General features: G+C 31.9%; 1 protein-coding gene across 1 annotated transcript; it reads right to left on the bottom strand.

Annotated features, from left to right (window-relative positions):
* Nucleotides 1–21,236: 21,236 nt before the first annotated feature.
* Nucleotides 21,237–53,120, bottom strand: LOC119665863 (ELAV-like protein 3). Its single transcript, XM_038075116.1, has 3 exons — nt 53,054–53,120; nt 50,510–50,753; nt 21,237–21,634 (listed from the first exon to the last, which is right to left on the bottom strand). Exons 1-3 carry the CDS (start codon nt 53,118–53,120, stop codon nt 21,310–21,312), a joined length of 636 nt encoding a protein of 211 aa, XP_037931044.1. The 3' UTR covers nt 21,237–21,309.
* Between the last annotated feature and the right edge of the window lie 5,521 nt (nt 53,121–58,641).

Genomic DNA, 58,641 nt, shown 5'->3' with positions numbered 1-58,641 from the left:
TTAGGCCGAACAACGATAATAATATTTTAGTAGGATGTAATTTAGATATTTCGTTGTTTGATTAGGGCCCTTTAGACAGCAACTCGAGTTGACAACGCACGAAGTCTTCTCTCGCCATTACACATTAAAATTACCAACAATTTTTTAAACACGCCTCCAGCAAACAATGCAAAATTTGTTCACTCATCAGTATTAAAGCAATCGCTGAAGTGTCAACAGCGACTGCTATGCGTAATTTCCTTACGAAAAATTATGTTTTACATTTAATTTATAATTTTAATTTATATATTTATTTTTATATATATTATATTTTATTTAATTTAATTTTTTTTTTTTTTTTGGTATATATTAATAACAAATTTTCCGTCGGTGCACAATGCAATTAATATTTAAAATAAAATATTCATTGTAATTTAATGTTGGGTTATTTATATATTTTTGGTAGTCCAAGATTATTAATATTTTAATTCTTCTTAATAACATGTTTTGGAAATTAAAAAATTTTACCTAGGTAGAAAATACAAATATTTAAAATAAAAGCTACAATTCATTCATATTTGCAAAGCATCGCATGGTAACAACAAATCATGCGTGCGTTTAAACGATGTTGACGCTTCCATTTCTCCAAATAAATGAAGTTTTGCATGCCGTCAAAATCCGAATGTATATGCAAAAACACGAACGTGTTTGAAGAAATATCTAAATATTTGGGTTTTCGTCAACGCATTTCTTAAAATTTCAAATGTTACTATTACACAAACAAATTCCGCATTTCAAAAAGTAGGAGAAAAAACTCTCATGTGAGAGCGATTTTTTAGTATATTTGTTGTTTTATCTGGGGCGTGTTTAAAAAATTCTTGTAAAATTGTTTGTGTAATGGCATGCGCGAGTTATGTACCATCACCTTAATAACACACATAACGACTCATTAGAAGAGATCGTCTTATCTTAAATAAATAAGTGTCTAAACTCTAAAAATAAGTGTATTTAATTTTGTAAAAGTATTTAGTTTAGTTATCTCAAACACAAATATAATGATAACTAAACTAAAATAGTCCTAAGTAAATAAGTCTCTAAAATGTAAGTGTGAAAAAAAAGATAATAAATATATTTAATTTGTAAAAGTATTCAGTTTAGTTATCTCAACACAAATATAATGATAACTAAACTAAAATAGTCCTAGGTAAATAATTGTAATTTATTATCGTGATTTGCTGTGCCAAATCGATATTATAAAAGGACGAACAAAGTAGATTTAAGTTAGTCTTAAGATTCATTCAATAAAGTACGCATTAAACTTAAGTTTCGTTTGTTTTTAATCAAATATAATTGGCGCAGTCGAACGGAACAAATTCAAAAGAATTTGTAAGAACTTATATAAGTATCGGTTGACGAATTGTTACCTTTTTTGATCCTGAAGGATCGAGTGAAAATTAAAATTAAAATAAATTAAAGTGCTCTTAAATCTGTAATAAATTAAAATATAAAGTAATTAAATAAAAACATAATTGGCTCAGTCAGCGGGAGTTAACATTCTAAACAAGTTAACTGTTAACGAACTAAGCGCATAAATAAAAAACCGTACTGATTCGACACAAACCAATGAAAATCAAAACGAAAGGTACACAGAAAATAATTACAGACAGATTTATCATAAAACTGACCATAACCGTAGGAATAATGGTTCGAGACAAACCAGAAATACTCACATGAGCATTGATACACATAACTCAAGACCAGCCCCTGAACCCATGGAAATTGGTACTCTTCAAGAATCGCAGCAAAATAGAGAAACTGAATTAAATTTTATAATACCGCCTCACGGCATACCCTACCCATAATTAGTATTACAATAGGAAAACAGAAAATAAAATGTCTTATGATACAGGTTCTTCCACTAGCATTTTAGAAAATAATTTACTAGTAGAACAATATCCAAAAGTTGCTCTTAAAAATCCACTGCGTTACAAAACACTTAATGGAGTAAATGAAATTAAACATGTAGTAACCACACCATTTCCGAAAGAATTCGGTTGCCTGGGTACACTACAGTGGAAACTTATTAATTTTTCAAACGAAAATTTTTCTGGTATAATAGGACACAATTTTCTGCAACCGCTTCACGCAAAAATCGACTATCAGGGAAAATACGTCGAAATTTTGAATAAAAAATTTTTTTTTGTCGAACAATATTATCCTCAATATATACAAAATGTGTGTAATATCGAACACATAGAAAAAATTGATGTAAATTATGTTTTCAATATATCTCATATGAATAATGAAGAACGTCAAGCTACCCTACGGCTGCTTAGCGAATTCAAAGATTTATTTTATAAAGAAGGAGATGAGGTACACCATGAAATAATAACAACTCATGATAGGCCCTTATATTCCAATATTTATAGATATCCTCAAGTACATGAAGAAGAAATAGAACGTCAAATAAAAGAAATGCTGAAACAGAAAATAATAAAAGAGAGCAATTCTCAGTACAATAGCCCACTTTGGATAGCAGAGAAAAAGTTAGATAATTCTGGGAAAAAGAAGTACAGAATTGTTATTGACTATAGGAAATTAAATGAGTTCACAATTGATGACAAATTTCCAATTCCAAATTTAAACTCAATCCTAGATAAACTAGGTAGGGCGCAGTATTTTACAACTTTGGACCTAGCTAAAGGCTTTCACCAGATTCTAGTTAGACAAGAAGACAGAAAGAAAACTGCGTTCTCAACACCATTTGGGCATTATGAGTTCATTCGTATGCCATTTGGTCTAAAAACGCCCCATCAACATTTCAAAGGTTGATGAATAGAGTCCTGATCAAGTATATTAATAAAATATGCGTCGTATACATTGTGACCGAAAAGCTTTCGGAAATTCTCATTTAAAATTCGCGCGCTGTATATTCTTCGATATTTTAAGTTTATGTAGTTTGGCAGCAATTAAGGACAATTACTATGCCAAAAATGAGCGCGATCTGTCAGACAGTTCGTTTACGGCAGCTGTTTAAACCAGTTCACCTCAGTAGTGCGTTGCGAAAAAAACAATGGAAAAAAATATTGAACAAAGAGTTTGCATCAAATTTTGTGTTTCGAACGAAATTTCGTGTGCAGAATCTTTGCGAATGCTACAAAAGGCTTATGGGGAATCAGTTTTATCGAAAACTCAAGTTTATGAGTGGTACAAAGCCTTTCAGGACGGTCGTACGACCGTCGAAGACATGCCGCGTTCTGGACGACCTTCGACCTCTACCCCCGACGAAAACATTGAAAAGGCAAAGGAAATCGTGTTCCAAAATCCTCATGTGAGTGTTAGAGAGATAGCACGAGAGCTAGGCATCGGTCGTGAGATGGCTCGTTTGATTTTGGTGGAAAATTTGTGTATGCGACGTGTCAACGCTCGGCTTGTTCCGATTCACCTCAATTTGTTCCAACATTATCAACGATTTTAAGGCCAAACATTCAATAAATACCATCGAACAGCCACCGTATTCACATGATCTTGCACCGTGCGACTTTTTCCTGTTTCCCAAACTCAAATTACCACTCAGAGGAACGCGTAAAACAGAATTCGCAGAGGGAACTCAAAGCCATACCGGAAAGCGCCTATAAAAAATGTTTTGATGATTGGAAGAAACGTTGGCATTTGTGTATCGCTTCTAATGGAGCATATTTTGAAGGAGGTAAAATAAATATTGATGAAGATTAAGAATTTTGCGTTTTATTTAAAATTTTCCGGAAACTTTTCGGTCACAATGTATATGGACGATATATTAATATTTGGTACTTCCTTAGAAGAACATTTAATCAATTTAAAATTGATATTCCAAGCACTAAAAGTAGCAAAACTTAAAGTACAAGTGGACAAATGTGACTTTCTGAAGAAAGAAACACAATTTTTGGGCCACATGTTGACAACAGAAGGAATTACACCAAACCCTACGAAAGTTGAAATCATCCAGAATTTAAAAATCCCAAATACCACAAAAAAAATAAAATCCTTTCTGGGAATGACAGGTTTCTACAGAAAATTTTCAAGGATTATGCTAAAATTACGTACCCCATGACTAGGTGTCTAAAGAAAGGCCAATCAATTAACATATATGACCCAGAGTTTATAGCTTCATTCGAAAAATTAAAAGACATAGTAACAAACTCACCTGTATTACGTTACCCTATTTTTACAAAAAAATTTAAAATTACAATTGACGCTAGCAATTTCGCAATAGGAGCAGTTCTGTCCCAAGATGAACATCCCATTGCTTTCGCATCCCGAACTCTAAATTCTCATGAAATAAATTATGTCACCGTGGAAAAAGATTGCTTGCGATAGTTTGGGCAATAAAATACTTTCGACCGTATGTCTATGGTAGGGAATTTAATTTAAAAAGCGATCATCAACCACTCAAATGGTTGATGTCAAAGTATTCAGGTAAAGATATAAGCCCTAGGCTTCAAAGATGGCTGGTAAGTCTCGGCGAATACAATTTTTCAATTTTCATCTTAGCGATCACGAATGTTACAAAGTTCAGAAAATTCTTGAACAAGAATTTCATTCAAACTCTAAAGTGAAATTCGTCAAATGCTCTCATTTAGCAAGAGATACGGAGAACGATGAAAAATTAAGAAAACAAATTGCGCTGTTCCATAAAAACGAGAGTGGTCACTGTGGAATTACAGCAACCTTCGAGAAGCTAAAAACCAAACTCTACAATCCCCATCTTAAAGAAGAAATACATAAAGTAATAAATAATTGTGACATATGTTCAGGCGGAAAATATGATCGAAACCCAATAAAAAACAAATTTCTAATTACTGAAACCCCTAAAACTATTAATGAAATAATTCATGTTGATACTTATGTGAATAGCAAGCATTCGTTTCTCATTTTTATCGACAAATTTTCAAAACATGACACATGTTTACCACTTACAGACAGAAATAGCAGAACACTTGTAGGTCAACTGCAGCAATTCTTATCTATCAAAGGAAAAGTAAATAAAATGGTATTCGACAACGAATTTAATAACGAGAACGTTAAAGAATTTTTGCGAAATGAAGGAATACACTACCATATCACTAAACCAAATAGTCACACTGGTAACAGCGACGTAGAAAGGTTAAATAACACAATTACGGAAAAAATTCGAACCCTAAACCTTGAAAACTATTTACCAATTTCACAACAAATTTTTAAAGTTATTATGCTTTACAACGACACATATCATAATACAATTAAATGCACTCCACTAGAAGTACAAAATAATACAATAAACCACACAATAATTTATGAAAGGCTTTGTAAAATCAAAGAAACAAGAATAAAACAAGCAAATAGAAATAGGGAAAATTACGTGGAAACTAGACAAGAAGGATTTATAAGACATTATAAAAATTTAAGACATAAAGAAGAACCCAAATTTAGAAAAAAACCCTTACAAGGAATTCATACTATCAATATTAAGAGACCCACTAAATTTAGTAACCATTTAAGCAGTATTAATATTAACAGTAATCCTTAATTCTTAACTCAAAATCAGATAGATATATAGGAAGGTTTCATAAAACTATGAGAGACATATTATTACAAAATATATATCTAGAAAAAATACTGACGTTGACTACAATTAAAAATCATATCGAACACATAACAGTAGCACAAAATGGCATGAGCGATGCTAGTATTCTTACAAAACAGGAAATAGATGAACATGAAATTAATATAAAGAAAATTAGGTACCTAAAAACAGCAATATTTGAAAAAAAATAATGACTTAATATTTGTAATTAAGGTACCTAAAACATTTCATAGTATACAGGTAAAGACTATAATACCTATCCCCTATCTAAACAAAGAAATAAATGCAGAAATTGAAGAAATGTTCAAGTACAGTAATAAAATATATACAAACAAAGAAAATAATTATACAAATGAATGTGTCATAACAAAACATTGTACAATAGATAAAACTTTACATGTTTTAATTTAATTACAAATGAAAATACAGAAATTGTAAACATTAATGATCATACAATAATTATGAAAAATGCAAAGAACAATTCAATTTCAAATAATTGTAGCATAGAACATGAAAATTTTCAAATTAATTAAAAATGTATATTGACAAAATTATTCTACCACAATTTATTAATATTACATTTAATTCAACTCTGTCTTTAGAAGAAGTTAAATTAACAACAATACAAAATTTAAAAGAAAAAGAAGAAAAATCAAATATAAAAACATAGTTATAACGTACAGCATACCAACAAACATAGTAATAACCCAGTAGAAAACGGATCGATCCGTCATCGAAGACGTCTTCAAGACATGGATACATACATGAAGACCGATCGATCCAAATGTATGACGGTCTTCGAAGACACTTTCATACAAATTAGCCAAATGTCTTCAATGAATTTTTGTGTACATGTCTCGAAGACCGTCTCGAAGACCATGTCTTGTATAACGGACGCATTCGACAGAAAGTTGTGCGCTCTTAGTGCAGTGCTCATATAATTTTTTCACCCTTTTTTTTATTTCTACTCTTTTATTGCACTCTTTAAATTTTAAATGAATTTCAATTTTCTCTTTAAATAAGTAGAAAGAAATTGTTGTATTTTGTACTTTTATTTATTTTATATAATAATTTCTTACATTACATTCGAAATTAAAAGTTTTAAAAGTAAATTATAAATTTTATTATAAATTATTATAAATTTTATTAAGATATTAAAAATAAACTAGTAAAAACTAGTAAACATAATGAAAATTAATTTAAATAATTAACTTAATATAACTTAGCATATCTAAAATTAACTAAAACTAATAAAAAATAATTTATAGCATTTCGCTATCATCAATTGTTGAAGTTTTATATGTTTTCAAAAGCGTTGAAGAGGATTTTGGTACAATTAAACCTTCTGATCTTAAGAGTTCTAAAATATCATTACCACAACTCCTGTTAATCCTGTGGTTTTTAAATATAACAGCTAATTTTTCACAAGTGTTTTTAGTTTTTTTATTTTCAACATCCTTTGTTTCGTTTCTTAAACAACTTTCACTGGAATTATTGTCTTCAATATTATTATCAATATATTTTCAAGGAACTAAGTCACTATTTAATTTGTTTTGATTTAATTTCTTTTTTTTTAATATTTCATAGTTTAATGATTTTGTTTCTTTATTTATTTTGATTTTTTTAATATTTATTTCACAAATGTTTATTCACTACACTTCAAAATTATTGCGTCACTTCATTTATAAAACATAGCGTCATCTGATGCAAAATTAAAATACGTTGCTATGAACACTAAAAATGAGAGAGAAAGCAAAGAAAGAGTATTTACATTCATGTTTTGAGCAATTGTTTTGCAAATTTGCTTGAAAATGCGGACGCGGTATCAAAGACCGTCTTGAAGACAATGTCTTCGAAGACCACTTTTTCTACTGGGAATATCAATAACAATTTCAGTAATATTACTGCACAGTAAATGTAAAAGAACACAGGGGGAGTTACGTATGTAATTCCACAACCACCTCAACCTCAAGTATCGAACCTCGAACAAATCGAGGTAATAATGAAAAAATATCTTAAATAATAAACAAAAATTGTTTCTAGTTATATATATAAATACATCCTAAAATTACTACTATATTTTAATTACCGAATTACATAAATTTCATATTATTTTAATTATTAAATATAAATCGATGACTCAGGAGTGTCATCAATCTAAGGGTGAAGGAGTTATGTACCATCACCTTAATAACACACACAACGACTCATTAGAAGAGATCGTCTTATTTTAAATAAATAAGTGTCTAAACTCTAAAAATAAGTATATATAATTTGTAAAAGTATTCAGTTTAGTTATCTCAACACAAATATAATGATAACTAAACTAAAATAGTCCTAGGTAAATAATTGTAATTTATTATCGCGATTTGCTGTGCCAAATCGATATTATAAAAGGACGAACAAAAGTAGATTTAAGTTAGTCTTAAGATTCATTCAATAAAGTACGCATTAAACTTAAGTTTCGTGTGTTTTTAATCAAATATAATTCGCGCGTTGACAACTGGCGATGCTGTCTAAGGGGCCCTTTACACAAACAATTTTTCAACAATTTTTTAAACACAAATATATAAATGGAAATTATAAAAATAAATATAAATATATAAATTAAAATTGTAAATTGAATGTAAAACATCATTTTTCTTAAGGAAATTACGCATAGCAGTCGCTGTTGACACTTCAGCGATTGCTTTAATACTGATGAGTGAACAAATTTTGCATTGTTTGCTGGAGGCGTGTTTAAAAAATTGTAAAATTTGATGTGTAATGGCGAAAGAAGAGTTCATGCGTGGTCAACTCGAGTTGCTGTCTAAGGGCCAAGCGAAATGGCAAGCGAAAACTTCGCGCGTTGACAACGGGCGATGTTGTCTAAGGGGCCCTTTAGATTGTGGGCGCACCATGTTTTTACACGGACACCAATAACTGCCGAAGCATGTTTCCGCTTAGACAAACTATCTATTTGTGTTAAGTAAAGATGGACTGACAAAAAATATCGTATACTCTATTGCTCTACGAAATTCATATTAATTTACTTTATTATTCATTTTTATAATTTAAGATGAAATATATTACTTTTTGAATTTAAATTTAACTTTTAAGAGATCAAACAATGAATATATCTGTTACTTTAATGAAATACATTGAATTACGAAAACGAATGGTTGGAGTTTTTTTATTTTTATCGGCGGTTATCATGTACAGCGCTTTATTGCTCTTTCTATTATAAATCCAATTCTTACACACTTACAATACATTCGTTATATTTTCTTAAAAAAAAATAATCATTAGAAATAATTTATACGGCAGAACATTTGCCGGATTATCTAGTAATATATATATAAATAAATACTTATATATTTAATGGTAAAACAATATTTTGTGAATTTATTATAACATAAAACGTTTTAAATATAAAAATGAATTTGAATGTAATAAGCATATTGAGTTTTAATTGTATTGTAAGATAGAAATTAGTTATGTCAATCATATGATAAATATCATTATTTATGCTAAAACAAAACTTGTATGAAAATTTAATTATTGCCATATATATTTTAATAAAGTTATTGATCTGAAGTAATTAAGTTAAAGTTGGCCATGCCTGTTCATTATGATATATAATTTGCTTCTGGAAGTGATTGCCTTTCTTTAAAGGCGGAGGTGTTATGTGAATTTATTCCACACATTTGTCAACTTGTAACGACACTTTTCCTAGATTTATAATTTATTATAATTAAAATTTTAATTTAAAAAAAAAACAAACAATAATGAAATGTTTAAATATATTATTACTAGGATGAATACCAATCGATCCGGAGCAGAGTAATGTCTTGAATGTCCTGGTGTAGATCTTGTGCTGATTGTGTTTTCTTCAAAGCTGTTGTAACAACCGCTCTTATTGAGACAGGTTTGGTTTGAACACTTCTTTATCTAGAAGTATTATTTTTGTTTACTATGCCTTCAGTTAAATATATCCTTACATGGAAATATTCCACAGCCGTACTACAGCCGCTCGCAGTGCAATAATTTTAAATGCGAGATATTCCTTCGTGTGAATTATTTCTTTATTTCAAAATTTTTCTATGTGCAACTAGTACTAATTTGAACTTGTCATCCGCAGGTGTATTTGTCTTAGTAAATATTTTACTGTGATTTAAAATGCATTCGGTGCTAGTTTTGTAATTTTGCAATTTTTAATTTAATTTAATAAATATTAATTTAATATATATTAAAATGTGTTCCAAAACAAAATATAAAATATGATTCATAAATAAATAAGGTAAGTGTATTATTCATTTAATTAATTATATTTTTAACTTTTAAATTTAATTTCAATGTAATTGCAGATCACTTGGTTATGTTGGTGGTTCATGCTGTAATTAGTTTATGCGGGGGTGGGATTTGGTAAGTAGTTATAATAAATAAAGTAAATATTTATTAATTAAATTTTATTTCAGGTATCTCAAACATTTGTTACCAGTAAGTGTTTGGGATGATGGCAACTGTGTTGTGTGTAAAATAGATAAAACTGTGTTGTGATGTTATTTTTTTAGTTCATTGTAATTTTTGTATCAAAATGATGTGGCCAATGAATATTTAGGTAGGCGGAAATTTAATGTAAATTTGCGTCCTTACAAACTTAAGTTTCGTCATATTTTGTATTAAATCAAATACAAGACAAAGCGCAATATTATAGTTTTTGTTTAGGAATTTATCCTACACACAAAGTACACTGAAGCTAACTTACTGTTTATGTTGATTCAGCTATCAAGCTGCACATAGATTCAGCTATCAAGCTGCACATATAGTCAAGCTGCACACAGCATTGTGTACTTGATTAATAATATTGCGCTTATTGTTCCTCTTATAGAAATCAACTTACCTAGATATGACAAACACAACAACACTTATCTAAATACATCAGTCAATAAGACGTGAAACTGGCACACAGATACGCTGCATTATCAAATCCATATGACGTTTATGAAGTACCAACCTTCGAAAGACTATGTGTAAAATTTCATGACATTTCGATTTTTCAGAAAAAAGGGACAATCATTTAAGTGAAGCTACTTTTGTTACTTTCAAAACAATGGATTCAAAACAATTTCGTGTGTTAATTTATCATTGCTTCTTGATGAAAAAAAAAATACTGTACAAGCTCAGCGATAGCTTCAAAAGTGTTATCCGGACTCTGCTCCATCGAAAAGAACAATTATTGGTTTGCTGAATTTAAACGTCATCGTACAGACACCGATGATGGTGAACGTTCTTGTCGTCCAATAACTCTCCAGAATTACTCCAGAAAACATCAAAAATGTAATCATCAACCATCTAACAAAGTATAATCTTCATTGACTATCTCGAAAAGGGAAAAACCCGGTATTACTAGATCGTTTGAAAGCAGGAATTGTGAAAACACCACAGCATATGGCGAAGAAAAAAATTTCGTTTTATCAAGACAATGCACCATGTCACAAGTCAATAAAAACGATGGCAAAATTGCCAGAATTAAACTTCGAACTACTTCCTGATGCACCGTATAGTCCAGATCTAGCCCCAAGCGACTACTGGCTATTCGCTGATCTCAAAAAAATGCTCGCCGGTAAGAAATTGCTGCAACTGAAGCCTATTTTCAGGTAAAAGACATATCCTTCTTCCAGCACGGCATCGAGAAATTAGAGAAGCGTTGGAATGATTTTATTGCCCTTGAAGGAGATTATATTGATGAGTACAATCGATTTTTGGCAGAAAAAATGCAAATCTCAGTATAATTGCCTTGGTTTGGTTAGCTTTTGCTGGACACTTTAAATTTATTTCTAGTCAACTCTTAAAAGAAGCTGGTCTTGGTTTTAATTAGAGCATCTGCAAAAAAGTTAATGGAAACAAAAAATTAGATGCTAGACGGAACTTCCTAGTCACTAATCAAATACAATTTTTCAACTACATTCCCAAGTTGAAAACTTTCAATTGTATGTTTCAATTGTAGTGATAACTAAATAAAAATATATTTGTTTTTGTTATAGTTACATTATCTATTTTAATAAAATAAAATGTCACTGCATACAAATGTTACTTTTTTAATTTTTCCTATACTTTTATAAGCAAAATTATGAAAACTAATAAGAATCCAAGCTAAAAACAATTTAAATATATGAATACATCGTATATTTATGCATTAACTCATTACAGTACCTAATATTTACGAACAAATGCATAGAACGTCAGACTCATGAGTCCCGTATGTGACTATCAAAACAGGTGCTGAATCTCTGAATCTCTGAATCAATACCAGAATAATCGAAAAAAATATATACTTCAACTTATCAAAAATACACATTTCTTTTTTGTTTCATTTATTAAAGAGCAAAAGAGATTGTAGAACAAACTAATATATAAAATACAAATACATATTCATTATATGTTTATATAATCATGTAGCAAAATTTTTAATAATTTATATAATATATTTCCTTTAATTTTAATAATTTGTGAGTGCTGTGAATTAGCTGTTGTCCTGTTAATATTTATTTAATTATTTAGTGATACAGTATTTTTATATTAAAATTTTTTTTCCACAATCGGAATATTTAAATACATGATTTGGTTTGATTTAGATATTTTGATATATTTATATATGAATTAATGTAAATGTAATGTATTGCACTAGAGTAAAATGTTGTTAAATATAATTATAAATATAATTACTTAAATAGCAGTAATGTTTACATAGATAATATATCAAATTACATAAATACAGGTAGATACATTACAGAAGACAATAAAATTCTAGTGATAACTTAATTATACATAATATAATTATATAATTTAATTTAATAATTGTAATTTTGTTAAAATTTTATTAATTTAAGATAATAAAAATATTTTTTTAAATTGATGCAATATAAATATTAATTTTTAGAATGCTTTCTATTTATTCTATTAGTTTTAAAATAATAATTTTGCACAATACATCAATTAGTTGCATATACATATTACTGATTTGAGACATTAGATAATATTAAAAAACATTAAGGTGTTGATATACCAATGCATACTTATAATGTACTTAAATAACATAACTTTAATTGGAATTAAAATCATGCACTGTGCCTTGATAAATGTGAGTGATTTGGGTGTTAAGTCATATACATACTTATGTATATTGAAAAGTAGTATTGTATTTTCACTATCACGTTTACGAAAGAATTTCATTAAACAATGAACCTTCGAACTGTCAAACATTTCGAATTAAATATTTCAATCTGTCGAATTCTGGCTATTTTGACATTTTTTATTTCCCATTTCACTATTTCTCCTATTTAGGTATTCAAAAGTAGAACAACGACAGCCGAAAAAATTTCAGTGTTAAACTTGTAGACATATTTAAACAAATACAGTCATGTAAATAAGTAGTGGAAACACAGTACTAATCACACTGAAGAAATCAATGCTAAGACGCAGTTTTGAATGCTTTTACTCTGATAACGTAATTAAAGAATTATTTAAATAAATAATTACAATATTTGACAGCTGTAAAAAAAATATTGGATAGAGTTAAACATTTTGAAATACATACACATAGTCATTTAAGGCTGTGTTCACTTTACGAATTTTGACATGTGATATAGAAACACAACATATATATGTATGTATATATTTCAAATTAAAATTTTTGCATTCGTTTATTCTTTAATTTTTAAAGTTCAAAAAACAAAAACAAAACTGTAAACTCTCGAAAGTTTTAAAATAACGAGATAAAAATGTAATAAGCAGAGTTCGTATTTGCGTACCCATGAGCGGCTCATTTCGGCTCATTCTGCTCACGGCTCATGAGCCGGCAAAAAACTCTTTTTATACGATGGCTCACGCTCACGAGCGAGCCCAATTACAGAGCTCACGCTCACGAGCAAGAGCCGCCATTAAGTTATAAATGGGCTCACGCTCGTGAGCAAGAGTATGAGCTGCGGCTCATGAGATCTTATGCGCCCAATTAAGATTTTAAGATTTTGTTATTATTTTTTTTTGTGAAAACATGTCATTAAAAAGATTAAAAATATTAATAACCTTGAACTAACTAAAATATGGACATAATCAAGTTCCTAAAATAAATAATAAATATATTTTTATTGTTTATTTGTGAAAAATAATAATATTTTATAAATTTGTTTTTCAAATTCAAATTATTGTTTCGTTCTATTGTTTTAATATGAAATTATATATTTTTACATATAACGTTTATAAAAATAAATAAAGCAAATAAACTAGTAAATCGCTTTTTATTAAACAGTTGAGCTCGTGAGCTCTTTGCTTGTGAGACCTCATGAGCAGCTCTTCAATATGAGCAACTTGAAGGCTCACGCTGGTGAGCAGCTCTTTAATATGAGCCCATTTTGGGCTCACGTAAGAATTGGCTCTTGCTCATGAGCCTGAGCTGCTCATGAGTGAGCAAATACGAACCCTGGTAATAAGTAAGTATAGGCCCAAAAAAGTCTGCGTTCAGTTTGTTTGTTTAGATAATATCGTTAATTTGTAAGCAGGTTGTTCTTATTTTTTCTCATTTTGTATTTTTTAGCATTTGAATTGAACGTTTAGCTAGCTCAGTGATTAATTAATTGTTAAGTAGTAACTATTTCAAAGTATGGAATCCAGGGGAAAATAAATCGGTGTATAGAAAAGTAAAATAATTGTTAAACTATGGAATGATGGAAAAAGTTTCCGAAAAATTGATTAAAATATTGGAAGGAAGTATTGATCAGTCTAGTGTGTAGTGAACAACTTCAATGAAATCGAAATTTTAACATCTTAGTCGCGTCCTGGGCGTGCCAAAATTTTACTAGTCCGGGAAGAGCGAAAAATAGTCCATATGACAAAGACCAACTTTCATATTATTTGTTCAAAAATTGTGGAACATGTAAATCAATCATCTAACAAAGTATTTGTGAACAGACTGCTAGAAAAGTATTACATAAAGGTGAATATCAAGGTAGAGTCGTTAGAAAGAGACCATAAATTTCAATTATGAACAGACAAAAACTGGTCGAATATGTAAAGAAATATATAAACTTAAACCAGGTACTGTATTGTTGGTATAAAAGGCCGTGAAATTGTGTGGCGGAAATCAGAAACGGTGGTAGAGAAACATAATCTTGGTACAGCCAAACACGGCGATGGTAGTGTAGGTCAGTTGGAGTTTATAATATCGATAATAAATAAATGATGCTATATAAACATTTTAAAAAGTAATTCGAATAAAGCGCAAATAATTTGGTTTTATCCACGACGTTTTGGTTTCAACTGGAGAATGGCCCAAAACACGCATCGGAGATCGTTAGAGTTTGGCTTTTGTGCAGAGCTCCAAGATAGCTTAATACGCCTCCACAATCACCTGATCTCAATCTCATTGACCATCTTTGGGATTTATTAAAACAATTCGTTGGCATGTTGTAACAAGTAAATAAGCTTTGCGGATTACAAATCAAGCAAAATGGGCAAAAATTACTGCTAAAGAAGCTCAGAAGATTGAGTAAAGTTCTAAAACAGCGTGGTAATCAAAAAAGTTTTAAATTTATTTTATTAAGTATACTGATTTTATAACCCTTTTTATAACTGAACATAAACTTTTTTGGGCTTACATTTACTTATTGCGTGAGTTTCATGTCGTTAATTCAAGATTTTAGAAAATAATTAAAAGTTTTGTTTTTGTTTTTTGAATTTTAGAAAGTAAAAAATAATGTATGCAACAACTTATATTTGAAATATTTATGTTGTTTTTCTATATCACATGTCTAAATTCGTAAAGTGAACGCAGACTTCAATGGCTGTGTATGTTAAATATATTTGAAACACAAAAATATACCTTCAATTTGAAATTGTTATCAAAAATTGTCATTGTTAAAATAAAAACAACCAAAGTGCTTCAAAATTTTTTTTTTTACAAACGTAATTGTATTATTAATTCATAAGCACTTGTATAAAGCATTTTTTAGTGTTTATACTTATATAACCTAAGACAGTAACTTTACATCTAATTTAAAAATATATATGAAAGTATTATCGTGAATTTTACATCAATATCTTTAAATAAAACTAATTTGTTGTTTGATCATATATTCAACTCACAGTTAGTGTATTTCCGCATTAAAATTTTCTATTAATATTAAATCAATAAAAATTTTTATAAATTTTTGCTAGTATTAATCATTTAAAACTCTAATATTTTAAGAGTTTTGGAAGCTGAATCATTTTTAGTGCTTTTATTTCTATATTTGTGAAATTGTAGCTCTCACTTTCAATTATTTTTATGTAATCAAAATTAAATGTAAATATTTTTATTTTAAATTGCAAAATTTATGTAGCAAATATATTCAATTTTCTTTATTTCATAGCATTATTTGCAGTATTAAAGGTAATTGCATATGCTTCTTGTCCATTGCTAAATACATAAAAAATTAAATATAATTTTATATTCAATGTCTTCTGGACTCATGTTTATACTAAATATATTTTGGTATATTTTAAATATATCTGGAAATACAGATATAATTTTCAATCTTGAACTGCTTATTTTTCTTATAGTGCTCCTTTCTAAGTTTATGCGAAATTTAAAGGAACTCTGACATGAATTATATGATAAGTCAAATAATTATCAACCTCTAGTATGAATAACGTAGTTTCCAAATTATATTTCTTACGAAAACAATAACGTCCGTTAAGAAACACCACTCTTATTTTTTAGTTTCTTATTATTTGTATATACAGTAAATTTATATCATTACTTTAGTCGTTTTATCCATTAATTTACATAAAATGTAAATTAAAACATACTCTATGTGTTCTTATTAATATCTGTACTACCATATAGTATTTTTAATGTTCATATATATTCGGTAACTTATGTTATATATTATAGCACATTCTTTCATATAAATTTTACAACGTCCGATGAGTTTTTTTAATTATTGCAACATTAATTTACTTATTAGAATCGAATAAGTTTACTTGTATAATTATAAAAATCAGGTCACATAATACCTAATGTTTTGTATACAAGTACTTCAAGTTCAGAAGATGATTCCTATGTTCGAGAAATGAAAAAAATTGTGATGATGGAAGAAGGCTATTTAATTTTTAATATTTACCTACACGACATACGAAATAAAACTTAGCTTTCTAATTTCAGAAATATGCATATTACTGTTTTAGTTAGTGAGCAAGAAAACAAAATTTAACCTGAAAACGAATTCATCATATGTGTTATTTATGTTTCTGTGGGTGATGAAAGGGCTAAGAGTGTTGTTAGCTAAAATTGTGATAAAAATTTCACAAACTGATAAAGACATTTCCAAGAAATAAATTATGAACAGTTATAACGTTTTGAATAACTTAAAATAAATTGATCAATTGAATATTAAATGAAAATATATATCATAAATTGATCAGTTGAATCAATTATTTATTAACATGCAATTATCTTAAACAAAGGAAATCATTCTAAGCATGACTAAAGATAACTTTGGGTCTCGCAATTGTCGTAAAACAGAAAGTTTGTTAGTCTTGCGAAGCATCTTCGTGCAGTTTTAATACCACGTGATATATAGTGTTATAAAACGATTTAACACTAAACTCTGTAATAAAAATAATTTCAATGATATATGTAGAACTTTTAACTATAATATTTGAGTAAGTTAAAACGGCGGTTTCCTGACGAAGAAGCCGGAGCAGGCAATTATGGACAAATTGATCGTAACCATCAGATTCATAAAATATTCATTCTTTGTAATAGCTAGGCAGCAATAAAGACTCTTAATCTTAACAGGTGACGTCAAGACTAGTAATGAAGTGTTTTAAAGTGATAAATATTTAATTGTATTTTAATTGTATTTAAGGTTTTGTGTAATGTTTGAATTTTCGGCAACAAAATTGTTGAAAACTTGCTAAATAAGGGTCAGTCTCGTTTTTTATAAACTTCAATATATTATCATTTCTTTCATCTAACCGGAAAGAAGCGAAGAAACAAACAAAGCTATACTGAGATAGTCTAGCAGGGTTATCGCAATCGGAATCACTAATAGGGAATTGAACAGAAAACTAAATTTAAATTTGTATATTAAATAAATTTATTTATTTATTTACTTATAAGTTTAGAATTGTATTTAAATTATTAGTGACTTTTTGAAGGCATGTCTTTTATGGGTACAATTTCTTTTGATAGTGTGTACTAGGTATGTATAGCAATTAAGCCGCCGCTCTTCTTCACTAGAATTTCAAGAAACGAACGTCTCCTGAATCCTGGATTCGCTTTCACAAGTTAAATATTTTAACAGAAACACTTCGTATAATAAATTTAGTGATATCTAAAACTGTGTTATTTCTAATATAAATATTTATATTGAATATTTGTTTCACTAAATTTTTTAATTATAAAATGTCTCAACCTCCAAAAATTTGCCATCGAAAATGTTTGCATTTTTATATACAGCCATAGTCAAAAGTATTTACACAACGAAAGTTTTTGTACATATTGCATAAAAACATGTTTTTATTGTTGTTATTGGACGTCAGTTGCAAACAATTTTTTTGCTGTCACTTAGTTTTATCAATGCAGAACCAAATAAAAATGAATTGGAAAGATAACTGTTCATTTGACAAAAATATAAGCAACTGCGTTGATGCTTATTAGTTGTCAAAAGTATTTTCTTCGCGTCAAAAATATTCACGGAAAATATTAATAAGCATTTATTCCAGGATTTCCTTTAAGTAAGTGCAGTTGTTAGCTTTTGTCACAAACTACAAAAATTTAGAAATTTCAAAATTTCAAAAATTATTCGGGAAAATGATAAAAACCAAGGAATTATCAGTTTAAATTCGATCTGAGGTTGGTACCTAATATAAAAGTGGAATTTCGGCGATGAACTTAGTTATACAAAGTATTACATAAAACGGTGTAAAATCTGGGCGGAAACCTCGCATGAATCAAAGGGAATGCAGAAGATTATTACGAGTAGTAGTAGAAAATCCTACAATAAGTCCTGTCAAAATAGCAGCATGATCGGAAAAGTTGATTGGCAAGATTATTAGTGATGCTACACTACATCGCAGGTTGAAAAATGTTAATATCAATACCTATGTGGTGCACAAAAGAGTCAATATTTCTCTAACAAAACTTTCAAATATTTTCTCATTGGCTTGAAGTATTTTAAGAAACCTATACAGTTTTGTTACAATGTGTTATGAACAGATGAGTCTGAATTTCAATTCTAGGGTTCATTTGATAACCACTCCATGCATTTAGGACAACGCCAAAAGAATAAAGCAGTGCAGCCACTCAATAGATTTGAAGGTGGCACGGTTTTATTTTGGGGATATCTATCATGCTATGCATTTGGAGATTTGGTACCGAAATATGGCACCTTAAATCAGACCAGTTATATTAATATTTTAAATAACCATGCTTATAAATATATAAATATATAAATATAATATTTAAATAAAAATATGCTTAAGACTTCATAAAACAGCAAAATACTGTTGATAGAAATCCAAAATGTAGTGATAGCATAATTGAAATAGCGAAATAATAAAAAAATTTTAAAAAAATTCATCATTTAAGAAAAAGAAAATGAATTTAACGTTTTGTGTAAATACCTTTGACGCGAAAAACATTTATGTAAATACTTTTGATTTTTTTGTCAAATGAACAGTTATCTTTCCAATTCCTTTTCTATTTGGTTATGCATAAATAAAGCTAAGCGACAACAAAAAGTTTTTTGCAACTGACATCTGACAACAACAATAAAAACATGTTTTTATGCAATATATACAAAAACTTTCGTTGTGTAAATACTTTTGACTATGGCTGTATTTTGCGTTATTGCACTTATTTGTTATTGCATTTTTTAGTACATTAATGTTCCGAAGAACATTTTTTTATTAGTATCATTTCTGACATTTCTTTAGCATTAAACTATTAAATTAACACTGAGTATGTTCTTGCCATCTGAACTTTTGTTTTAAATTCCTACAATAATTTTGAGGAACCTGTTTTACGTAAGCCATTCCACCTATCTGTTTAAACATATTTTTGTATACAGAGGAAACTGCTACCTTAAGTTTTCTTGTTTTTACTACTGAATTTATGATTTAAATTTTTTATTGTACATATATTTATATGTATAAACATTTTTTGGATTTTTAATGAAGAACTCAATATTAAACTACAAAAATGCGCTATCAAACTGGATATTTGAAATTCAAAGATTTCCAATAATTAATTCTTTGCCAAAATAAAATAAAACTTAATTTGTTATATAGGACTTTCTGCAGTAAGTGCAGGTACATCTAATCTGTTTTAAAAAAATTTTCTATATGTATATTTTAAATTAGATATTTTGAATTCTACTCTTCACAATTTTATACAAATATTATTATAAATAACAACTAAAAGCTTTAATATATTCTAAAGTTTTCAAACAATATATTTTTAAAAAGCATAATAAAACTATGAAGTATTTTTTAAATGCAAAATTCAACCACTGAAAATTGTACGTAAAATGTAATATTTAACATACACATATAACTTCGAGTTAAACTTACATTGAAAAGGTTCACTATATATAAAATTTTTATAAGCATCCTTACATATCAATATAAATTCAGTAAAGTAATCATAAATAAATCTACGAAAGGTGTTACGAAGTTTTATTATTCACTTCTTAACATTATAAGCTGAAATAGTGTATAATAATTAAATTATTAACATAATCGTTTGTAAAATATGTGATCAATAATTTAAACAGTATTTTTGTTTTTATTTTCCCGTAATTTGAAATCATTATTATGTTCTCTACTTAGTATCATAACAGTAATTATAATTATATTAATGATAAGGATAATAATAATCCTTTACATCTTAATCAGAATAATTAATAATAGTTTACTTTATGATAAAGATGTATTAATTGTACATATGTTATATGTTCCATTTACTTGTATTTTAGAATTATTAACAAATGTGTTTCAAAATTAGGGCTGTGTGTGAATTGTGACTAAATTTAATAATTCTAAAGTATAATCTAGTTCTGTTGCTAAATATAAATACAATTTAAATTCTCTTAATCGGTAGTAACAAATAAACTGCCTTGCCATGTTATCAGACTTTTAAGAAATTGTGTCTCATATCGTTTCTTCTTTTCTTTTCATCTGCATTTTAGCACGAATTCTAGCTATCTTTAAAAAACTTTTGAAATATTTTAGTAAAAAACAAATATTGCTACAATTCGCACACTGCCTACATTAATTAATATAATTTAAACACAGTATTTATGTTTTCCCACCTCTAGATATTTGCTCATATGTTTATAAGTTTGATTTTTATATAAATATTTTTTTAATATATTAAATATATAATTTTACGCTACATTGATGTGCTGCTGTAAGTATTCAATAATCAAAAAAATTTTATTTTACTTTTAAAGACGTGAGATGTCTGTCTGTGGCCCAACATATGTGGATTATAACATACCATTTTTATATGGGAACTTCGCCTAATAAATATAATTTGAAATTTAATATTACTCACTTGATGAAATAAGTAGTTTTAAATAAAAAAATTTTTTATATTAAATTTTAAATAAAAATTTTGGCTAGAATATAAATTTCACTCCATTTAAATTTTTTTAAATATCTTAATTCTAGTTAAATATATTTCATATTTTCCTAGTAGTTTAAGCTGCTTTAGTTTTATTGGTCTTAAAGCTAACTTGCAAAACTCTGTTGCCAAGCGTGTAACCATTAAGTGATTGTATTGCCACTACCGCCTCATCATAGTTTGTCATGGTAACGAAGCCAAATCCTTTGCATTTGCTGGTTTGAAGATCGCGAATAACTTTTACTGATTGGACGGCACCGAATGGTCCAAACAATTGCCATAATACATTTTCTTCAGTTTCTGGTGCTAAATTATAAACAAAAATGCACCAACCAGATCCAGTCATTGCGTTGCCAGGTAAAATTGAATTGGCTAATAAATCACCAGCCAAAGGAGAATATCTATAGAAAATAAAACAAAAGAAAATGACAAAATAATTAAAAAAACTTTATTTTTTTTTAAATAAAAATGTACTTATTGCTATTAGTTTTTAACTTAAGAGCAAATTGCTAATTGTCTGTTGCTACTACTTTACATTTTTAAATATTTATACAATTTTTAAATCAAATTTCATTGTTTTAATCTTTCGAAAAATACATTATCATTTTTTAATAACGATTTTTTCGTCACAAGCTTGTGATAATGTACGGTTAACAGTAGTATAGAAGCCAGATTCCAATAATTTAAATAATTGTTTTATAGAATTACACGTAAAAAACCTGAATAAGTAAAAAGTAACTGATATTAATTTTTAATTTGAAAACAATTAATTTAAAAATTTTTATTATGAGGTTTAAACTGAATGCTTTCTAAATTGAGAAATTTTATGAAAACGCTTTGACGCTTATTAAAAGAAATCTAGTATGTAATCTCGCATATAATTATTTTTTTATTGTACAAAAAAAGCGTGTTTAATGAACTTAATGAAGTTGTTAATGATTCAATTTGTGTAATTCAATTAATTTCATTTAATAACATTAATAATTTTTTTTTATTAGTAATTATTACTAATCATCTTTTATAATTCAATTAGTATTTGTTTATTAAAAACAATTCATGTACACAGTGAACCTCTCGTTTCTCCCCTTGTCTGTATGAAGCTCTAGTTACTAATTTTTATTTCGCAGAACAAAATGAGAAATAAATTTTAAGAACTACCAAGTTTCTTGAAGACGTTACAGTATACGAAAAGTTCAAAGTGTTAAATATTCATTTAATCAAGGTTTGAATCAAGGTATTAAAAAAGTACAAGTGAAGTTCAAGCAAAATTATTATTATCCTCGATACTTTGAAAAAATTTTAGACATAATTAACAATTATGAACTATGTAAAAAATGTAAATTCGAAAATTCGTATACCTCAGAAAATACGTTACAAAGTGACCTCCAAGGTATTCTATACGTGAAAAATATATTGTGAACATTTGGAATTGAGATAATATTTCCTACGCTACTTACATATAGGTCATTCTTCTACAACTCGGACACCTTTTTGACCTCATGATCTTCGATTTGGCTGAAATTTTTTTTATGAGCTTTATGAGGATCTTTCATGAGAAGACCCGTATCTCGGGAAAAATTGTTGTGATTTTTTTCCTAGGAGATATGGACCCATGGGGTTTTGATAATTGGCATAGTAGACACATTTTCAAATGGCTATATCTCAAGTTCTATAAAAGGTAGAAACTTGAAATTTACAGCGTTTCAAAGATAATTGATTGAACTTTTATAAAATTGTTTAAACAATTAAAATTGTTTATATTTATGTCCTAATATTAACTATTAAACTTCAAAAAAAAAATTTGCTTAAAATATATCCCCTGGGATTCCATTTTTTATATTTTATTTAGATTCAGTTTTAAATTTTACTACGAAATAAAAATTTTTAGGATGCTATTATTTTTTGAGATTCTTTAATATTTTTTCTCCCGCAAAACACATCAAGCACATGCGTACTACATTTTCATTGAATGAATTTTCAATGAATATACTACATATATTCTTGTATAATATTTTTGATTTCGATTAGTAATAAAATTTTACATAAAACCCAAAAAAAAAAACCCAAAAACCCATACTACATATATTCTTATATAATATTTTTGATTTCGATTAGTAATAAAATTCTACAAAAAACTCAAAAATTTCAGGACGATATTGTAATTAGAAGTACTTTTAAAAATTTATTTATCCTTCATATCACACCAAACACATACACACGATTTTTCAGTAAAAAAAAGGAATATGTCACACATTTTTTTTTTATTTTTGATTCAAATTAATATATAAATTCTACATCAAAAATAAATATTTCCACTGTGATATTCATTTTAAAAGTAATTTAAAAAAATTAATTAATCAGGTGATTGCATCCTAAAAATTTTTATTTCGTAGTAAAATTTAAAACTGAATCTAAATAAAATATAAAAAATGGAATCCCAGGGGATATATTTTAAGCAAACTTTTTTTTTGAAATTTAGTAGTTAATATTAGTACTTAAATATAAACAATTTTAATTGTTTAAACAATTTTATAAAAGTTCAATCAATTATCTTTGAAACGCTGAAAATTTCAAGTTTCTAATGTTTATAGAACTTGAGAAATAGCCATTTGAATATGTGTGTACTATGCCAATTATCAAATCTCAATGGGTCCATATCTCCTAGGAAAAAAATCACAACATTTTTTCTCGAGATACGGGTCTTCTCATGAAAGATCCTCATAAAGCTCATAAAAAAAATTTCAGCCAAATCGGAGATCATGAGGTCATCTTTTGCCAAATTCCGTCCGGTTTGTAAACGAATGACCCATACATGCTTTTTTCTAGATACGCCCTGGCAGAAAATGGAAACTGAATCGAAACAAAATGTGCTTTATTAAAATTATTTGACACCATGGATCCTCAAAAAGCATTAAGAAAGATTTTTGCAAGAATTGTTGAAAATATTAAAAATAGAAATTGTAATAACTACATGGAAAACTGAAATATCAGACTGGTTGCTTAATACCTTAAACGAGTACCTAATAGCATTGACAGACGAGCGCACTAAATTATCATTAAGCAACCTTAAATGATCATTTTAAAAATACCCCGGCAGACGGTATAAATTATCATTAAGAAGTTGCTGTATCATATGTTTTTTGTTATTGAAAAAGCAAAAGAAAGAATTTTGAATTCAAAATGAATAAGCAAGAAAAATTAAAGAAACTTGCTTTAATTAAATATAAAATATATAAAAAAAATATGAAATATATAAAAATATATCGAGTATGTATTTACATTACCAATGTTTACAGATATGTTTTGTTTACATTTTGACAACCAAATAGCTTAAAATTTGTTCCATATTTTATTTCGTTTCGCTTGCATATGCAGCTTTACCATTTCTAAAAAGAAATAATAACGAATTGAAACAGGTTGCAATTGAGCAAACTATTTTTACCTATAATCATATTATAGTACTAAATTAGGCGATTGAAATATTACAAACTACACACAGGTAAATCTGTCAAACTGATATTGTCAACTACGTGATATTCATACGAATGATTACTTACTTACTTATGTGGCCATAACAATCCGTTACCGAGTTTCGGCCTGACGTAGCATGTCTCCCCACGCGCCTCTGCTGCATGCGCGCCTTCTCCAGTCTCATATATCAAGTCCAGTTAGTGCTCCCTCAACTTGATCACTCAACCGGAGACACGGTCTACCTCTACGTCTTCTTCCGCCAACTACTGCTTCAAACACCTTTTTCGCCGGAGCGTCTTCATCCATTCTCACGACATGACCAAGCCAGCGAATCCGCTGGATGTTAATGCGCTGAATTATATCAATGTCGTGATAAAGCTCGTACAGCTCGTGGTTCATTCTAATGCGGTAGTCGTCGCCAACTCGTAGAGGACCAAAGATTTTACGAAGAACTTTTCTCTCGAACACTCCTAGTGCTGCTTCATCATTCTGTGATAACGTCCATGCTTCTGCGCCACACAGAAGCACAGGGAGGATGAGCGACCTATAGAGCGTAAGTTTCGTTTGTCGAGAGAGAGCTCTACATCCCAATTGCCTACTGAGCCCATAGTAGCACCTATTAGCAATGCTGATTCTTCGTCTGATCTCCAGACTGACATCATTTGTATTCGTTACGGTGGTGCCAAGGTAGATGAAGTCCTTGACAGATTCGAAAGTATAGTCGCCAGCCACTAGCCCGATATCCGAGCAACGCACATTTCTACCAGTAGCCGACATAAACTTCGTTTTTCCCTCATTCACCGCTAAACCCATTCTTGCAGATTCCTTTTCGATAACAGCAAAAGCAGCTGTAACATCACGCTTGCTACGCCCAATGATGTCAATGTCGTCGGCGTAAGGAAGGAGCTGGACACATTTGTAGAATATTGTTCCATTACGATGAACATCTGCCCTGCGCATGATCACTTCCATGACGAAGGGATCACCTTGTCTGAAGCCTCGCACGGTATCAAAAGGTTCAGAGAGACTCGATCCTACCTTGACGGAGCTACGGCGCCATTCTGCAAAGTCGAATGAATGATTGTAAACAATATATTACAATCTATCACAAGAATTTGCTTCTAAGTTTTATAGAACGAAAGTTATTCAAAATAGAATCATAACCAGCCATTGTAAGCACCTCAAATGAATAAAATGCTTGAGTATCGTATCATAAACCGTTATAATAGTACAGGCAACGTAGCCAACGCGTGGTGGTGGACCGAAAAAAAACAGCAACATCACCTGAAATGGTTTGGAAAGTAAAGGCTCGCTTGTGTCTCCGATTGAGTGATCAAATTGAGGGTGCAGTAACCGGACTTGATGTACGAGACTCGAGAAGGAGCGCACACAGCAGAGGCGCTTGAAGAGACATTCTGCGTCAGACCGAAACTCGATAACGGGTTGTTATGGCCAAATAAGTAAGTAAATGAGTAAGTAATAAATATTGAAATACTACAAACTTCATAAAAAAAAATTATCTTGGATTAACTATACTTACGTCAATCACATGATCGTATATAATTATATGACTAAGCAAACAAAACAAATAACTTTTGTAAAAATAGTCTTCAGTGAGTTGATTTCATTTTTTATATACTACTTTATTTATGTAAACATTTTTTTTTGTAAGAATATATATTTTATTTACATGATGTTGTATTTTTAATCATAAAAGGTACACACGAGTACTTTACATTAATAAAACATGATTAGCAAGTAGCAAAAAATTATTATACTGCAACTCTAAAAGAGAGTAATTTGAAGTTATCGTGGTAATATCACATTACTATTACCAAAATGTTATAAAAAAGAAATTTCCAAAACCACTTTCTCTTATGCTTGAAATGGGTGAAGTTTCCGTTCTTTGATAGATATTCTTTCTTGTCACGTATCAAAACAAAATTTTCTAATCCTTCCAGAGTTGCTATAGAGAAATAATGTTTATTTTATGTTGTTCTTCATACATGTTGCGACATTCTTACAAAATAATGGCATAACATTGCTTTCAATACGCAATATCAATTTTTAATTTTTTAATAAAAATTTAAATTTCTATAAAATTATGGTTACCTTTTATTATCACATACAAAAGACTTGTGAACAGTGAAAACATAATATTAGACCGATACTTTGTATATTAATAATAACAGGAGTTTTCGATGGCTCGCAAATTTGGCAAAAAATCTATGCTAGACCTTCGCTAAACGAGACATTGGCATCAATGTTGCAATCTATCAAATGTGTTGTTTTCACAAACAGCAAATCTTGCATATGTGCACATAAATCAAGCAAACCACATTTTTTATAAAAATCAATATGCAATTGAAAATTAAAATGAATACAGAATTAAAAGGAATGGTAAGAATGTTGAAAATTTCAAAATAAAACACTGAAATAAGAAATATTTTGTAGATACTTTCGGTGCTGGGAGCGACCGAGGAATAGGAGCTGTTTCACGAATTTCTTAGACGTTGTAAATGCAGCAATAGTCTCTTTTGAAGATTCGAGCAGTAGTGAGAAAGAGCAGGAAAAATGTGCAAACTTTGAAGCAACTGTGGAATTCATGAGCACAGTAGATTTTAAAAGTCAATTCAGATTATACCGGAAGACTTTATATGCAAATATGTGTAAAGTTGTCTGTGATTAAATTACAAATTTAAAATATTTCTGCGCTTCTCAGAATCGAAGTATTTGTTTTATACTGATTGCGGTGGTATTAAACGTGTAAGCTGCAGAAAGTCTGTCTATATGTATTTTTCGTACGTTGGTAATTTGATAACTTATAGACAATTCGGAAGTCCCTATGAAGTCTCAGTTTCTACGGTATGATCAATAGTGAAAACTGTTACTAAGTTTTGAATGTACATAGGTTGAGAATATGTATCATGGCCACGAGGAGTTGCTGTAATAGATGTAATAAATAGCAACGCTATAGTATTGTTCCCCAAGCTGTTGTGAATTCCAATGAAAAATTTAATGATGCTACTTACGAAGAACCTGAATCTTTACATGATTACAGAGTTTTGAGAAGGTCAAAGCTGTGTAAAATGGCACAGTCACAATACGAAGAATTATTTTGTAATTTATTATTGAAGATTTTGTTTATTATTGTACAAGTTGGATTGGTCACCTCACAAAAATTATAAAAATTTAACCGACAGCCAATAAAAATTTGATGAAAAACATTTATCTGGCCGTATTGTAGTTGAGAACACTTTCGGTGTACTCAAAAATTGTTTTCGAGGACTATCAAAATTTACTGAGCAAACAAATTTGACTATAATATCAAATATAGTAGTAAGAGTTTTGGTTTTTGCATAACATTAGTATAATAATGGATGATTTATTCGAGAATTCTAAATCAAATAGTAATAATGAAAGCAATGGCGAACCGCAAATGGATGAAGAACATGAACTGAATCATGGTGTGAATAGAAGAGAAAGACTTTTCAATTATTAGTTAAGAAAAGGTGTTATAAAAATTTATTTATTGATATTATTCTAAATAGAAAATTTTGTGCTTACAAATTAATTTACTTTAATGCAAACTAACTTGAAATTAAGATATTTTATATAAAAATGAAATAAATAGTACAAATAGAAATATGTATTAAAAAAATTCTGAACTTAAAAATATACATTACATAAAAAGAATATAATAAATTTTTAATTAAATGAAAAATATTATATCTTAACTTATTTCTTATCATTAATAATGTATATAAATATACTTTTTCCGTAATTTTTTCAAGTGATTCAAATTTGTTTTCCTCCAATTTCAATTTCCTTTCCTCTAAATTCAATTCATGCTCCCATCCTTCAGTTCATTCATAGGTCCTTTTAAAAATTCCTATTTTATGTCCCTCTTTCCTTTTCTTATCAAGTTTTCATAGTATTCTTTGCGTACAGATTTTCTTTTGCAGTTAAAGTTAAATGTTGTGGCGATTCCTGCTTTGGCGAAAGCTTAGCATGTATTTGTACAATGTTTATTTCCAACTCTTCCAACACCTCTTTATCTTCATCACTGTCAAAATCTAACTTCCTTATGGGTAAAGGGTTAGTATTTTTCCGAGGTAGGCATGTCTGTCGTAAGAGACGACTAAAATCCCGACACTTGGCAGGAAGTGTACATGGTAGTAAGTGTTGTCTCAGCTTGCAACACTCGACCAGAGGTATAAATCTGGTACTACGGGCGTCAGTAGCCCGCAGCTTCGGCTGTGATGACCAGGTGAGGTTGGACTCGTAGTGGCTGTAGTTAATACCCAAACTTATGTTACGCGGTAGAATGATTAGGTATTTGCTTATCCTTCATTCGGCGTCTAGGTGCGTATTCATCACCAGATGCTGTGACCCAAAGATCAACAGAGGTTGGGTGGGACTCTCATCAAAGGTGAAAGTTATGTCCTGCACATATTGCTTTATTGGCATCAGCGGAAATTCATTAGAATTTTCACTGGGGCGTTTATATGTGCATTATGTTGATACATGTGTTTGTATAGCGTCGTGGTCTTAAGCCGTCAAGACAGGTACCCACCTAACATACACTGGTACTGTCAAACCCTAATGTCACTGTGTGAATATTTGATATAAATAATTTATCACCAAATACTTCGTTCATCAACAGCATGTAAGGTGGTAAGCATAGCGATGAACTAATCTGCCTGTTGTTGTTTTTGGCCGCTCCAAATGCACTTAAAAGTGTGCGCTTTTTTCTTTCAAGGCGGACTGAAGTGAAGTCATCCTAAAAAAATAAATTTTATTTAAATTTAATTTTTATTTTATATGAATTACAGAAGTTATGTGATAGTTAATGCAATTCCATGTGCTATCATGTTAAGCAGATGTTGGTATCCAAGTCTTTTTTTCTTGTTTCCAAAAACTCTTTACGTGCCAAGTAGCACTGTAGAAAACATTTAGTTTCTTTTGTGGTCCATAGCTTCCGTGTATTTCTATAAAAATTTTTTAAAAAAAACTCAACAAATATTACTTATTCATAACTAACATAATAAAAAATGAAGATTTTGTTCGGCATATGTGTGCAAAACACGTAATAAAATTTGTTGTTGAAATTTCGATAATGAATAATAATTCTTTGGAATTATTGATGAGAATATTTTTTTTTACATAATTCTGAATAAAATATAATTTTTCGTGCCTCTTAACAGTAAAATAATAAATAGAAAAATAACATATTTGTTACGAACAATAATTAATGAAATCATACGTTGACAGATAACTGGTAGTTTCGAATGTACTTCCAAAAATCGTTTACAATAGACAAAATTTTAGTGTTTGCAACCATATGATTTGAGCTGCTTATTAGTTAAGCAATTTCAAAAAGGTTGGAATAAATAAGCCGGCAGTGTTGCTGTTTCATATTTTATTTTTAAAATAAGCAATTGTTATTTTGTGATATGCTTACAAAAGAAAGGGCCTATTGTAATATTATTTACGAAAGATTCGTGCTAGATTTAATATTAGTTTCCACTTTTTTTGAAGTAATTGAAGCCGATATATCTTTTATCGTCTACATTTTCCTTGTCCAATTTTTATTTTTCTCTATTAAGAGCACGTTATTGCTTACGATACTCTTGCTTCCTATTGGATTCTTTTTATTAAAATGCTTTCGATGCGGTTTTGCAGGCACCTAGACACATCTTTATAGAAAAGCTCTTAACTATTAGTTTATACTTTTTAGTTGATCTAGTCATGCCTGTTTTTTATATGTAGTCGACATACTAACTTCTTTACTTTCTACATTTTTTCATTTTCTGCATCCACCATTTCGAAATCACTATTTTCATTAGGCAAACCCAATTCAAAGCCGTTGCTATCAATGGACTTCATCAATAGATCCATGAACTGATCAATGGCTTCTTCCATTAGACTAAGCGTTTGAAGTAAGCTGAGACACCCTCCTGATAATTAGAGTTTCGCTCAGTTCGTGGCAATTTTTTTTGGTTTGCGTTTTCAAACCGAAAAGAGAAATACATAACAAAACTGAAAGAAGATTTATATTCAATGTGTGTGTTAAAAAATTATTCTAAGATTCATGCGGGATAGATAATTCGTACCTTTTCCCACTTGTGCCACATCCTCACTAATGGACCTAAGATATTTATCTCCATTTCTAGTTGCATATGCCTTTTGCAATATCTGAATATTTTTCTATATTGCTGATTAATTTTGCCCTACAAATAAAAATGATTAATTTTATCATTTTGTGATTTTATATATATACTTACACTATTTGTCCACATATATAAATATTTGAAAAAATAAAAAACACTTATATACACCTTGAAATTAATTATAAAAAGAGTTTTTTGTTCAATCTATTGGAATAAACTCACACAAAACACAAACACACCTAAGCAAATAAGAGAACAAAACAAAAATACATTATTTTTAATATTAAATACATTACATTTCAAAGCAAATATAGTAGGCGGGTAAGTAAGTAAAAATGTAAATGCATATTATTATTAACTACTGAACGAACAAAAATTGTGTTAAATTTATATGTTAAAATGACTATATACAGCGTTTCAACAGCAGATATGGTTATGTTTGGTTTTTCCTAGCGCAGCGAGGCGCCTTTCTTGTTCGCAACGAGGCGAATAAAGCTATGTTGCAACTAGGCAACTTAAACAAATGATTAGTGAGACTCAATGTTCTGTTTGAATCTGAATTCTTTATTAAATTTGTACAGTATTTATACTTATTCTAACTTAAACACTAACCTACCTGAATATTATGTTCGCCTAGTAATTTTCATATAAAAATGCTTAATATGCATTTCAATTAATTTAAAAATATGAAATTATTATTATTATTTAATAATTACCCGAAATACTAAATAATGAAATTCCAATGCAAGTTAATGCACTTCACGAATTTCATTTGCGCAAAACAAATGAATCAAATTACTTTTCTTTTGCGCTTCTTGACATGGCAAGTGTGTGATCAATGTCTTTGCTTTTGGCATGTGCCAATAACGTATATCATCATATTACCATTAACAAATAATTATTTTGTTTGTTAATATGTAGATATACTACAATATATTTTGTCTGATCGGCAAATTTCTACTGCTTAAACGCAATAGACAAATTTACATATAACAGGTAGAAAAATTTCTATCAGTTTGCACTTTGCAATACCAAAATTTGAAGTCTATTAATCTATTATTTATCTATTATCTATTTGTCTATTAGTGATACACAACCCACAATAGGCGTTAATATATAGTTTTGTATTGTTCACAGAAATTAATTCATTGATCATGGAAAGCGCAGAAAATCGAAATAATTTTGTGTATAATATCTATCCATAAAAACCAAACACTTTACAAAATTCTTACTTCTTGTTTGTTTTTTGTTAATTTAAAGTTTGTTTCATGTGTCAAATATGTCAAACTTCATCATTTCCCTTTTGGGATATATATTTTTCAACGTTGCAATTTTACTTTAATTTCCCTAGACTTATTCTCAACTAATAGCTGATTCACACTCATTTAGATACTCACTCTTTTATATTAGTGAGTACAAAAGCTGAATTTTCATATTATAATGATGTAATTTATGCAGCTGATAGAGCTATTTCATGCTATTAAAAAACTTTTGTTTTTTATTTTGTTTGAAATAATGCTTTTAAAATGGGAAACGTGGAAAATTTAAAAAATATTACATTATATTACATTTATTACATTTATTTATCACAAATGACTTGGCAGTTGCTAAATAAATTTGTATCAGCTTTTTAGATGGAAGATCGTAGCAGCGCAACTTGTATTTTTATTTTATTTTGTTTATGTGTTCTGAAGCTTCATAAGCAGTGGCATAACTACAGGGAAGCGACTGGAAGCAACGCATTATAAATTTATGTATTCATTATATTTACTTTTAATAAATTCTCAAAAGTGGGACGAAACATTTTTTGTTGGAATAACATAAATTTTGGTTTTTGAACAAGGTTGCAACGTAATTTCAAGAAAATCAAGTGATTTCAAGAAGTTAACAATGATGTGTTTGCTAATTGTGATACACAGAATAAATTGACACATTGTTCAAATACTGAAACATACTTCTGAACAGACTAATTCTTCCGGCCACGAGAGATTACAAGGGCCATTTCCGAAGGATCCTATTCAAGCAAATAGAAGTTTCAATGCTTCATACTATAATTTAAAAACAAAATATGGAACAGAGCCACGACTTTGGTTATACCAAAGAATCTATAGTACAAAGAAGTGCCACGCTCATACAAACGAAATACCCACTTTATTTTGCTGGTGGATTTATAATAAATCCACCCAACCTCATGCAACAATGTTTGATCGAGTCACAACTGGTATGATGTTCAGTTCAAGCCTATATGTGAGTCAAGTAAGGCTGACAAAAGCCCGACTGCATACGTATTCAATCATACATGCAACCCTCTGTATTACATTATACGCATGTTTGTGTGTTTGTTCGCTGTAAAATGTTCAAGCGATCAAACAGCATTTCAGTGACGAAATCAAAATTGTGTACATTTGATAATTTTTTGAATTTAATAGTATAAAACAAAAACAAAATTCCCTGTTTGCTATTCGTATGAATTGTAGTGTAAAAACACATTACAAATTTATTTATGTCTCAAATCTGATTTTTTTCATTTCATTGAAATGTTAAAATTCGTGATTTCGATATTGCTTCGGAAACATTGCGCATGGACAACATTTAAGAATAAAGCTTCATAGAATGAAAAAAATCAGATTTGAGACATAAATAAATTTGTAATGTGTTTTTACACTACAATTCATACGAATAGCAAACAGGGAATTTTGTTTTTGTTTTATACTATTAAATTCAAAAAATTATCAAATGTACACAATTTTGATTTCGTCACTGAAATGCTGTTTGATCGCTTGAACATTTTACAGCGAACAAACACACAAACATGCGTATAATGTAATACAGAGGGTTGCATGTATGATTGAATACGTATGCAGTCGGGCTTTTGTCAGCCTTACTTGACTCACATATAGGCTTGAACTGAACATCATACCAGTTGTGACTCGATCAAACATTGTTGCATGAGGTTGGGTGGATTTATTATAAATCCACCAGCAAAATAAAGTGGGTATTTCGTTTGTATGAGCGTGGCACTTCTTTGTACTATAGATTCTTTGGTTATACTATATAAAGTGATTGAAATCGGTATATTGTAAGCCGTGCTGGTTATTTTCTAATCAAAGAAATCAATGGTGTTCTGGATTTCGATATTGGAAAAATTTGTCAGGAAAAATAAAAATACGTGCATCTACAAGAATTAGTAAGCTAATTTCAATAAAATCAAATGGTGAACAGGGTCCGCTCCCGAAAAGTATGTGTTTTTTTTTTTTAATTTTTTTGTTTTTGATTTTTATTTAATCTTCTAAAAATCCAACTTAAAACTAACAATAAATTTTCGCTGCTAATTGCTGTATTAAAATATTTGAAAAAAAAGAAAAATAGATAATTAATTGTACTTAGCCAAAGCTTCGTCCAATTTCGTTACCATGTCGGGCGTTATTCTTGAATAGCCGGGTTTATATAGTTTCTTTTGAGTCGCTGAGTACCAGCGCTTTGGGTAAGGTTGCTTGCAAGTGGATTTTGATGGTTCCTGAGTTTGATTTTGTACTTTTGTGTGTTGCTGACAATTACATCTGTGACTGTGTCAATTCGAAGATCTCTATGAATATTTGCGTTTTTTATATACCAGGGGGCACCGAGTATTTGTCGTAGGATTATGGGTTGAATTCTTTGGAGTTTTTCAATGTTTGATGGAGAAGCAGAGCTCCAGAGTTCAATTCCGTTGGTCCATATGGGTTTTATCATTGTATTGTAAAGTTGCACTTTATAGGTGAGATTAAGTTTAGAATTTTTGTTTATCAGCCAGTTTAGTTCTTGTTGTTTGAGTTTAATTTGGGTTACTTTGGTTTCTATATGCTTTTTCCACGTTAGCCTTCGGTCGATGTGCATTCCTAAGTATTTTGTGTCATTGCATTATGGTATTATTTTTCCATTAATACAAAGGACAGGGCAGGTATCTCGTCGTATAGTGAAAGTTATGTGTACACTTTCCGATTCGTTAACTTTTATTCTCCAGAGATCGAGCAATTTTTGCAGTTTGTTGAGGTGGTCTTGAACTGATTTTGTGGCTGTGAATGGGTCATCACTATGGCTGAGAGTGGCAGTATCGTCCGCAAATGTTGATGTTATTGTACAGTCACTGGTTGGCATGTCTGCTGTGAAAATCAGGTACAGCAAGGGGCCCAATACACTACCTTGGGGTACACCGGTCATAATGGGGACGGCATTGGAGACAAAAGAATTTTGTTTAATAACAAATCTTCTATTTGAGAGAAGTTTTTGATAACTGAGGATATATTGTATGGTAAATATTTCTCAAGTTTCCAAAACAATCCTTCGTGCCAAACTTTGTCAAAGGCTTGAGTTATGCCTAGAAAGACGCCTAAACAATACTGCCTCTTCTCAAACGTTTCCTTAATTACTCGTACTATGCGGTGTACTTGTTCTATTGTGTTGTGTTTTTCTCTAAATCCAAATTGGTGGTTAGGTATTATTCTTTTCTTATTTATGTAGGGCATCAGTTGGTTTATAAAAAGTTTTTCAAATAATTTCAAGAGAATTGGAAGTTCTCTTCCAAGCCTTTCCGGGCTTAAGTATCATCATGATTTTGGATAGCTTCCAGTCGTTTGGAAACTATGCAGTCCTTAAAATAGCATTATAAATAAAAAGTAGTTAGTCTTTGGCGATTTGTGGGATCTCTTTCAGCATTTTCGCTGTAATTAGATCGTAGCCTGTGGCTTTTTTGGTATTTAAATTTTCAATTTCGAAGCAAATTGTCATAATGTCGTTTCGTGTGGAGTAAGGCAGAGAGTCAAGTTTTGTTGAAGTAGAGATTGGGGTAAATACATATTTAAGGTGAAAAGTATGTGTGTAAATATTTTAAAGTGAAAAGTATGTGTGTAAAGTTTCATTCGAAGAGTTCAAAAGCTGAGAGAGTAGTTTGAACTGAAAAAGTATATATATACATATACTGATATTTATTTTCGACGTTTCCTTTCATGCGTTGCGAAAATCTTAGCAAATCTAATAGTCCCTTTTTACACTTTTTCGTGTAAAGGCTATAAAAAGATGTTAGTAGGAGGCTCTTAGTTAAAATTCGCTTATGGGGCTAAAAAATGTAGTTACGCCACTGTACATAAGTAGCATAGCTGATGCTCAACGTATTAAATGCAAACGTCACGAATTATTTTGGGAAAATGATGTTTTATTCCACCTAAAATTTTGAGTTTACAAGTTACGGTTTGACAAGTTAGCCAATTTAACTTAGTCCTTTATTAAATATAAGACGGTGCCGAGTCTTGTTGCAACGTCCATGGTCTAGCAACGAAGTATTTACATACCCATGGCTTTAAAGCCACTTCCAAAACAGTTTCTCGATAATAAATCACATTGACTTTTACACTAGGCCCAATGAAAACGGTTGGAGAGCGACTAGCGCCGGTTACAATGCTCATATTATTATTTGAGATGGAAAGTTACTTCGGTTGGTCATTCGTAGTTTCAAATGAGAGTCATTTTGAATGTTTATCAACTGCTCAATGGAAAAATTTTTTCTCATCACAGAACACAATGATTGGAAATTAGCCACGTTTGTACAAGTGTAATAACTCTTTCGCACTTTCGAGTCTAACTTTTTGTTGCTATGATGTAAGATTTTGTGGCTCTTAGGACTTGTAAGTCTTTATCTTTTTGTTTTTGAATATGCGTCGGATACTTCGCAAAGTTATTTTTAGTTCTTTGGACATTTGATTATCACTTTCATTCGTAATACACCGACGGTTCTAAAACTAGAGGAGTTGGCGCTGGGATATTTGGTCCTAACACAAGGATCTCGCTAAACTGGGTATATGGCCAACTGTCTTTCAAGCTGAAGTTCATGCCATCGCGAACTGCGCTCAATTTAACACTAGTAATGGATTGAAAGGCGCCCGTATCTGTTTTTATTCACATAGTCAAGCAGCAATCAAAGCATTATCCTCCTGGAACATTTCTTCAATGCTTCTGTTAGACTGTTATGACATGCTGCAGCAATTGGCAAGTAAAAACAAAGCGATGCTTTACTGGTTACCTGGTGACACATGAATTAATGGTATTCATTCTGCGTACAATCCTGCAAGGTTTGCCATTCAACTCTATGGACTGCAGTCATATTGTGTATTAAATTGGTCTATCACTAGGTCTCTGATTGAAAAGTGGTTTTCAACCGAAAGAAGTCGCTACTAGGACGGCATTCCACGTAACCGTCAAGCCAAAAAGCTGGTTCGTCCCTACAGCTTACGGTAAGGTATTCTTTCTCAGCCGAACAGAGTTTAGGTTGCTGGTGGAATATTTAGTGGGTTACTATGAATTGGTTTATCTTACCTTGACAAGTTGGGTCTGTCCGAAGAGATAGATTATCTACTCTACTTAGAAGCAGGAGAGACTTCTAGTCACATTCTCCATGACCGTCCAATCTTGAACTGGGCTGGTAGGAGGTCACTGGATCGAGAATTACTTTCCCCTTCTGACATTAGGAGCTCCTTAACGACTGACATTTAGGCATTCATTCGAAGGGCGAATGCTTGCTGTTCGGTTATGGTTTGTAGCAGCACAAAACATCAGTTATGGTTGTGATGCTCTGCTCCGTAAGGAGCCAGTACCCTGTTTATCTCTATTCTATTTTATGGTAGTTGTAGTGAAATTTCTTTATTCAGAATTCTTGTCAATTCTTGTCATCAATCTCTTATTATTGACTTATTCTTGCTGCGCTTAACAGTGTCGGTATGCTAATAGAAAATATTCTTGATAATTCATCCGTTACAACGTTACGATTGCCATCAATGTGAATGATTTCTGTTGAAAATTGGGATATGAAGTCCAACTGCCGAAGTTGTGTGGCTGAAGCTTTCTTAGATTTGTGTTTGAAGGCAAAACTAAATGGTTAGTGATCTGTTTTGATGACAAACATTCGACCTTCCAAAATGTGGTAAAAATGTTTGATTGCAGACTCCATTAACAAAGTATTAGTGATCACACATGAAATAATAAGTTTGATAATTTTTATGTTTGAACAGATATGTTTATCCTATTGCGTGTACCTTTTCAGACTTCATGATATTTTTAACAGATGCAAATTATATGTCATTATATTTTTATGTTTTTGGTTCATACTACCCCAAATTAAGGAAATCATATATTTTTTGTTTACAGATCAAATGTTAAAAATTACATGCTCCAAACACTATTTGTATCTTCGAAATTTTAAAAGTTGAGTATTATAACTATAAAGGATGGTATTCAGTAGTTTCGCAAGCTTTAGTGAATTTCAGGTATATGAATTATTATTTTTCACATTATTTTAAATTAGTAACAGTTACAGATTTTTATCTATATTCAAATTCAAAATTTTGCACTACTTCCAAAATATTTTTCCGGTTTTATTAATGACATTTGTCACTGACATTTATTTACAAAGTAAGTCACTTTTTCGTTATCTCTACTTTTTGCTTACAATTTATATATAATTATAATTGCATTTAATATGTTCCTTAATTTTAGCCTTCAATTGAACGAAATTAAGGGAATTTCTCTAATTTTAATTTTAACCTTAAAACTGAATTTTGTATGGAATAATCAACTTAATTTCGCTAAAACGAAGATCAAATTAAGATTTTTGCGAAATTAATATGTGTCTGAACATAGTATTAAACTTAAGCGGGTCCCGGACATGTCTACATATGTTTCAGATCTGTATTTAATAATATAGCAACAAATTAAACGGTGAATACAATATATTTAAATATACTCAGTCGGAGTCATAAGTCTACAAGCAGGCACTACAAAAAACTTTGTTTAAAAATATTTATATATTTTAAACATTGAGTATTTAAATAACTCAATTCATTGAAAATATACTTTTCTATTTCTCTATAACACTCAATGCACAATGTTCTCGCGAAATTTCTTTGCACGTGTTTGAAAAACATCCTTATCTCGAATGTGCTTCTATTGTCAAGGGCAGCAAAACAAGCGAACAAAAGTCTAAAAGCACTAAGTATAAGACGACGTTTTAGTGCAAATTTCTTATTTTTTATGCAATTTAGTAACTAGTTGAGTAACCGCAACGTTTAAGAACTTCCACTATACGGTTTTTCAACGAAGCTATATGTCTACTGGTCTCCTGAAATTTTATGTTGCCCATTATTTTAGTATTATGTCTTTCAAATGTTTATGAGTTTTTCTTTCCAAATGTCCGGATAAATGTTGAAGTGGTTTTAATTCCAATAACTGTAAACGCGTATTTAGCAGCTTTGGGGCGTTATGTAATAACGAAAGACGCACAATTTCTGCTGGCTGTATGTTTAGAATCATTGTCTTGTTGAAAATAAAATCCATCTGTTAGTTCCAATTTGTCAGCACTTGATCTCAAATTACTCTTCATAATGTTTACATAAATATGTCTGTACATTGTTGTTTCCACAAACTCAAGATTACCATTAGCTACCATACAATCCCAGAGCACCACTGCACCACCTCTTTGTTTTATAGTTGGGAAAAGATTTTGTTTATTGTATTTTCACCTCACTTAAGCCATACTAATTTACTTCCTTGAGTGCTAGAAACACAGACCTTGGTTTCGTCGGAATAAACCACATTATTCCAAAACTCTTCCGCCATATCTACATATTTGTTTGCAAAAGCAATGCGCTTCTTTTGATTAAGTAAAGTTATGTAAGGCTTCTTTCGTGTTACTCTATCATGAAAACCGACCTATTTCAAAATTCTGTGTACGGTAACCATAGAAATATTTTTTGTAAAGCTTTCCTGTATATTACCTACAATTTCCAATGCTGCCAAACTTAGATTGTTCGTTATCGAATTTAATATTGAGTTTTAAAAAAGAAAATTAAAAAATAATAACATGAATTAATAAATAAAATTCAGTAAAACTATAATTTTTAAAGGAATTAAATATAATTAAAAAGTATAAAATTAAATATTCTACTTCTTGATATATGACACGTTATAATGCAACAAAAAAAATTGAATAAATTTTAACAACTAATAATAAATTAAAGTGCGCTTTAAGCGCGGTGCAGACTATCATACTGGTATGTCATACGAGAGAGAAAAACGTCGTATGACACACAGGTATGATAGTCTGCACCTTTTACCAACATGTTGGCGTGTTCACCAAAATTTTGATGAGCAGCTCTCGCATACGTGTTGTGTATGATAGTCTGTCACCCCTAACGATTCATACGTCATACAAGAGCATTTTTGCCTTGCAAATTTATTGTAAGCAGGCGATATATGTAAAATTTTAATATAAATTTAATATGTTTTTTTATTATTTTATTATTAATGTTTTATTATTATTATAATTTATTATTATTAAAATTACACTTATAAATTTGTGTTAAATATTTAATTGTATTTTAGTTAAAAAAATATAAATTTTTACATAAAATTCTTATAAAAAATTAAAATACAATTAAATATTTTATGTAATATATTAAATATTTTATTTAATTTATTAAATATTTTATTTTATTTTATTTTAATTTATAAACGATGATTATAAGTAAAATTTTTTTTAAAAAAACTTCTAAATATGGACATCGTTAAATTTATTATCTACGCCCAGTAATAAAAAAATGTATTGAAAATTTGTCGTAATAACAATTAATTATTAACCCAAAATTTAAGACGTAATACTTTGTATTCTAAATATGCCTTTCTTTGTTAAAACTTGTTATTAAAATAAAAGAATTTTAAATGTTAATAACCTAACTAAAAAAAATATGGAAATGATCAAATTTCTTGAAAAACAAATAAGATATATACATTCTTATGTATATACATGTATATACATATATACATTATTTGTATGATCTATTTATGAAAAATTTCTTAAGAAATTTCACAGGTAGTAAATGAAATTAATTACGGTCCTTTACTGATCTTTTCATTTTAACTACTGTGCTTAATGACCAATGAACCTAAAAAAAATATGAATATGGATGCAGATAAAGCATTTTTAGATGCTTTCATCGAATGTTAACAAAAGTAATAGCTGTTTGCGGGATGTCCAAAGCTGTGAATATAAAGATCGCAAAAAAAAAGACGCCGCATATATAAGATATACAAAATTATAATCAATTATAAGCAAAGCGCAACCTATACGTTCATTATCCATTTTTTCAATTTTATGATTTTATTTTAAACACACAAATTTTCACAGCACCACCCGAAAAGCACTCATCAAAAATTTTGATGACTCTTGTGTGTCATACCTGTTCAAATTCGGTCGCTAGAAGAAATTTGAGCAAGAGAGAGCGCAACTCCTATGACACACCAGTATGATAGTCTGCACCGCGCTTTAGTATCGAAATTTGTTAGCTGTCTCTTTTAGCTGTTTGAATTGTGTGTTAAGATATGTAAACAGTTTTGCGAACACAAAAGTGTTTTTGTAATACTTTATTAAATTTAAAGAATTTTTTATAAAATAACAGTAAATATACAAATTAGTAAAAATGAAAAGTCAGGTAAGTAGTTTAAAGTTTGTTATAATAATACGATTCATATATTAAATGTAATAATTGATTTTTTAGGATAGAGCATCAGTATCTAAACGCATCCGTTACAATGAACCGTTTAAGTGGGGGGATGTAGAAGTGTAATAATTATTGCAATTAATAGTGTGTAACGACTAACTATCCGGCCCTATTTAAAGCTGGGGTATAACTCAGCGAGTATACCAAGGTTCGTTATAAGAAATTTATACAAATAAAGAAGGAGACACTTGTGTTCCGTGTTTTAAAGTAACATTTTTTCGTTACCTTCACAAAAGAAAATATTGGAGTTATAAGCATTAATAAAAATAAAAAGTGTAAGCTTTGGAAAGCGTGTTCGTCGAAATCGTTGAGCTCGTTGTAATCGTCCACTGTGTGGAAACTGTTGAAAACGTTGATATCGCTGTGATTGCTGGAAAACGTTGATATCGTAGAGACCGTTGGAAAGCCATGAAAATGTTGGGATCACAGAAATCAGTATTGTAACGCCTTGCCTTGAAAGAAATTCTAAATAGCAATAGAGTGATGTCAAATGCGTAAGCGTTGTGTGCGTTGCAATCGTTGCGAGGCGTTAGAATCGTTGTGATCAGTGGTGTAAAAAAAACCTTGCAATGAAAGAAATACCAAATAGCCTTAAAACTAGACCGCTTAGGAAAGAGTAATCTTGCTATCAATTCAATAAAATCCTTGTCAACTATAGCCAGAGAAAGGTCCCTTCCTGAGGTTGCCCCTGACCACGCCCGTCAGCAATTGCCAAACGCTCGTAGCCCCACATGCCTTCTGACAGTGTTGGTGACTCGTCGTTCATTCCTTCATCAGCTAAGGCCAAATTGATGTCTGGATGACTGGCTAAATTGCCCTACGCCAGCATCAGCTAAGCAAAAGGCAATTCAACCACCTTCACTTCGCCCAAACCAGTTCATCCATTCACATGGTGATCGTCAGCAATGACCAAACGAACCAACATGTGCCTGGACCAACTAGTCCGAGGTCTCACTATCGTCCCTAATAGAATTGACTTACCTTGTAATGAAAAAATTTCCAAATAGAACGATTTGGTAATTTCGCTTCCCTTCTATTTGAAATTCCTTCCATTACAAGCAAAAACAAAATTATTTTCAAGTATATATATACAGTGAGCGACAAAACTCTACATACACCCCCCATTTCTGCTAGCTCTTAAATCCAAAGACATAATAGAAAAAAGTAATGATACAGTTTTGTTTAGAACTGTTTTTTAATAATAATAAACAAAAGAAAATTCATTCATCAATATAAATTAACGAAGTTATTAGAAAAAAACCTAAAAAAATCATTGACAAAAGTCTGCATACACTTCATTGATTGTTATTTTAGTCGACAGTAATTTAAATGTTAAACGGGAAAGTACCGTTTTTCATATTTCATGCTTGTGGCATGAGTCATTCATTTATATAATGTACTTAGTTGTGCTTTGTGAGTGGTATTTAATTGACACGATGGGTCCACGAAAAGAAATTTCAAGTGATATGCGAAATCTGGTTATTAAGCATAGAAATGAAAAAACACCTTATGGTAAAAACATCAAAATTAGTAAATTTGACTCGATCAACAGTTCAGACGATAATAAGAAATTATAAAAATCCTGGTTCTCCTGAAAATAAGCCTCACAGTGGCCGCCCAAGGATACGCACACTTAGGGATGTCAGCTTGGTTTTAAAAGAAGTTAACAAAAATCCGAAAGTAAGTGCCTTAAAATTAGTCGAACACATTGCTAGTGCAACTAGGAAACTTTTGAGGTATGTTAAGTGTGATATTGTGTTGACTTTACAATACGATAAATTAAAGTTCTTATGTTTACAATATAGAAACGAACTGCACAATTATTTCAAAAATAATGGATAAAAGTAATAGTTTTAGTGGCCTCAATTATCTTGCTTTAAACAACAATTATCTTGCGGCACCTAAAGGTGAGTTTCAATTCCGCTATGAAGTGGAAGAATAGCACTGGCGCTAGACTTACTGCAGATATGAGGGAGAGAAGTGTCTATGGGGAATATGGAGGAAAGTATGCTTTAAGAATTATAAAGACATTTGCAGTACACGTGATAAAGATATGTCCAAAATTCGATTTGGTGTATAACATTTTTGGCAACCGTAATAATGTGAATCTCAAAATTGTGGAATCTGATGCTTCTGTGGAGTATCTTATAAACCCACCAGCAACGGAAGTAGAAGCCATTGCTATGCCCACAAATGTCAGAAATGAAACCGATTCGGCCAATGCATTTGAAGATTCTCTAATTCCATCCTGATCATCTAGAACGCGCGAAATGAACCGAAACAGATCTAGTTCCGCACAACGCCATCTTACATCCTCAATTATTGCGCTACAACAACGCAAAATCAAAACTGAGGAACAAAAAATAAAAATTCTGAAGGAAAACGCGGATTGATTTAGATAGAGCACAAGCACTCCGCGTAAAGATGGAATAAGAGGCTCACAAGGAATTGGAGCTATAAAAATTGAAACTTGAGCTTGAACTCAAAAAATATGAAATAGATTTAAAATACTGAAATTGAAACATATAAAAGAAACGTTGGATATTGATGACAATAACAACACTAAATATTTTAATATTTAGAAAACTGGTAATATATATATATATATATATATGTTAGAGATGAGTCACCCTGTTGACATATGGTCACCTTATAAATGATTGACAGATAGTAGGCTACGTCTGGTTACCCTTGTCTGTGAAGATAGCAGTTACTTCAGAGATAGGAAGTGAGGGAGACAGTGATACTGCACACAGCATTGCAGAAACGGCTTTTTAAAAGACTTTTTCTCTAACATCAGAAGTGGGATAATACCTAATTTCAGTTATTTTAATACAATTGAGAAATTAAATGAAATTAAGTTGAAATTTAAATATTCAATTGTTAAAAACGAATGCTTTAAAAAATGACAGTGAGAAAAGGTACTTCGGTTGTGGAAAACTTGGGCATATAAGAATGCAATGTTCCCAACTTAATAAAAAACAAAATCATGTGGCTAAACCAATGAATATCGTGAATAAATTTGACAAAGAACGCAACAACATGAATTTTTGGCTGACGACTGTTTCAGATGCACGCGACATATCAGTTATAATTAAAGCACTTCAGGGGATTGGAGATCAACCTATTCTACTTACATAACAATTAAATGTATTAGTGGAATTCGAGCAATTAACTTTAGAAGTCAGTTTTCATGTTATTGGCAAACAATACATGACAGATCAAATAATAATTGGTCGTGACATATTGAAAGATGCTAGCTTAGAAATTATTACAGACATTAAGGGTTCTAATCTTCGTCGTATTATGGTGTCTGATTGCGTCGCAAGTTATGGTGCAGAAAGATTACCTCTAATGTCTGAAGGACTTGAAAATATTATAAATAAATAATCGAAAAGCTTTATTAAAGGTTTTCTTACTACTACCGTACTTAGGGGATATTTAAATATCCGTATTTCAAAAGATGTTAGCATTTACTATAGACCCTATCATATGGCACCGTATGAACATAAAATCATTTCGGATATTGTCACAGAATTAAAAAACAATGATATAGTACGAGATAGTAATTCTCCTTTTACTAGTCCAGTGGTACGTGTTAAGAAGAAAAAACGGTAGAAGAAGGATTAAAGAATCTGGATTTGGTACTTGAAGCCTTAACAAAAATTGGTTTTTCGTTGAACTTACAAAAATGTAAGTTTCTACAATCATCGATCGAATATTTAGGCCGAGAAATTTCTGAAGATGGTTTCCGGCCGAGTAAAACAAAAATTGATGCGTTGGTACGGTCTCTAACACCGACTACTGTTAAACATGTTAAACAGTTTATGGGACCTTTTGATGAACATATGGCTGGCGAATACAGATTTATATTTATACTGATTGATGTGTTTACAAAATTTGTCATTTTACGACCTACCAAGACTGTGAAAGCGGCGGAAACGGTACAAATATTTCTAGACTATGTCACAATTTTTGATATTCCAAATAAAGTTGTGGGTGATCGAGGAACTTGCTTCACAAGTGAAGGTTTTCAGAAGCTTTGTGCAGCAATGGGCATTGAACATCACCTCATAGCTTCTGGCAGTGGTCGAGCAAATTGACAGTTGGAACGTTACGTTGATACCGTGTCTAATTTATTAAGAACGAATGCCCTAAATAGTTTTGAATGGACCGTTTTTGAAGGACGACTCCAATTGGCTTTGAATACCACAATGAATAAAACAACCGGGTTTTCACCATTAAAACTACTAACAGGTATTAATGGCAAAACACCGAAAGTTAGCGCATTACTCGAAGGGTTTGACATAGAACCAGTTTATGAAAATATTGAAGCACTGAGCAAGTTGGCAGAGGAGAGATCGAAAGAAAATGCAGAAAAGATGAAAGTTCGGTTTGACATGAATAAGAAAAAACCGGAAAAACTAAAAATTGGACAAAAAGTTGTGTATCACAGCAATCAGATAAGAAAGAGCAAACTACAACCGTAGTATGACGGACCATACGACATCGTTGGTATTTTACAAAATGACAGATATAAGTTGAAGGCATTTAATTCAAGAAACTTTATAATTGCTGCAAGGGATGTACTGAAGCCCATTGTCATATGATAGATGACATCAAACATGAATAAGATAAGTAGCTTTTAAAATATTTTGCAATGAATAAATATAATTTTTCCCTGTCTAAATGTTGTGATAAATGTTTGATGTTTGAAATCATGGAACACGCTGACGTGTGATTCTGATGATTGAATATGGTAAATATAAGGACGTTTAAATTTTAAAACTAGAGTCATGTAAACAAGCGGAAGATTGCCTCTGAGTTACATGTTCTCTGAATTCTATTGGTTTTGTATTGAATCATGTAAACAAGCGGAAGATTGCCTCTGAGTTACATGTTCTCTGAATTCTATTGGTTTTGTATTGAGTCATGTAAACAAGCGGAAGATTGCCTCTGAGTTACATGTTCTCTGAATTCTATTGGTTTTCTATTGAGTCGTGTAAACAAGTGGAAAATTGCCTTTGAGTTACATGTTCTCTGAATTTTATTGGTTTTGTGACGCGATTTCTCATCGTGGTCGATGAGTATTGCAGGATGGCCGTGTAAGAGATGAGTCACCCTGTTGACATATGGTCACCTTATAAATGATTGACAGATAGTAGGCTATGTCTGGTTACCCTACTTGTCAAAATGTGGTCTGTGTATGTGAAGATAGCAGTTACTTCAGAGATAGGAAGTGAGGGAGACAGTGATACTGCACAGAGCATTGCAGAAACGGATTTTTAAAGGACTTTTTCTCTAACATATATATATATATATATGTATACATATAAGGCGACTATATATGTATATACAACAAATACAAAACTACTTTACTAATAGAAAATTAACAATTCAATGTGCTTCTTGTTTAGCATTGCCAGGTGTCTTGTTTTTTTCAAAAGTATATTTTTGCGGGCTGCCATGTTGGTTGTACTGTTGCCACAGTACCCTCTTCCAGTATTGTGTATTGTGAAAACCTCAGCTGGGTTTTCTTTACGTGCGTGTGTAGGTTTTTCGTCACTTCCTTCGCATCTACTTCTTTAGTAATAAAAGCAAGTTTGAGCCTTTCTGCTGAAGCTGTGGTCTCCTTTGCCTGCATATCAATAGCGAAAGTGCGGTCAGTTGGTCTACTGAGCACCTCAAAGATCCAGTGTACGGTGGCTTCAACGGGCGACGGACATAATCAGTCCTAAGCAAAACGTGTGAGCAGTTGTAGAGGTTTTTCAACACAAATGAAACATTGTACCGGTATTGTGTTGCGGGAATCGGTCGCACTAATCGCATGTGTTTGCGAAACTCCTCTTTGAAAATCTATGGGCTGGTGCATTGTTGGTCGTCCTCAAAAAACTCGTTCGGTAGTCGAATCGGGGAACCATACAGCATCTCAGCAGCTGAAGTTTGCAAATCTTCCTTGAAACACGTTATGACGAAATGACTGTTTCAACACTGGTCGTGTAATATCAACGAATTCTTTGACCAGATTGCTGAACTTGTCTGTCTCGTTTATTGTAGATATGGTTGATGGCGGTGAAGCTAAAAGACCGGCTCGTGTGTTAAGCTTCGTCGTCATGACTATAAGTTGTCTGATTCTTAGATCAACTAACAAATGAAAATGGTTTAAGAAATCAGCACCAATAATAGCAACTTTGACATCTGCGATGATAAATTGCCACCTAAATGATATTCGTGATCCTGGGTCTAATTCCATTGTGTTGTGTTGTGTTGTGGTAATGAGAGTTCGGTTCGATGCATATAGTTGGAGCTCTCCTTGTGTTGTTTAGAATTTCATCAAATGCCGTATTTCTGCTACTGATGAATCACTGGTTATGTGGTCAAGTTGTTTGCTTCTGCCGTCAACCAGTGTGCTTGACGACAGCTTTTTTAGTTTAAAGGTGCCCATCGTGAGCAGCTTGGCTTGCACTTGGCGGCACTGTCCCCAAACTTGGTGTGGTAGTAACAAAAATTGTCATGACGTCGCTGTTGACCGTTGACATCGCTTAAAGTTTTGGGCGAGCGCGATCGAGAACCGTTGGGACTCGTGTTGTTTTTCTGAGTTGTTTAACTTCAACCTATAGCTTTTTAACTTGGTCAGAAAGTTGTTGAACAGCTGTGTACAAATCATTACATGCCGTGCTGCACACAGTTGCAGCGATTTGCATAGGCTGTGGCGATATCTCACACATATACATTACGTTTGTTGTTGACGCCACCAGCATTTTATCAGCTAATTTTGCCAGTTTGTTCAGATCATCTTCTTCGCATATTGTTTCCCTGCGGAGAGGGGAAAAGAATACTCCCGCGGTTAGGATTGCCTGTCGTAAAAGGCGACTAAAATCCCCCAGTGCCAGTCTGTCACTTATGTAAGAAGTGCAAATGGTAGTGAGTGAGCACAGCACTTCCGACATCTGACCAGAGATGAACCGATCTGATGCATCGGGAGTCAGTGGCCCGCAGCATCGGCTGTTCTGGCCATTGGCGTTGGCTTCGTAGTGGCTGTCGGTTGATACCCAAACCGACATTCATCATTCATTCGCCGTGGAGTGCGTTTCATACCAGGTGCTACACCCAAATTGTAGCAGAGGTTTAAAATGGGCCTCGCATATTACCAAGGTAGAAGTTATGACTTACATGAATTTCTTCATTGGTACTGGCGGAATAAGGAAGGCTATTCCAGTGGGGCGTTGATTGACGCTTTATATTTATACGTGTGTTAAGAGCAGCGTGATGTTGAGTCATCCCGGCAGGAAATCACGTAAAACAATTCGAGACTTCTTCCCATATTGCCAATACCGGAAGAATCGATTTGGGTATTTCGCTGAGGAAAAGCGTGCGAATGATTTGTTCGCTATTGGGATCCGGTGCCAGACGTTTAATGTGCGAAAGTGTTTCCGATGACTTCATACCAGTAGTATCTGTACCTTGTAGTAGGCGCCGCAACTTGGATTCGGCTGATTCTGCAAATTTTCCCAACAAACGTGTCTTAAGTGTTTCATATTTATTATTAGTTGCAGGATTCGTAATCAAATCTTCAGCAACCATCACGATATCTTCATCCAAATTTACCGCAACCCAATCGAATTTGTCTATATCGTCTCGAATGTTGTTTAGACGAAAACCACGTTCCAACTGTGCAAACCATACCGTTGGATTGGTTTTGTTATAACTCGGGACTCTCACATTGTGTTTCAGGTCTATTTCTGTGGAGTCTCCTTGTGTGTTTGTAGTTTGTTCCGCGTTCAACGCCATGTTGTTATGTCTGGAACGTAGTTTGCGCGTGTATTCTTCATCACTTCAGTCGTCCCAAGTTTTCTTGTTCTGATACTTGTGATGACGATGGTGCGTGTTGGATAAGGCCGTTAATAATTTTAGTTAATGCTGTTTAGCATTTCTAAAACTAATGTAATTTTACACTTTTAAAAAATTAGTTCTGTAAATTTTTCACTTTGCGCGTCGAGGTCACCACTTTAGTCGTTTCCATTGACTATTTTATTTAGAATACAAGGTTATACAACAAATACAAAACTATTTTACTATTTTTTTACAAAAAATTAACAATTCAATGTGCTTTTTGTTGAGCATTGTCAGGTGTGTTGTTTTCTTCAAAAGGGACAATCGGATATTTTACAGTAACCTGGGTGGCGAGATTTGGATGCCCGCAAAACATAACAACGGATCGGGGCCTACAATTCCAATAAGAATTTTTCAAAGCATTGACAAAAATGATAAGAGAAAAACACACGTCATACCACCCACTAGCAAACGGTATGATTGACCGCTGGCACTGTTCCTTAAAAGCAACACTAATGTGTCACGAAGCAGAATCCTGGATAGAATTATTACCAACAGTCCTACTAGGCCTACGAACGTGTTTCAAGGAAGATTTGCAAACTTCAGCTGCTGAGATGCTGTATGGTGCCCCGATTCGACTACCGAACGAGTTTTTTGAGGACGACCAACAATGCACCAGCCCATAGATTTTCAAAGAGGAGTTTCGCAAACACATGCGATTAGTGCGACCGATTCCCGCAACACAATACCGGTACAATGTTTCATTTGTGTTGAAAAACCTCTACAACTGCTCACACGTTTTGCTTAGGACTGATTATGTCCGTCGCCCGTTGAAGCCACCGTACACTGGATCTTTGAGGTGCTCAGTAGACCAACTGACCGCACTTTCGCTATTGATATGCAGGCAAAGGAAACCACAGCTTCAGCAGAAAGGCTCAAACTTGCTTTTATTACTAAAGAAGTAGATGCGAAGGAAGTGACGAAAAACCTACACACGCACGTAAAGAAAAACCAGTTGAGGTTTTCACAAGGCCTGAATAGACAGTGCTGCAAAGTCTAATTTATAAATAAACTAATAAGTAAATTTTGTTAATAAATCTTTTTTTAATCATGTGAATACTTTTATTTTTGAAAGTAAAATTTTAAACACCATAAATGCTTCTCCAAAATCACTATAATGCGGTAAGAATACTTAAAAAGATAATCTTTCACAAACCTTATACGTCCAGCTGAAGGTAGAGCTCCTGCTAAACGGCGTGTTGCAGCAGCCGCTTGTGGTGTAAGGTAAGCGGCCAGTGGTGGTGGGATTTGAGCTTTAGCACTATTGCTTGGATTGTTAGCGAATTTGACAGTAATTGGTTCAGAATAACCTTTTGGAGTTTTACCATTTAATTCTTGTATGGCTCGTTCAGCTTCGTTGCGTTGATCGAAGCGTATAAAACCGACACCTTTCGATAAACCTATAACAAATTAAGTTATTTAAAAATTTGCACTATTTATAGCAATACTAATCTATTTCAAATATAAAAAATAAAAAAAAAATAGAATTTACATTTGTGAGTATATTTATCCTGTCCGAAATTTAAATCTAATAGAATAACGTTTGATAGAAAATTTACAAAGAATTATGTTGTACAACCAAAATGCCACAAAAATGCATCAAATTTAACCAGCAATCATCTGCATCTATTTGCAAATAAGTTTTCCGTTTATTTGGAGAAGGATAAAAAAAACTATACTAGAAAAATCCAACAAATTTCGGCGGGACAGTTCCAATTAAGCATAAGGCAATTCTGATGTTGGGTGATGATATCTAGCTATGAAAATCATCACACTGTAATTTAACTTCGACTAAGAAACAAAATCAGCAAAAATCCTCAGTATTCAAATTAAAAAAGTATAAAATATTACCCGCGAATTACGGAAGTAGTTTACTGAAGGCGCTTAATCTAGGTTTACAACAACCGACATCGACAGAAACTATCTGTACATCTACTCTTGCTTAATATCATACAGATGTCAGATGTTCACCTAAAAAGATATCTGAAAATACTAAAGACAAATTAGGTGCTTTTTTTATTTCTATTGATTTAAGATAGTATTAAGGCAGAATAAACATTTGCATTTGCACTACTTTATATATACATACATTTGCACTGTCAAACGCACGCAAAAGATAAATTACTTTGTAGCTTTCATTGTTTTAATTGGTAAAACGTATTAAATAATTTTTAAGTTACTATAAACAATTGGGGCAGTGACTTTAAAACTAATTTTTTTTTAATAACAATTTTTATAAATTTAAACTAACTTGTTTTTTAACAAATTAAATTTTAATTCTGTTTTGAATTCGTTTATTAATTTTTAACTCACACACAAATTAAAACAGCAGATACGACTAGCAAATAAAGACAAGAAGCGCAAAATAAATGACAAGATAAAAGTGTTACAAATCGACAGGAAAACTATATTAATTGCAGCTCACTAATTTGTATCATTGTGTAATTGTATGTTTTAAATATAAATTTATACTAAATAAACAAATTGAAAAATAAATAGTAAAGAAAACATTCTAAATTGAATAAATGTCATTATCAGTGAATGAACCAATCATTGATATTCATACAAGAAGGTTCCAAGAAGGACTGGGTCTACGTCCCGCAGGCACTCGTCTAAAGGGGTCATACAAGCAGGTATGTTTTTGTTTGACATTTGTCGTTTATATGTGTTATTCCAAGTAAGAAGCAAGTTAAGGCGATCTTGCTTCTTATATTTCTTCTAATGGCCGAAATTAAACCCAAACCTGGTCTCGCGATACCAACTACTCTAACTTGGCACTTGCAACATTTCCATTCACAGAAATCAAACATTTGTTAGGTGCAACAGTTATAATCACTGGTGTCACATGCATAACTGTTTAGGTTTGCATAGCCATACTGATTGGAACTCTGCCTTTAGAGGAGCCTGTTGTCCAAACTACTCCTCTATTTAGACTATCTCCATTTTGTCAACCACCGACAGTCAGTTTATAATCAGTGACACCTCTTCCTATGGCATCCCACTTTTCTACCAATTGGCTAAGCACAGTTTGCAATCGAGCAATATCGAGGAACACCACCTCTGTACGTTGTAACTCTGTAACGGATGGTGCCAACTTACACCTCACTCCGGATTAAATTCGCACCATGGTTGAAATTCAAGTTTTGTTGGCAATTGTTGTCTACTCCCACCCATAATTCCATTTCAAAATCGCTCACTCCCGCAACGCACTAGTGTTGTCTTAACAATCAACAGCACTTTCCCTCTTCAAAGTCTTCAGTTTAACTGTAATGATCCTAGAGGGAAGCTATCTGAAATAGCAGCATTCATAACCTTAAACAACATCGCACAACTCTTCTCAAATTTTCCCAAGTCTCCTCTCTCATCCCCTTCCGGCCTTTTACATAAGGACCACCTTAGGGGAGCTGAAAGTGGAATTGCCTATCTGTTTCGGAATTCCACATAACGTTATGAGCTGACACTACCGCCGTCGAATGACGAATATATAGAGGTTTAAAATTGCTTGACTATTTTCAAGCAATTATTTTTGACTACGAAAATAATATAAGCAAATCAAAAAATGAGAAGGAGAAAGATAATTAGTATCCGGGTCTGATGTAGCGCCTAGGGGGCGAGAATTCACAACTGCTTTAATTTGTGACAGCAATGTAATCACTGCATTGCCTATTACGCGCCGTAGATGTAACTTAACTGATCGTACTTCCGTCTTCTGGGAAAAACGCTGAAATGATTTCGTTCCGAGACTGTGACATAATTGCAGCATGCATCTCGTTTAACACACGAAAAGCACTAAGAAAATTCCTTCCATTATCGCTAAAGATAATGGAACACTTTTCACGACTGGACATGAAACGGAGAAGTGTTGCTAGGAAACAATTAGTACTTAGGTCAGTAGCGAGTTCGAGGTGTATGGCAGATGTAACGAGGCAAACAAATAAGGAAATAAACCCCTTGCAGGTATGTGCATTTCTTCCGCTATATAATTTCAGTGTGAAGGGCCCAGCGTAAACGCACCCAGTATTTTCCAAGGGATGTGCTTGTCGAACCCGCACGGATGTGCTTGTTAGCTGGCGTTGACGAAAGCATTTGAAACATTTATGAGTTAACCTTCATATTAAATTTCGTGCTATAAAAATTCATTACATCTGGCGGACGTGAACGAAAAGTGCAGACACTCCTGGATGAAGATTTTTCTGATGTTCATCGAGTAGGATTAACGTTAAAATTCTATGTTCCTTTGGAAGTATAATAGGATGACGGGTGTTCTTGTCTAACGTAGAATGCGTAATTCTTCCACCGACACGTAAAAGTCCGGTATCATCAATTAATGGGGCAAGTTTGAGTAAGGTAGATCTTCTGCTAAGCTCCCTGTTATTTCTTAATTGCAGCAAATCTTCCTTGTAGTAGGTTTGTGCAAGTTGTAAGGAAATTAGTCGAGCTTCACTTAATTCATAAAAAGTAGATTGCTCACGGCCTTGCTGAACATATCGGGGGTGCGTTTTTCTACGAAACCGTACTATGTATGATACAACTCGTAATAATTTTTTTCATGTTGAGACCAGCTCTTCTAAACTATTATCCCTCGCTGCTTCCATAGAGACTAGGTTTATCTTGGTACACTTCATTTCAGCGGTTACATCTTCTTCTGAATATACGAGGAAATTATCATCATTATTATATAAAGACTTACCAGCAGTTACGTTCGCTAGCCAGGGAGGCCCCTTCCACCATAGTTCAAAATCTGATAATTCGTAAGCCATCATGCCCCGAGACTCGCAATCAGATGGATTTTCCTTAGATTTAACATATCCCCAGCTGCTTCGGGGATGAGTTTCTAATATTTCTGCTGTGCTATTCGCGACAAACGTTTTAAATTTGATTGGTGGTTGCGATAACCACGCTAAAACCACAGTAGAGTCACACCAAGCCTTTAAGTTGATTTCCTTGTGAGGCAAAGCCTTTTTTATTGAATTTAACAGCTTCGTTAATAAAAGAGCGCCACATAACTCTAGTCGCGGCAAAGAAATTTGTTTCAACGGCGACACACGACGTTTTAGCCAAACTTCAGCGAGATCAGAAGGGATATGGTCGTCCCATTTCAAATTACTTTGCCATAATTCTTGGAAAAAGATCTTGAATTGAACAATAACAGGTGCAAGAAGGCCCAATGGATTCGTGATACGTCTGATAAAACTTGTCGTTTCGTTAATTTTGGAATTTCATCTATGCAAACCGTAAGTACGTCCTCGCATGGCTTCCAATAGGTACCCAAAACCTTCGTCATATCGTCTAGCTCATCCTTCAAAAAACATTGATCAGACTGATCATAAAAATTAGAGGTTATGGAATTACAATTAGAGACCCATTTTCGAAGTTCAAATCCTTTTGAATTGCTAAGTTTAAATCCTTTTGACGAGCTAAGTTGAATTAGCTCGTCACGTTTTCTTTCTAGTTCACTCAAGGACTGCGAACCAGTAATGACATCGTAAACGTAAAAATCTTCAAGAATAATTTTCGCAGCGAGAGGGTATCTTCTTCGGTGATCCTTTGCAAGCTGTTCGAGGACCCCCACAGAGAGAAATGGTGCGCATGATGTACCATAAGTAACCGTACAGAATTGGAAATGTGTTAGTTTTTCTGATGGATCTTCCCTCCAAACAATTCGTTAGTAATTTCGATGATTTTCTTATACCCAAATCTGGCGGAACATTTTTACTATATCAGCAGAGAATATATATTTATGTATACGAAAGCGAAGGCAAACATCAAATAAATTTCGTTGTATACCTGGACCTGTATGCAACGTACTGTTAAGTAACATATAACTCCGCTAGTATCTTGAAATAAGCTATCAAAAACAACGCGAAGTTTTGGTCCAATTACTGGATGATGCGGCATATAAAAACTGTGGCTATCACTGGCAATAACCTCATCAGGCTTAAGTTCCCGCATGTGTCCCAGGCAAGTATATTCTCGCATGAACTCAGTACATTGCTTACGAAGGTGACTGTTCCTCAGTAGACGACGTTTAACAGCATTAAACCTTAATGTAGTCTCTTGAAGCGTGTTTCTGAATTTGATACCCTTTTCCCTGAATGGAAGCTCCACAATATATTTGCCGTCAGAGTTCTGTGCGTGCGTTTCTAAAAAATGAGTTTCTATGTGAACGTTTTCTGCGTCTAGCAACGGATGCAAAATTTCCCAAAATTTTCGAAGCGAGCGATCTATATCAATCGTAGTTACATGACGCGATACTACTTTATCCATGGATGCCTGAACTGATGTCACCAGCCATCCGAATATTGTTGATACAGCAATAGGATTACCAGAAGAGTCGAAAATTTTGTTAAAAGTAAATATTTTCTAAACTTGGAAAATATTTAATATTTTAAGTAAAATATCAATCGGTGATAAAGAATTAGAATATGGATCTGCAAGATTCAAGTCCTTGAATTGCTTCATAGTAGGAGTATTGATTTTTGACGTAGGAATTGCTGATGTGATCTTGCTCAAGACATGAACACTTACATCTAGTGTGTTCTGGGAAACCTTTGATTTCATATAGAGTGTACAACAGCCACGTGTAGTCTCAGCCTTAACAGAAGATAATTCCAGACAGCAACACGGGAAGGTGAAGGAGGTAGACTAAGAGCCCGAACACATCGCTCCGAAATATAACTTAGTTCCGACGCACTATTAAGAAGGTCACGGCATGAAACATATCTATTTTGAGTGTTGCGAACGTCAACAAGTGCTGTTGGTAACAGCATTGATGACAAGTTAGAGTGGTTACTGTTGGCGAAGATTTCAGGCAACTAGTGGGATTCAAAATATCTGGAGGAGAAACATTAGCAACAATTGACCATGGCTTGCCAGAGGATATCGCAGTGGATGCTGATGTTAATGAAGCAATTGTTGTTGCAACTTATGTACAAGAGTGTGGTGGCGCTTATGGCATTCTCTACATCGAAATTTGGAATTACATGTGTATGATGAATGTCCCGATCTGAGGCAATTGAAACATAGCGAGTGACTTTTCAGAAACTCGCGGCATTCATCGATAGACATCGATAGAAATGCATTACATTTAGGTATGCTGTGCTCAGTTGAATTACATTTGACACATTTTTGTAACTCTTTGTCAACAAAAACGAGAGATGATTTTGATTTGTCCTGAGGTTTTAAATTTGAAACAGTTCTTCACAGCGAGAATCCAAAAATTCGAAAAATTCAGAGATTGACGACGAAACATCCCCTCGACTTTTATGTATCCATTTCCGATGAGATTCAGGGCCAACCTTCGATAATAACAAATGGATAAGCCAACAATCACGATTGGCTTGGCCTACTACGTCGAGGCCCCTTCTTGTTTCGTTTGCACCATCAGAAATTCTCATCAAAATTGCACAATTTTCCTTCGATGTTGATGGAAACGCCATAAAGTTTTCAATAAATGCCGTGTCGACGTGCTTAGGGCGATCAAAACACTCCAGTAAACGTGTCTACGCTGTACTGTAAGCAGCTTCCGTAACTGGAATATGTTTGATGAGAGCAGCAGCTTCGTCCTTCAATAGAGATTTCAAGTAGTGAAATTTTTGCGTAAAAGAAAGATTCTGCTTTGAGTCAACAGAGCTGGTGAATAAATCTCTAAATGATGGCCAATCTGTATGTTTTCCTGAGAAGCGCGGAATGTTGATTTTAAGTAACACATTTTCCTGAAATGAAGAAACATTCCGTAAGTAAGTGCTCGAGTAATTGAGTTCTTAAGGCGTCCACGCAAGTTGATTAACTTCTTTATTTCCTCTGCCATAACGAAATAGGGTTTAAATATGATTCAAATATAATCCGGCTCGAAGGACCAATTTTTGATTAAGAATACACTTTTTTTATTTTTCAGTTTAAATGATTAAGAATATATTTTATTTAATTTTCAAGAATACATTTTATTTAATTAAAAAGAAAACTTCATCGAAAATGGTAACAAAATAGATCCCCATCAACCAAATCTAAATTAAAAGAAGCCGTAAATCGACTAAAGAGCGCTCTTGCAAGAGACAAAGAAAACAAACAATACGAATATATTAAGAAGCTGTTCCCAAACACGGCTAACAAAGGATCACTCTGGAAGGCTCATCAAACTATAAAAACACCTGTTGAAGCAGTGCCTCCGTTAAGAAACTCCAGCGGTGAATGGGCGCGCAGCGACGAAGAAAAAGCTAATGTAATTGCTAATCATCTCAGTCATATTTTTCAACCAAATCCTTCCAATAATTTAAATTTACCAGCACAACATATTAATAATAATATTATCAACTTACAAATCTCCGCAAACGATATCAAGGTAACCATCAAAGAAAAACTTGTCTGCAAAAAAGCACCTGGACATGATTCTATAACTCCAATCATGTTACAAAATATGCCCTTCGTAGAAATCTTATTCATTACAAAGATTTTTAACGCCATAATAAAATTTGTACATATCCCTACGGAATGGAAAAAAGCGTTAATTTTAATGGTTCAAAAGTCTGGAAAGGATTCAACACTAGCCGCATCATATAGACCTATAAGTTTGATGCCTTGTCTATCAAAATTATTTGAGAAAGTGTTCCTTACAAAATGTATGCCTTTCCTCCAAGATAGAGACTTGATCCCAATCCATCAATTTGGATTTTATCAAAAACTTGGTACTATCGATCAAGTGAACAGAATAACTAACGAAATAAGAAATGCTTTTGAAAATCGAGAATATTCCTCTGGTGTCTTTTTAGATGTTGCACAAGCGTTCGACAAAGTATGGCATGAGAGCCTGTTACACAAAATCCACAAGAACTCCCGCAAAACTCACACGCAGTATTTCAATCATACTTGATAGGCAGATCTTTTAAGGTAAAGTGCAATATGCACACAACTAATGTCTTTCCAATAGGTGCAGGAGTTCCACAAGACAGTGTTCTTGGTCCATTCTTGTACCTCATCTTTACTTCAGATATCCCTACAAATACCAATTTAGTAATATCAACATTTGCTGACGATACCGCTATTTTGTGCCGACATAAGAATGCCGCAATCGCTTCTAGTCAACTGCAAAATCATTTGTACTCCATTGAAAGCTGGTTATCACTATGGCGAATTAAAGTCAATGAGCAAAAATGTCGTCATATAATATTCTCTCTTAACAGATCCTCATCACCAACTATCACTCTCAACGGAATAGTAGTTCCGCCAACAGAAACAGTGACGTACCTTGGTATTCACCTTGATAATCGCTTAACTTGGCGGAAGCATATT

Source organism: Teleopsis dalmanni, chromosome 1 (assembly GCF_002237135.1).
Source record: "Teleopsis dalmanni isolate 2A chromosome 1, ASM223713v2, whole genome shotgun sequence".
Lineage (NCBI taxonomy): Eukaryota > Metazoa > Arthropoda > Insecta > Diptera > Diopsidae > Teleopsis > Teleopsis dalmanni.
The sequence above is the reverse complement of the archived record's forward strand: the minus strand, read 5'-3'. Positions and strand labels throughout refer to the sequence as shown.

What these genes read in the sequence shown, in the direction of transcription:
- LOC119665863 (XM_038075116.1), bottom strand. Translation starts at nt 53,120, where the DNA reads ATGCATGCTGCAATTATGTCACAGTCTCGGAACGAAATCATTTCAGCG. An exon ending in GTTTTTCCCAGAAGACGGAA is followed by an intron (nt 50,754 to 53,053) that starts GTACGATCAGTT and finishes AATTTGTTATAG; the next exon opens with GTTTATCGAAAGGTGTCGGT. An exon ending in CCTTCAGCTGGACGTATAAG is followed by an intron (nt 21,635 to 50,509) that starts GTTTGTGAAAGA and finishes TATTTTCTATAG; the next exon opens with ATATTCTCCTTTGGCTGGTG.